This window comes from Antennarius striatus, chromosome 11 (assembly GCF_040054535.1).
Source record: "Antennarius striatus isolate MH-2024 chromosome 11, ASM4005453v1, whole genome shotgun sequence".
NCBI lineage: Eukaryota > Metazoa > Chordata > Actinopteri > Lophiiformes > Antennariidae > Antennarius > Antennarius striatus.
In genome coordinates this window covers 3,789,992-3,844,886 of record NC_090786.1, presented here as the reverse complement: position 1 = coordinate 3,844,886, position 54,895 = coordinate 3,789,992, and the positions used below count along the sequence as shown (strand labels likewise).

Here is a 54,895-nt window from a genome sequence, read left to right as displayed (position 1 = left end):
TTACATATGAAGGTCAAATTTTATTTTTCCAAAGCTGTTTATAGCTCAATGGCACAAGTTAAGTAAAAATGCCCAGGTGTGAAACCTTTTAGTTCTATATCTGGTGTATTTTAGGTATAATGGTGTCTCCCTCTACACCTGGTTAGTGACCCTCAGCTAAACAGACAATGTTTATTAGTTAAACTTAACGGTATTTATTACCAATCTATCAATAATATTGATTTTAGTCATTATTGGACAATGTTAGACCTGAATACAATTCTTGTGGTTAAGCTGTATTCAGTTCAACATTCTCTAATGTGATGAGGTTAAGTACTCTATGTGGCAGACACCCAATTCATTTGATGCATCTTCCTCTCTAGTCATGCAGATGATGCACAGCTGTACATTCCTGCTGAATTTTAAATTAAATCCATTATAATTAAATGCACCTCTTCTACCATAGTTGTGTTGTATCGTTTAAGGAACTTGTGCTGAGATGCGGCTTAACTGTATATTTTAAACTGACAGGCATCAACTACAACAACGACCACATCAAAATGTGTTCATAATATTCCAGACAGTATCACATAGTTAAAAATTAGACTTTTAATGATTGACACATGAATAAAGACAAAGCGTACGTGATGCTCAGCACCTTCCTACTTCCTAAAAGTGCTTTTTGGCATATCTTTCTACAGAATAAGGCTGTTGGCAAAAGAAAAAACATTTTAAAAAGTCTTCCACACAATCTACTTCCGACCACAGATCAATACCAACTTTGGTTTGCTCGAGTGAAACTACTGAAAGGACAATAAATAGAGAAGACTGCATGGAGGACATTCACATTGAGACATCTTGGCTGTTTTTTTTTTTATTCTTCTGTGTTCCTTTGTTTTGTACAACAAAATAGATCCTCTGAACGATTAACCTGCAAGGCTGGTGTCCTGTTAATCCTCATATTCTGCATCCGGGCTGTACGTCCCGTGTGTGTCGTAGGACTTTGTCTTCGTCGAACCGTTGACGTCCATCAAAATTGCCTGGGTGAGTTCATTAATTTCAATTAGTTGTCAAGACTGAAACGAACTACAACACTGAGCGTGATTGAAACTTACGACTTTCTCTTCTTGTCCCGGTGGATTCCTGAGGAATAGGCAAAGAGGGGCGTACAAGAAATTCACTATTCCAATGATGAACATCACCCACGGGAAGCCGATCGCCGTCGCTATGGTTCCTCCAATAGATGGACCTACACCAGCAGAGGACGGTTAAAACATCGGGTTATTGTTTTATTTGGTAAAAAGCAATGGTGCATACAATGTCAATACTCCTGCAAAATTTGTGGAACAGACTGGGACACCCAACGTCACATACAGGTGTAGGTCTGACTCAGTCATTACCTAATCACCCCGTTTAAAGGCCCTGGGCCATCAAACGCCTCACGTCAATGGGTCGGTTAACACGCTTTCCACGTGTCACACACATGGTGTAGTTTATATAACTTGACAATGGTTCCTTTGGAGGTGCTCATCATAGTCCTCAGGTATGTTAACGCCTCACGTTAATGGGTTGGTTAACACGTGTCACACACATGGTTTAGTTTATACAACTTGACCATGGTTCCTTTGGAGGTGCTCATCATAGTCCTCAGGTATGTTAACGCCTCACGTTAATGGGTCAGTTAACACGTGTCACACGTGGTTTCGTTTACATAACTTGACAATGGTTCCTTTGGAGGTGCTCATCATAGTCCTCAGGTATGTAAACGCCTCAGGTGTGTGATCACGTTACTGAAAGAAGAAGCTGCTGAATAATAAACTGTTTGTTCAACCTGGATAATAGGGGTACAAATATTAGTTGTATGATGAATTCTCCTGGAAGAACATCCATATACATAAAATGGTCAGAACAGGCAGAAGCTGGTTTGTTGGGTGGGGAGAGTGTCGGGATAGAGGTGCAGATCAGGATATTTTGTTCCATGTGCTTGAGGGATTCTCCTGACTCACGTTTTCAATAGTCAATTTTTTTTTCTGTGTTTTTCTCATGTCTTCAAAATGAAATGTCCTTTATGTGAAGACTTTAAATGACAGTCCTTACGCTCAGATGAAACACATAGCCCCTCGTTAAAGGTAACGTTAGATCTGTTTGCGCAATGAACATCACGCTATCGATCACACATCGTCAATGATCAAAAGGCTCAAGGGTGTTGCTGTGTGCGTTCCCTTTTGTGTTTCACACGCAAAAGGAAGCAAAACTTTCAAGTCAAGCCTGAATTGGCTTGGACCACTTTTAAATCCAGAAATAATTTCATGCAACAAACTGCAAAAAGTTCCTCTTTTCACACACATACAGTATATATATATATATATATATATATATATATATATATATATATATATATATATATATATATATATATACTGTAAACCTCTGGTTTAGTTCCTGCTTACCCAAAGCAAAGCCCAGGCAGAAAGCCACATCGGCGATGGCGTACACACTCCCATAGACAGACACGTGTCGCAGGTCCACCAGGTAACCCATTGTAGGCATCATCGAGGAGTCCACCATGCCTGCAACATGAAAACAGTGATGTTTAGAGCGGCATGCACTTATTTTAGCACAGTATTAAATAGAGCAGACTCACCGATGGCAAAACCCAGTCCGAGGTTTGGAGGAATCAGCGTCACGAGGTTTATGGAAAATGGAATCTAAGACAAATATTTACACATTACACACGTCTTTACAACAGCAGGAACATTTGAAATCCTTACTGACCCTCCAATAATTAATAAGTGATCGTTCATTCAGTTGTGGATACTTACACATATTACACTGATTCCAATCAGGATTATTCCAAGGAAAGCGCAGAGCCATCTGGGAAGCAGTAAATACAGCATTTAGGACTTTTTAACGTTTTAAAAACCGTTTCCGAGTTAAAGGAGGTCGACAGTTTGTTTAACATTAATACTAATGTAAGTTCAAGGTAAGGTGCAGGATTACACAAGTGATTTTTTTGAGTATAATATGAAGACCATAAGAGCTATCATTCAATGGCAAAACATTCGTTTAAGGTTCAGATTCAGATCTATAAAAATATTTGTCTTCATGATGAAGAAGAGGCGACAGGCTCCACTTGAGTAATTTCTTGTAATACAGTCTAATGACCAATATTTAATTAAAGCTCATTTTATTTCAACATTTCTAAATGATTTGTTCACTGAAACAAAAGAAAATGAAACACTAACAGGGGAAGGGATGTGGACGTGTCATCAAAAAAAAAAAAAAAAACCCAACTGAAAACTCATTTGAGGGGAGCGGAAGCACATGTCACATTCACAGTGGGAGAAAGAGACACAGTAGAGATAAGGATCATTTCCATCCATACCTCCCCATCTTGTGCGCCAACGTGCCAAAGATGTAGGTTCCAATAAGGTAGGAGATGGACGCCGGTAAAAAAGCGATTCCTGGACCACAGACAGACAAGGAGAGCGATGAGAGGCTGAAGGTGTGGACAGCTTTCCCCCGATAAGGCGATCTCTATCAGAGTCTCACCACAGCTTCCATTGTCTGGAACGGAGACCTGTTCTTTCCAACTGCCAGCGAACGACACTCTAATATCCTGTGCCCCCCACGCCCCCCACCACCACCACACCACAACTCATCTTCGCCGCTTTATCTGACCTAGACTTCATATACATCCGACTGGGAAAACAATCTAATAACAAAGGCAGGACGCCTCGGAAGTGATGGTGAAAAAGCCGGTGCTTCTTTTTGTCCATCCTGCTTGATATTTTATCCATAAAATAAAAAGGACTATGTTGTGTATATAAAGCATGGCATCTAGCTGTACATTGTGTTTGCATCACAGCAGCTGGAGGGTCTCTATAAAGAACCATCAACGTTCGTTTAGCGCCCATTGTCTGTTTCTTTATCGGTTGGTTGGTTTGTGCGTCAGCAGGATCACACAGTGGAAGGATGACGCTCGACTCGCTTTAAATAAAGCTAAACCTCACAGTAAATTCAAGTTTGCCTTTTTTAAAATTTTTATATCAGAATAGAATCCCGTATGAACACTGTTAAATTTCTGTATGACAAAAATGTTCAGAGCTCGGTAAATACCTAGCTCCCATTTCATGGAACACATGGTCTCCATCATCCAAATCGGGAGCGTCGGCTCCAACATGGCGATGGACATATTTCCAAAACAAATGGCACCTATTGGGGGGAAAATCGGTGATTAGTGGCGGTTTATTACCTCCAACAGGGAAATCATAAAGATTATGGTTTAATCAGGAGAACAATGTCTTCAAATGTGCTAACAAACCTCTGAAAAGGCAACCAGAGTGTGTTCTGTGATCGTATATCCAACTCTTTTTAAAGCTAGACTAGAGATGACGTGGTGATGCGTGTCACGTTAGAATTTAGACTGGATTTTACTTGCCTCAGAGGTTTGCGCTCTAATCTGTATTGAATTTCTCATAATCTGGGATTGGACATTGTCCTCCAGATGGGAATGGCTTACCGGCTGCAATGAGAATGTATGGATCCTTCAAAAGTGTCAGCAGCGGCGTCCCCTTCTGACTCTATTAACAAGAAGACAATATCAATAAACTATAGGTCTGACAAAAAAAATTCAACAGAATCTGCTTTATTAATTCCTGTTTGAATTATTTGAACACCGGGAAGAGGAAAAGAACGACGGAGCAATCTTGATGACTATCTTCCAATTAACCCTTTAACATCAATTATCGCAAATCATTTCCTGTGTTTCTGATCCAATGAAGACAAAATACCATTAAAGTGAGTTTTAAAATGCCCTATAACTGTAAATTATCTCAGTGAGGTGAGACAACCTGAAGGAAATTAATTATGAAAGCCAGCACTCACCTCTGCTTCCATTTTGGTGGGCTGAAGAGCAAGAAGCTGCAGAGCTATGAAGACAAAACCAATTTTAATTTCAAAAAAAGAGGTTATCAGTTCTCATATTATTATCATCATTCCCCCCAGGGTAACTAATCTCAGGCCGATTTAAAGAACAATGTGAGAGCACCTCCGTCAAACAGAGCCAGGAATGCCAGGATGAGGAACGGAGCCGTCTTCCCGGCGAACTGGTACATCACACTGCCGAACGGGGGTCCGACTGTGGAGGTCAAACATAACAGGTTTTCAACTGGTTACCCCATGTGGTCGTGTTCATACATCCATCCTGCATAATTTGAAAACTGAAAAGTGTTTGGAGGATGGGGGCTCAATTAACGTTGGATCTGGATGTATTAGCAACTAAAAATGAGCTTACAAACCTAAAGAAATATATAATTCCACACAAATTTTTCATTATAAATAATGAATAAATGAGTGATCACAGACTGACAATTATGATCGTAGTTTGTGGGAATTCTCTGGTATGATGGGCTAATTAACGACAAACATAAACCTACCCAGTACACCCAATGCAAGACCTCCAAGGGCGATGCCAATGGCCTTGCCTCGTTCCTCATCATCTGTGTAGACACTTGCAAGAAATCCCATCCCTGAAAATATATTTTGAAAACACTTCAACAACATCACTTGTTGAAACATACATCCATGACTGATGTCCACATCTTTTTAGAGAGTTTGCACCACGGATCAAGTTGTTGCACTGGTGAATGTCTTGGACTTTTAGAGCCCTGATATAAATTCAGGCCTCCAGGTCTGAATTGGAACAAACTGCACCAGGTACTGAATTTCCAGGACATTCACTACTTTGTCATTTTGGAAATACATGCTAAGCTTAATTGTTTGTCACACAATAAAAAAAGTGGAACAATAAATCCTCTGCATGATAGAGCGGGGTACATGTGCACGAATATGCACCTGCGGTTGCATGCCCAGTGCACAGATGAGAACAAACCGTTCTGACACATCAAACAGCAATGACTCAAACCTTTTTTTTAAAAGAATAAAAATCCCAACACCCTCAGGATGGATCATCTTTTGATTAAGTACACCAACTGGATACGAGCATGACATCACGAATTAGAGCAGACCTCCTTACCCGCCACGGACGAGCAGGACGAGCCCACGCCTTGAAGAGCTCTCGCCACAAACAGCAGAACGTAGGTCGAGGAGAAGGCGAACACTTCACGACGGTGACAACAGCAGAAACGGAGACAAAGCGACATCAGCCACGTTACAAGAACTTGAATGTTCCGATGGTAAAACACGTTAGCTGGACTTACTGATTGTCGAGGCGAACATGATGCAGAAGCCAACGAATATGGGAAGTTGGTATCCTATTCTAAAAGGACAAAGAGAAAGAATGAATTTATGGAGTGAGTGAATGATCGGTGAGAAGATTCATGAAACAAATGGCTTCATATTGATTGGAGAATCCGGTCAATACTCCGGCCCTGATTGGTTCCTTGACTTAATCAATCAGTCTATCCACCTCCTTAACTACCAGATAAAGATTCAACTTTAAAAAAAAAAAAAAAAAAAGCAGGTCGGTGTTTCCCTTTTTCCTGGGACAACAGTTTAAATAACTCAACCATAAATCATAATAATTATGGTTTATTAAATGGGGACACATTTTATGACTAATACTGTGGTGAATATAGTGGATGTTAAAAAAAATTATTGTAGCACAACAATCTAAACTGCATTGAGAAGCCGCTGGGTTGGATTGCGATGATGTGAACATCCTCTATAGACATCCAACAGGACGACACCGTCTTTGGGTCGTATCAGTCCATGAGGAAGAGGATTACTCCTCATGGACTGGCTTAAACATCATGGCGTTTACATTGTTATGCATGCGACTAGTCAGAATAATCATTAGACGTGAATTGAGATATAAGGCACCCAAGGAAATCCACAAACAAACACAATGGGCGTTTGAGTGTGCTTAATTTGTTGTTTGAATAGATTACAGCTGTGGTCGCCAGGTTACGTCCACCAACTGTGCCTGTTTCATCAAAACGACATGCCGCCTGAAGTGATTAAAAGAAATAAAAAAATCTACGGAGAACAGAAGCGCTGCCTTCTAATTCTGAATCTGCACGATGGTCTGGTCACCGACACCGTCAGCCTTACATTTTAACCAGACCACTGCAGGAGGATGACAACACCTTTTTTTTTTATTAAAAGGATAAAAGATGCCATGCGTGAGCAGCGTTGTAGTCTCCTGTAGATGCATTACATGCTTGACTTGGCTTGTATTGTCCTCTATCAGGAGGGAAGGTGACTAAGAAGCAGTAATGGGGATGTGTTTTTGATCAATTACAGCATATCTGACTGATCATCCAAGACACTAAATGCTGGCTTTGTGTTGAGAGCCACTGTTCACACTTGTCACCTCTCAACATTCATCTCATATTCTGTTAGTGTAATCTTCACACTGGCTCGCATCTCTAATGGCAAGGAGGTTTTGATACCTCCATGTCTGTTGGTCGGTTGGTCAACGGGATTTAACATTTTATTAACTTGAATCGTTTGATTTTCAAGTTGCGGGTTTATTTTGGGATCGTGTCTATAATGAGTGTAAAATCCTGTCTTTTATATCTAGTTCACTTTAAAATATAATGGGTGTAGGATAGCACAGCAGAGAATCATCTGCATACATTGTCAATTTAGCATGTTTTACAACATATTAGGGAAGATTGAATAAAGCAGTGGTCCAAGACAACTCCCCTATGGGACCCCACATAACAGCGCCCTACTCCATGATTGAGTACCGCTAAAGAAGACTATGATATATGATTGTTTCCAACTATGATTGGTATTAAAAATAAAAATAATTCAGTTTTACATTTTGAATGTTCCATTTGAAAAACTGAACTTGTAAGCATGGAGTTCTGCTCCATTGGTTTCTGTTTTAACTGACATGACGTCACCTCTAAACCTCGAAAGTGCATTAAACTGGTATTTTTACTACAAATGGGATTAGTTTTCATTCTGAGTCAGCTTCTGTATAAATTATGTATTTTTCCAGTTTTTTGCCTCGTGCCACAATTTCAGAAGCCAGATTCTAATTCTCAGAATAACTGGTTGTTTTCATAAAACATTTGCAGAGCATTAGAAAATTAATGGATTCGTTGATTTTTGTCACTACAACCATCCGTGGGGAAAATAAGCAACATTTTCCTCAGACCTGAGTGTCTTTTTACCCACAATCTAGCTTTTATTTTATCCTGGAATGCCAGCTCGCAAAATGGATAATTTGCTCTGACTGATTTCACTTTCAAAATACATAAGACAACTTTCCATCCATTAATTTTTAGCTTATTTCATGACTCTTGTGGAATTCCTTCAGCAAGGGTTTCCGAGATAGACTTGCATGAAAAACCTCCACCTGAAGGCACCCAGCTGTCCGACTAACCAATTAAACTAGACTGATCCAAACAGAAACAAAAATGAATGGCAAACAAGCCTACCTGTTCGTGAGCGGCCCTATGAAGGGGTTGGTAAGAAGCTGTACAGTGGCCTTAGAGGCAAACAGTAGTCCCACTTTGATATTCTCTTCGGCCGGATTGCTGGTGTTTTGGTAGCACGCGGAGGAGTTCTCCGGCAGCATCGTAGTTGTAGCTGCAGGGGTTGTAGGGATCGGGTCGGTAGGCCTGGCTGTCGTGTTGGAATTCAGTGACATCACACGGTTGTCATACAAAGACACGATGCTGTCGAAGGCTCCTGGAGCCCCTTGCTGGGACGCGGAGGTGTTCTTCGCCAACTCTTTTGCTGCCTCATCCAGGCTGTACAGGTAGCTGGGAATGATGGGAACTGTGAAGCACAAAACGACAGAATGACAGCCTCTGACCAACTCTAGACTATGAAAAACCTGAAAAACCCTCATGAGAAACAACATGGAGACAGAAGAGGGGAAAAAGTTCTGGGAGCATCCTGGGAGTGTAAAGTTCTACACGGGCAGAAGAACGTCTTGGAAAACTGCTTTAATTGGGAGTTAAAGGACATATACTTCCTTCTAAGATCCCTCTTGTGGAGCTGGAGGCTGACGTAAAGCATCCAGAGTGTTTATATTACATGTAATTATGTTAGAGATGTTTTGGATTTGGCACACTAACCTTAGGTCTAAGACATGCCTGAGGTGTAACTGGGTGATTAATTTCATCTGATTTCAGTGATAAGCATAATTGTATATCAACTGTATAAAATTTGACAATTATGGTGCATTTCCTTCTACAGTGTAGAAGGATTTCCTTCTACACTGTAGATGGAAATTAAGTAAATTGAGGACTAGCTGTAGAATCTACAGGTAATCCTCAATTTACTGTAGACCTGCAGTTCCTCTTTCTGCCACACTCTCCGTGGGGGGCAGCACCGCTGCGTTCACGCAGCTCCAACACTCGTCTCCCCCTCTTGTTGTCTCTGTTAGCATCTCAGAGCTTCAGGCTTCGTACTTTGGATGCTTTACAGTTTATCATGGATGATAAAGTAAAGAAAGACAGTGGACGTGGTGACCATCTCTCTGATTGACAACTCTGACCGGCAGTAACTCCTCCCTCATCTACCTTCACTCTAAAGGTAAGCTACATGCTAATGCTAAAGTAGTGGATCCATGTATCTATCACTGAACATTAGTGATAAAAGTAAGTTCCGTGGGTATTTTGTCCCGCTGTCAGTCACAACCCACAGTACATATACGTATGTCGCAATATACATGTATTTTAATGATTACATTTTATTTATTTATTGTACACTAACGTGATATTATGCACTTTTAACGTTTTCCAATGAATGTTAAAAGTCTAGCATTTGTGGTGGACAGACATTAAGTCAAGTGCAATGACTTAAAATTGATTATTTTTCTGTTTTGTAACCCAACGTATAAACGAGAAATAAATAACTCCAAAGCGAATTGACCTGTATTTATTATTTTGTTTTTGTTTATCTGTTTTTATGACATCAGCTTTTCCCTTTATTGGAAGATAAGTGATGTGGAACTAACGTTTTCGGGTTAGGTTTCTTCCCGGAAGCATTATGTGACGCAAACGCTGAACTCAATGTGTTGCTGTTTGATTTTAACTATTGGTGGTGTTAACTGATAAAAATAAAAATGTATAAAATAAAAAAATAAAAGTAATCAAACATAAAGGGGGCGTGTCAGACTTTTGATGACCTTCAGCAGAGGTACAAATGTTTAAGTTACATTACAGTACTACAGTATTTTATTTTTGTGTGTTGTTTTTATGTCCTGTAATTGTTTCTGGTCAGTCTGAGGGGATAGCACTTTGGTTGTTAGAGTAGTAATGACATTTAAATGACCTCAAATGGAGATTAGAAATTGAAATTTAATAAATAACGACTTACGAACAATTCAGCTTGGAGCAACCTTTCGGAACCAACTATGTTTGTATGTTGACAAACTCCCTGTATAACCAAGAGGTAACGCGCATGAGGTGAACAAATTGGGTCCAATCACAAAACCCTGAGGAACTCCACAGTTAACATGTACCAAGACCGATCAGATAGATAACGGCTAAACCAGTTTAGTGTAGTTTCTTTCATGGAAATCAGAATCAGAAAAGGTTTTATTGCCAAGTACAGTAAAAATTACTGTTGAGGAACTTGACGCGGTGTCGGGGGTTCTGGCGGTTGATGGTGTCAAATGCAGCCCAACTGGAAGATTAGATATCAGTTCTGTAGAACACTGGGACCTCTGGATCAAGAAGAGACTTTAAGAGGGATGTTTTATTACATCCAGTTTAAAAGACTGTGGTACATAGCCTGTTAATCGATCAATTGATCAATTTGGGAAGGACAACATTTGTGTGGGAGTCCTGCTGTTGCAGTGGGAAACATTCACGGAGTTCCATCTAGATCATTTATTGCAAATCAAGTTTATGTATTTGCTTAACGTGTATCGCAGCAATTATTTTTCCTGGAGGCTTGAACAAAGCCTAAGTGAGAATACACATTGACAGTGCTCCACACTGAAAACTTCAGGCTGGGAAATGAACCAAAAACCTGACATTTTGGTTATCTCGCTAATGTTGGTGTACTTCCATTGAGGCTTCCTCCAGTGTGCTAGCCATAAAAATACACCACGTCAAGTCTCGTGCCTCCAACCTGATGCTACTAAAGGCTCAAACTACAGTTTGTGTCCAGAAGTGTTAAAACCAGTTCTTCTGTCAAAAATGAATGGAGCTCCATTTTTCCGCTTCAGGAGGGAGGGGCGGACGTGAGATGACACAGGCAGGCAGGAATAAGTCAATAAGTGAAGCCTCTGGTAACGAAAGGAAGAAGCGGATGCACACAGGAAGGGAAAGACATCACGGATGAAAAGCAAATTTGCTTGTCCATTCAGCAGTTCCCCCATTTGCATTCAGGATTGTTAGCATGCATACGCTGAATTTATTAACCCTCAACGACGAGGGCAATATTGAAACACGCTCATTTCTGAAAGTACATATCTGTAAATTAATATGTACAGTAATCCATCATTTCCAGTTATTCCTCACTATTTGCAGCATCGATAGACGCCCACAAACCTGAACATACGTTTATACATCTGTTATGTGTCATTGCTTTTTAATTCAGGGTCACCATTATAAGATTACAGTTTATTATTGCTAACAATTGTCTCTTTGGGACAAGGGGAACAAAAGAGTGACCAGAAGTGGGAATTGTGAGGATTTATCACAGCTGAGTGTGAAAGTAACTTCCTCCGCAACGTCGCTCATTTGTGAGCAGTGATGAGGAAGGAAGAGCAGGATTTCGTCATCATCATTACTTGAGGACTCATTCAGTGCTGACATTCAGTGACCAAAAACAAACACTGAAGGTCTGTGACTTTTGACCCCCCCCCGCCGCGCAAGTGACAAAAAACTGATTAACGACTCTATTGCATCATCGGTTAATTTATAATTTATCTGTGACACTGGGGGTTCCTCATAAGAAATTAATGGGTGTGACGACAGTGTGTAAATGAGTCTAATTAGTATATAATAGAGTCAACACACACACCTCATGCCCCCTTTTGGATTCCATGGCAACCCCCGTGGGAACCAATCCCCTGAGAGTCTCATATGTTTGGTAACATTTCAACCCAAGTGTTTTTCAGAGATTAATGCTCATCTCTGGAATGTAAAGCCATTATTTTTTCAGTATCACACTGATGACATCAAGAGCGACGAGAAGGAGGAGGGGGGAAGTGAAGATGATTTAGTAATGTGTTTTGATTTGGAGTGCATCAGCTTTTGTAACGCGTTAGCCCTCGACTAAAATAATTCACAAAGTTAGTTTCCAGTCCATGTATTAAATATTGAAACAGAGTTTCAGAAAAAACACACGAAATATCATTTAGAGGTATTTTTGGTAATATATTGAACAACTAATGTCTCTAAACGCTACTTATTTTAACCCCATCGGGCTAAATTTAATTAGTCAGCTTCTCTTCAAATTTACGCAAAATGTGAGGTTGAACTGTAGGTACAAATTACAGAATCACAAATGGATCAAATAAAATGTTAACGCAGGGGTTTTGATCAAACATGGCATAGAAAAAGTTCTGACGACCCGTTTTAAGTTTGATAAAAAAATACAAAAGACTTAAATTTAAGAAATCTCATTACAATTGTACAAGAATTCAGTTTCATGCTGATTCCATGTCGTCCGTGGGATTAAACCCAAACGCATATATTTCAGTTTTTCTTGCCTGCGGAGGGGGAAATAAAGTTTCTCGTCCACCATCAAGTGTGGGAAAATGTTTAATTTTTAAAATGGACCCAAAAGGCTCCGTGTCAGAATCGCCCTGTTGCTCCTTCGGCTGTGGGTGTCAGTGACGTCAGCGTGAAGGTAAAGGGGATTTTTAATTTACGCTTTTACGGGTTAATAAATGATCTCTGATTGACCATTCCAATGGAGATCGATACCATGTTGATCGTTTTCAAAGGCAGTTCAAAAGTTTCCTCAGATAAATTTCGAACCCGCGTCTGTATTTTCTCTCAGTTCGGTGAACGCGGCGCAAATTTGGAAACGACGGGAGGATTTGGGCACATTTTACGCACGAGGAGAGCGCAGCGCAGAGCGAGACACCGGGATGCGCTGCGCTAACAGAGCAGAGGACGGACTATAGATGTGATGAAAAAAGACAAGAAAAAAGAAATAAAGAGTAAAAAAAAAGAAACTTACCGACTACAGTTAGCAGCATGTTATCCAGGAGCAGAGCCACGAAAACGATGAAGAGGATCAGCTTCCTGGACTGTCTCTCCTCTCGGATCCATTTGATCAACCTAAAATTTCGAATCGTGTCTAGTATCCCCATGGTGGCGGTCCCGAGAAGACGAGCCGGTGTCACGATTCCTCCTGGAGAGACACACAACGCGTCCGTCAGCCGCGCCACGGACGAGCTCGAACTGAAGGGCGCGAAGTCTTACCTCAGGTGTACGAGGGTCCACGGCGGCGGCAGCAGTGATGGGAGGAGGAGGAGGAGGGGTAGGAGGAGGGGGAGGAGGGGATGCCGTCTTCCGACTGACCGGAGCCGCTGCTGACGTCATTTAACTGTTACGTTAAGGTTTCTCTGGAGCATTGATGACAGCGCTGCTGTCGAGTCCCACAGCCGCCAGATAGGACAAGTCTCAAATGACTGCTCTCAGATCAGTTTGTGATGCTTGGGCGAGGTGTGAATGTTGGTCCAGGAACCCCCCCTCCCTCCCCCTCCCCCCAGAACAAAAAGTTAAAAGACCCCAGATGTGTGAATTTAACATTTTCACTCCCAAATGTTTGACAAAGCGTCCTGAATTAATTTTTTAAAAATCAGAATCGTTGTTAAAAAGTTTCTTCTCAAAGGTGACCGTAGACGAAGAAGAGACGTTCTAACTGATGGAGGCCGCCTGCTGAAACCAGCTTGGTTTTTATGACGTGTTAAATCAAACGTGATGTCATGTTGTTTTCCAGTTTTGTTTTGGAGAAATGGATTTTGGGAATATTCATGTACTTTTAATTAAAATACTTCAAAAAGGCGTGACGGGAGGATTAAAGTCTGGATGGTTTTAGGTTCTACTTTTTTCTGAGTTTGCTGGAAAATGTTAATTTTTAGTTCTTCATATACTTGTTAATTTACATGGTCTTCCCAGAGCGCAAATCTTATTCTAAACTGGGTTTCGATCCATCACGATGCCGACACCTAGTGGGCAAACTGGTCAGTCACTCACCGTCATTCACATCATCTTATATGAAACAGGCACGAGAAAAACAGATCCGGAATTTCTTCAAAAAGGAGCTAAAAAAAGATTATTTGAATAGATTGACGCAAATTAAATGTTAAATAATGTGACTGAATTAAAATAACTCCGACACCTTCCTCTACACCCGATCTTCAGAGCCCGTCATATTTTACAACCTGTTGTCGTTTTACAACAGCGGCATCCTCTGGTCAACTGATGTTACTGCAGCTAGGCTGAAATTACTCCTGGAGCCGCAGATAAATTCTAGCAGCTGAACAAACTTACTTATTGAATGTAAATGCAATTAAATGACACAAACATCCTGATGAGTTGACGTAATTTAACTGGATTTTACAGTAGACTGCCTCAAACTGTACACGTATTTAATATAATGTATTTTCACAATTTATGTGGGGAAAAAAAGGGGGAAAAATGTTGTTTGAATCTTGGACTGAAGACTCCTTTTCTACCCAACGCACATCCCAGATGACCCCACACACACACAACCCCCGCCTATAGGAGGACAGAAGCAAGAATGGCAGCTAAATCATGTCTGTTGGAGTTCATTTGCTGCATCAAAATATCCCATCTGTGAATCCATTTCAAACCCAAACCATGACTCCAAAAATGCTGACATAAGCTTTAAAGTCATGTGTAACATTAATGTTCACATTAAATGGGAATTTGGGGTAGGAACTAAGACAATAAACTCCTGCAGGGTCTACTTCAGGACTGATTTCAGTCTAATTTCCACCAAGGACTAGTTTGGACTAAATCAGGCACTGCAGCAATGACTTCAGGGTCGTGGATAGTTTGGTCAGCGGAGGCCTCATTCATGTGCAACAGCTGTAAGGAACATTTTCCATGTCCTGCTGGTCCCAGCAGCACAAAATAACATCTCAGAGATAAATCATCTAATTTTAGGGACCTGAGTGTCAGACTCAAGGTGAACAATTTGAAGGGTTTTTATTATGGGGGAAGATTCACACGCTGGAAAGTAAAAGGAATCTGCTACGCTAAACCCTTTGTGTTATAGTCACTAACCATAATGGCTTTATCGCACAAGCTGGACTCTGATTGGCTGCAGGAAGATTAATTATCTGTCAAGTGAACAAAAAGCAAACATGGATGATGACATACCTTCAGCCATTACCGGCGGAGGCTCTAAAACAAGGGAAAGATCATGGATGGAGGGTTGATCGCTGGTTTCTGGACAGTTTGGCTGAAATAACACCTACCAGGTGTTTCTAGTCAACCTGATGGCACCTCAGCCTCGCCCAGCCGGGGACCAGCAGGGGGCGAGAGCCAACTGGTGTACAGGACCAGTGCTGTGGGGGCGCAATGTTACCAAAAAACTGCCTGTTTCAAATAAAACCGGTTCAAACCGGAGAAAAAACGGATGTGTGAGGAGAAGCCCGACTCAGAGTGACTGGTTCTGACGTTATTTCCACCAGTAGGGTAACTTGCGTTGTTAAAACAAGATTATGTTATATCTGTTCACACTTTGACTGAATTAAAAGAAATTCAAATTTGGAGTTACACAGGATTTTATTTGATTTTCCCAGACAGGTGTAAGAAATCCAGAGTTCTGTTTGTCCAACAAAATGGGTCCTGTAAGGTAGAGATGTTACAGTACGATGACGTTCTACAGTAATAACAGTTGCTCCTTGGGTAACGCACCATCTCTAGAGTCCTTCTGATTGTTATCTCCCTTCATAGGCGGAAAGCTTTTGGCACATGCACACTCTTTTGCTTTGCTCATGCTTTTAAGTGAACAGTCGTTGCGAATGACATACAGGACAAGTCGCGGGTCTGTTCCACCCGGGTCTGAACCACACTTCTGATTCCGAGACTCTGGGGGGGATTCTCAGTTGTTCCCGTGAGTTTTGAAGGTCTCCACATTTCCTCTGCTGATGAATTTGATAAAATGGCGATAGAAGAAGACGATTCGCGCTTGGCCCAGCTTGAAAGCCATGGACATGATGGCCATGCCGACGATGATGAAGAGGGAGGTGAGCATGAAGTACTTTGGGTGATTGGGAACGATGTCGCCGAAACCGATGGTGGTGAGCGTGATGAAGCAGAAGTAGTAGGGGTCAAAGCCCTTGAACTCAGTTTCCCAAATCGGGAGTATTATACCGCCAAAGAAAATGTAGGCAAACACAATGAAAACGATGAGCACGAAGGGAACGTCCAGCATCTCCATTCCGTCTCCGAGTCCTGTGAAGTCCCAAATGACACAACCCACGGGTGGCGGCGGCAGCTGGTCCAGTTCCGGACACGACAGGGTCCTGAGCAGCGGCCCCTTCCTCAGTAAGTTTTCACGGGCGAGAATCTTCTCAAAGATCTCCTTGTTGTTCTGGAGCTGGATGGACTTTTGCCGAACGTCCACCTGGGTCTGCATCACCTGCCGGATGTCAAGGGGTTCACGCACTGCCATGTCATGGCTGAAAACGAAGGTTCCGTCCTCTAGCGTCCAGTGGTGGGCGTCCTCCTTCTTCTTCTTGTCCTTCCACGGCGACCAGGTGCGGGTGCGGAGGTTTTTGCATAGGCCGTGGAAGCGTATGTAACATCTGGACATCAGCAGAGCGAGGAAGTCGCCCACGTCCAGGATGACCAGGAGCATGAGAGGGATGCCCACCATGGCATAGAAGACACACGCCACCTTGCCCAGCAGGGTAACCGGGTAGATCTCCCCATATCCTGCAACAAAGGATAAAACGTTTTAGCGGTGCACGAGTTGAAGACACCTGAGGCTGAGGTTAATAAAGGGCCCGGCTGAGGCTGAGGTTAATAAAAGGCACGACATCAGATTTTAGATGCTGTGTGGAAGAGTCCTAAAGATCCCAGGAGAACCAGGCTGACGACACTCCAATAACTTCTAACAAGCTCTTTGCGGTCGTGTAAAAAGCATTCTCATCTGCCCTCAGCAAGTTGTTGGGCTTCCTGTCGCTGTTAATCAATTAGCCATTAGCTAGCTTCTTTTAACCACTTATCTGGGTGTATCTGAAAGTAAGCTAATGCATCCTAACGACGTTCTCGCGATAGCAGCGAAACCCCGTGGATTTTAACCACAGAGCCTTTTACATTTTGCTGACTGAGCGAGGGAGCTGAAATCACATTAAAAAGCATCTCTTCTCTGGCCATCACTTCCTGTCCGTTCAGACACACAAACAGAATCCCAAACGGCGCCAGTTCTTATTCGAAAGGCTGATCAGTGCTAATCAGAGATCGTATGAATCAGATTGAAATCCGATCGATTTCAAAAATAGATGCTCAGATGTACCCAGATGCCAAACGGGATGACTGCCCAACACACGGTGATCTTATAACCCCTAAACGCTCAGATATTCTAACTGTCTGACAGCTGCCATCCGTTAATCAGCCACACAGAGAAAGACCGACAAGATTTTAGAGGATATAGCCTTGTTAGTTCAGAACTGGCTGCATTATCGCTCATCCACAAGCACATGGCGTAAGACCCGATCTCTGATGGCCTCCTGGAACCAGGGCGGCTGTTTTAGGTTAAGACTGACCCCTAGTTCTGAATATTTGCTGTACTTAAGTAGATCTGACGAACGCTTAGGTTAGCGTAAAAGTGTTTGAGCTACATGGATTGGGAAATTTGTTTCAAAAAGATATTCCTGGATATGTTTAGAGCACCAGAGGCCTGAAATGTATACACACGGAATGCCAAAGGATGCTGGCTTTCCCACAGTAATGTAGAGCAAGCACTTTTCTAGTCCGCTAACATCGACGCAAGGAACTAAGCGTGCTCATTAGTCACCAAAGTGCACCAAACCACAAGGAACACAGACCACATTACAGAAAACCTCCCACAGAGATGCGATCGATGTGAGGAGAGCAGCTGTGAGTCAGGAAGAAACGTCCACTGATCAGACCTGGAGAACTTTTCCATCTTTAGGGTCCTATGGGTTCAGGGCAGGGGATCAGGCTAACAATATGACAACACCCCTGCATCCATCTATTTCCTGTCTGTGTGGGTTGTGTGTCCGGATGTGAAACGGTGAAGGATTCAGGATCGCTCTGCTCGACACAACAGGTGCTCTGGTACATCAATGTTATATATAGAACCATTAAAGTGGACCAAGTTGATGCAGGTGGGATGTTCAGTCCAGGATTTGACTTTTTTGTAAAACAGTTTAGGTCTGTAACATCATCGGACTGTCAAACCCATTAATTCCTCTGCCAGAAACACATCGAGATGCATTTATCCTGACGGAAAAGCCTCCATCGAAGGTTAATTGTGGATTTCAAACAGCCAGTGTGATCATGTTTACAGAAGGGAATAACAGAGTTTGGTGGAAAGGGTTTCGGAGCTCTTTAATATTTAGGGGAAATGTAAAAACAACAAGTGACTTTAAAAAGAATCTCAACTTCATCTCTTTATTCGGGCCCACACCAAAATGTCGGTTCCGGACCCACACCCTCCCTTATTTATGGAAAACATTGTGGTGGTGGAAGTCTTAAATAAATATCCCGCAGCACAAACACGCGTTTGGTTTGACTCACCGACCGTTGTGAAGACGGTGCAGCAGAAGAAGAGCGAGCCAAAGAACGTCCACCTGTTCGGTCTTTGGAGCCAGATGGACTTGAACTCGGTCCTCATCTTAGTCTCCACTTCCCTCACGATGTCTTCATGTGTGCAGGAGACGTTTTCTGCAAATTGGCAGTCGGTGTGAAGCAAATTAATCAGATAAATCGTTAATAGATTAATAGATGGTGTGCGTAAAGGAGATACGCAGAAGTTAGATCCTACGTTGAATGGGTAAAAAAAAAATCATCAAATGAGATTTAAACGTCGGTTTCCACGTGAGTTAAAGTCTGTTTAACTTATGAGTGGTTTCTTACCGGTGGAGTTCTGGACGGTTCGGACGATCTTATCCAGGAACTGGTGGTAGTCCTTCTCCGTCGTGGATGCGCTCCCGCCTTCAATGTGCTGGAACATCAGCGCGCCGAGCGCCGCGTACGCCACCAGAGACAGACACAACAAAACGTGAGGAAACAGCCTCCAGAAACGCGCAGCGCATTTTCTGGACTCGTCCTTGATGCTTATCCGCCTCTTCACCACCGCTGACATTTTCTTCAGCTCCTTCCAGCTCCTGGCGCACCGGTCCCTCTGGAGAGCTGCTGTCCGCTCTGCGCTCTGCTCCAGCAATGCGCGCTCAGGCAGTGAACGCTCCACATCATCCATACGCGCATCACAGACGCTACGACGGAGCCTCCGGGGATTTCCGTTATCGACTCCACAGCCTTTTTACTCTGGTGTGACTGCCGTGGGGCCCTCGGGGGCCTCATCGAGTTTCTCATAGCCTTCACAGAGTTACACCTTAACAACATTAATGGAATGGGTTTGATCTCAGTGGCACAGGGGTGTTTTTGTTCAAACTAAAGAGGAATGAATCTGAAAAACTGAAATCTGAGTCCAAATATTACAAACCGAGGCTTTATTTCTGTCTGGCAGAATGTCTCTTCTTACCAGGCAGATTTTATGTCATACATTTCACTTATTTACCTTGTTCTTTATCATCTCGATCATTTTGATTTAATTTGTTTTCCTCAATTCCGAGCAAGCGGCAGGAAACGAGAATCTTTGATCAACACCGAGGAAGAAAAACACAAATGTTCCATTGGTTTATTTTTCACTTTTATCTTTATCGTATGAAAAGGTTAGGAAGGTTTTCATCACGTCGATCTGTTTCATTTGTGTTTGTTTGAACACAAATTGCTGAATGTTTTTTTTTTAATGTATCTTATTTCTTTAATTTCAACTTAAACATGAACAGTAGTGCATGGAAAGTTCAACCGTGGAGCAATAACAGAACAAGAACAAATGCTCTTTACTCTTAATGTCTCCTCCCCATCAAACAGCAGGGCAACAGGTGCTGCTGTCTTTCTATATTTAGGACCCATGTGACCCCGAACAGCTGGGCCCAGCCTCCTCCAAATACCTGGGGACTACATGCTGAGGAATTATATTTGGGATGCTGCTACTTTTAACTCGTTAGAACTTGAATAAGGCAGCTGATTGAGGGATCTGCTGGAGGTGACAACAACACCAGAGTAATGGTGTGACGAAAAGGTGGAAGTGGCACTTAATCAATGAGATGCTGGAGCGCTGGAGGGAGGGGATGTGAAAAACAAACTCCATAAAACACACCACACGACCGCCACTGTGTCCAAGTCTGGTTTACTTCAGGGCCACGGCGCGGGGAATTTAAACTGGACTTAAAAGACACAACACGCTAAAAGTCAAGATGCTGTGATGAACCGATATCACGACTGAAGAGAGTAATAAACGTCTCTCGCCTTTGGGAATGAAAAAAGTGGCAGAAACTCTTTCCCAGCTTCCCCGGATCAACCTTTACATGGAACCCCGAAGTGTTCACGCAGCCTTGGTTTTGAATTAATGACCCAATACTTCATAGATTTGACCAGAATACCCTTTTAATAGTGAAAATGTGCGTTCGTGGGCATTAATGTTCCAAATTTTGGGAACATATTTCACGTAGCAGCGGGTGGATCTCTCTTTCGCATCACGACAGCCGTCACTGTCCGACTCCGGCACGACTACGCCTCGTGGAATGTTGATTTCTCTCCAGAAATCCAGCACTTGAGCAGCTGCCGTCTGCTCAGCATCAACGCAGTAAACACTTTGGCTGGCATTCTGCTTAAAATAAACAGCCATCAGAGAGTCGCAGCAGCTCCGGCCTCCGCTCGACACATTAACGGCATACCAGAGCCAACAGTCAGAGAACAAACACAGCCATGTTGGGCCGATCCCTTTTAAAGGCAAAGCCAGCCGCTTGTGTTTGTGTTAATGTGATTTATCTGGAGGCGAGCTCGGAGGAGGCCTTATTTAGTCCTTTTTAATCATTGTTGTGTGTTGATGATTTTTAAAGAAAGACGCATTTGGAGTCGCAGGTACCGAGATGCAGGTTTTAAATTAGAGCAAAATAATAAATACGCTGCATGCTGATGTGTTTAGACCACACACACACACACACACACACACATATATACACACAGGGATGCATCACAGAGACTGGAAGATTCTTATCTAGAGGGTTTCACTGCCTCTCGGTGTGCGCTGCTCGGAATGAACCTTGATGCGTATCACAGAGCAACCATTTCCAATTTAGTAACACAACAAGGCAAAAATCTATGGCAGCTCGGTTCTTAAGGTGAAAGTAGTCCAGCGCAACAAGCCGTCCTGATTACCTGATACATGTAATCAATACAGAGACTATTTATCTGCAGTTTGCTTTAATGGAACTGGAGTTCCATTAAAGAGTTTGAGCAGCTCGATGCAGCAGATCTGATTAAATTCGGTTAATAATGGTGCGGTTATGGTGAAGTCAGGAAAAGATCCAACAATGGATTCCCTTTTCTTCCAAATTGGAAGCATCATGAATGAATGATGCATAAATACCAGATTAGGGTAATTTAATAGAGAGAAGAACAAGACTTGAAAACCTCAGGCTTAAGTTTATTGAAGTGGGATCTTCCTCCTTCCCTCATTTCATCCATTTCCCTCCTTCTGTTCTCCATTAAGAAAGATTTGTTGAGAAACACATTTCGCTGATGTTTTTGAGGAAAAAAAATTACATTATAAGATTTTAATCAATGCCATTTGGACTTAAATGATGCTGGTAGCTTGTCAGGCTTTATGTCACACCCTGAAGCCATTAACACAATCTAATTCCACTTCTGAAGGCGGTGGTTTCGCCTGACTTTGCTGGGATAATCATCTCTCTTTTACCACTCATTATGCCCTCAAACACTAAGATGTGGACGGGGTCAGCATCGGGTAACAGAAACGGGTGGAGACATGACATCACTGATGTGTAGCTGAGGCGGTGCAGATTTGTTATCTATAAAATGGATTTGGTCAGGAGTGATATCAAATCATATGTCGGTAATGCAAACTATGAATGATTCACACCTGGAGGAGATTCCAGGTTTTAGATTGAGTTTCCCGGTGACAGTGTATAAACGAGACATGATGGTAACATGGACCAGTTTAGACCATCCTGATCAACTCATCTTCAAGGAGAGAATTGTCCCAAAAAAAAAAGAAACCCAAAGTGTGCTCAACAAAATTTTCACAAGGGACAGTCACACTCTTAGTTTTGTTTTCTTTGGTTAAAAATATAAAGGCACTCAACACAACTTTCACCTTTTCCTGACCTCAGCAGAACGGGCCGCTATGGAGCCCGACACCAGCCATGATGTCAGGGCGTCATCCACTATGGCCATTCTTCAGACCGCAAGAGGAATGCTCTCCTGTCATGAGATCCTGGGATGGATAAGTGAACGGTAATGGATTGGAAAGCATAAATGTATTGTGTTGTATTGCAGTAACTGTTTGCAGTTGTATTTTTTTCATCATGGTTGAGATTTTGCAGCAAGTATAAAAATCATGCATGTTAAGAAGCTCCTAGATTGTCTTAAAGTTGTGCGTGAATCTTTAATTCCCCAAGGGTCAAATTAAAAATAACCTCAAGCCACAACAGCAGCACCAAACGGACTGGAGATCTGTAGCTTCGACTTTCAAACCATTACCGATTGTATTTTGAGTTCTGACTGAAGAACTGGGAGATCCGGAATGGAAACGGGAAAACATGCAGCCAATGGGTTCAATCGAGCATCCACGCCCTTTGGAACTCAGCTGCAACCAGTTAGAGGTTTTCATCTTCTGTCACTTTGTGATGCTTCGAACGACAAATGCTTTTGATTTGCATTTAATCTTAATTTAGTAGCCCAGTTGATTTAGTCTCGTCTTGAGCCTTGTACTTCGACTCCTTGTTACATTTAACTTTGGATGTTTACTCATATCAAAACTTATGTTTTTTTTCTTTTCTATAAAATGTCTGCATAACCCGAGAGTTTCCCTTAAGATATGATGCAGAGTCATCCCAGTTCGCCATCAGTGCTCATGAAGGGAAAAATATATTTGTAAGCTGAAAAATTTACATTTTTATTTTGAAGCTACAAATTAACTTCAAAATAAGAGCAATTTTAGGCACAAAGAAATTATGCATTACATCTTGGTCATTTATTGAAATATCAGGTTTACCCACAACCATTCTCACATCACTGGTTACATCATAATATGTTTAAATCTTATCAAAACCACAGGACAGAATTAAATAGACACTCTTTGTAAATAAAAGTTGTGTCTCCCAGTTGGTTTCCAAAATTTTAAAATTCTGGCTGAATTGTTTTACGTATTCTACTTAGATGGAAGACAAGAAAACAGCAACTGCACTGATTAACAAGAGTAGTAACGTTGACTTTCATGATGGTTGGTGCACATATTGACTTATCAACAGGAGGGGGGGAAAAAAAGACTTGCTGAATCTCAATCCTCTGCGCTGAAAGCCTTCTTCTCCCTGGCTTTACGCAACACTCCAAGGATGCTGTCTTGGTTGTTTACGATGTTGTAAGAGGTCAAATCAATCAGAGCACTGAAATCCTTCTCCGAGAAGGTCATGTTGTCGGTGGTGTATGGCGAGTTGCTGGTGCTCACATCCACCTCCCCAGCTTTCATTTCCTCAGTCTTGCGCTTCACGCCTGTAAAAATCACATTGATAAGCTTGATTGAATCTGGTTTCTTTTACCTTGAATCCCAAGCAATTTACGCATTATTTAAAAAAATTAACATTAAAGTATTCCTGAAGGGTTCATCTGCCCAATATGAGTGCAGTGCTAGCGTCAAACATGCCAACATTAGCTGCTGTATCGGAACTCAGACAAACCTGGTTGTTTAAAGTCTTTGAATGTGATATTGACAAGTGGGAAATGAACCACTATGGGTGCCTTGGGGTTTTTCACATCTTCAATGACGTAGACCTCCTTTGGCTCCTTTTGCAGTTCATCATAATTCACATCAGGAAAGGGGATGTTGTGATCTTGACAGTAAGCAGCAGTCTTCTTGAGGACCTGATTGATTAAACATGTCAATTAATCCACAATATATCTTTTTAGCATTTCAAGTATTCCCAGATGAGTTTGCCCTCCTGTTTACCCTGCAAACTGCAGATGGGTCCCAGGAGTAACTCAGAGTTATGATGACATCCACGTCTCTCTCTGGCCGCAGGACAGGCGCACAGCCAATGTTGATGGCATGACCGGCATCGACCAGCCTCATGGTGGTGTCGTTGGGCGTCAGTTGGTTTGGGAAGGCATCTGGATGAGTGTCTGGATGGAAATCAGGAGATATTAAACCAACACCAATGATAATGGCTGAACTTTGTGGAGGCAGGTTTGATAGTGTTCAAATTCTTTGGATCATGGGTTCATGTGCACCATGAAAGCAACAGGACTGGTTTCCTACCTTTCCAGGCTACAAAGTTACTGCTTCTTGAATAGTCCCAGCGCATAAGGAAGCCACGCAGGATATTGTACATTTCAGCAACGACTGGACGATCTTTGAAGAAGTTTGTCAAGAACATGTTCGTCTCAGTCGTTCCATCGATGACGGTCGTGTCCAGAGTTACTTGTTTGGAGTCAACTTCTATCAGCAAATCAATGTGAACAGGGATTTGTCAGGGCTTTGCTAGACCAATGATCAAACATTAGCTTCAGAACTGGTGCCTGTTCAAATACATGCCAAACTTAAACATTGAAAGCCGTCTAGCGCCCATTGGAACGTGTAAGAGCATAATGGTTAAAGGGATTAGTCTTAATAGAATTTCTACTCCATAGAGTCAATCAGTAATTCTTTAACTTCTGACGTTTCATATTAAAGCAGTGTTTTCATGAACGTAGCTGTACCTATTTCATTAATATCCGGTCCTAGCCAGGGGGTCCAAAGGGGTTTGTTCCCGGTGGCAAAACTCCACATCTGGGTCACGTTGATGGAAAAGACACTGCTCCATATTCCTGATTTTTTCAAAAAAGAACTTGGTTACTTTGGATGAACAGCTTGTGGAATCAAAATGTAATTTAGATTCCAGAAACCGTTCATCCACTCTGTAGAACAGTAAATAGATTGCCATCATTTCAGTTTAAATATAAAAATATACTTAAAGTTGCACCTCAAATTCAACGTCAATAAATTCATGCTTCAGAATTTCTTGAAGGTTTTGAATCATGCCATGGGTTAAAAAGAAGCACCAAACATGGCAATGGGCTGCCCAGCAACTGAAGTCATTCCTGGCTTTTGTCCAAGGTAAGATACTAAATGGTCTTACCTAAATAATAGGGAATGGGGAGCTCTGGGAGTTTCTCAATGATACGACCAAGAAAGAACCGACTTCCAAAGTCTTCAGTTTGGACAAATGCCCCATACTTCTTGACGCCCACTTCATAGGGGGTAAACTCGCACCACTCTGTCAACAGGAAGTCACAGAATCAGAACAAATCCATTCATTCCTTCCTCTTAGCTCTGTCAGGTGTTTGAACTTGTCCAGACTTCATAAACTAGGCTAAAAACATTGATATTCGACATCTTTAAAATCCGCTTTCATGGTATGTTTAGAAAACAAGTGGAAATATTAACCAGCTTCAGTCTGACCCAATCCAATCCCATCCTTTATATTGACAGCGTTGTATATAGGTAGAGGGTTTTGGCCCTCCTCAACTGCTTTCTTCTGCTCTGATAGTTTGTGGGTGACTTTCTGGAATTTTAACATAGTATACATTATTCAACAAGGAACTGTAGCAACCGTCAACACTTCAAAATGATATGAGGACGCTCACTTTTCCAAAGACCAGATGCTCAAGGACCAGGCCCGCCATATCAATGAAGGACACGAGGTACCCATTATTCTCCTTCTTCAAAATTTCCTTATCATAGTACTGAAATTTCTCCATAGAGAAGGCGGACAGGACACTTTTGGTCATCTGTTCCTTTGCTGCCGAGATGATCTCATCGATGTCCTGCTGCGACCAGTTAGCTTCCTGATATAGCGTAGCCAGAGCCCTGTTTCAATGAAACCAATAGCATTTAAGGTCCTAAAAAGACACTTAAGTCAGCTTGAAAGATTTTTCTGAAAAACTCTCACCATGTGGATCCAGACAGAGCAGACATGTAGGTAACAGCATCCAGGATCCCCGTGTCCTTCAGGCCCTTCAAACTACCAAGCAGGCCCGTCATCGCTCGGGCCCCCCCACCTGACGCCACGATTGCGACAGTTGGTAACTGGACAGCAGGATAAGAGGGGTGCTACTTGGTACCATGTTAACAATTCCATTTCCCCATGTGTGTCAAACATTGAATGTGCAGTGCTGCAGGCTACGAACGTACACACAAACCTTTTCATGACGAGGTGGCGCTTCAAGGCCTAGGAGCTTCTGCAGAGCTTGTGACACCACAACTTTTCTCTTCTTTATAAACTCCTTCTCCTCCTTTGGGATGTCAAAGTCGAGACGAACGGCCATGTAGTCATCTTCCCTGTGAATTTCAAAGATACAAGCAGAAAGCAGGGTTTGAGTTTTTGCTTTAGAACTGAGAGTCCAAGGGTAGAAGCAGTGACATGAGGTGAGGTTCATGGCTGGTGAGGCACTGAAATCATAATCAGTTTAACATATGAACCTACAGTGTAGCTTATTCACCATTTAGTTACAAATACAAACACAAATAAGCACATTTGATTTAAGAAACAAGTTACCTACACTTTTGTTATGTTTTATTGACTTATAAGTGAAGTCCATGCACAGCTCCTTCTGAACAGATTGAAAAATTCTGAGTTGAAATATGTAATCCTCCATTTTTATTGTAAGGCAAGTGGAAAAAACAAAGGGCTACGCTTGACTAGCTGACTGTAGATAGGAGCTTGCAGTCACTCATTTTGCGACCGAGTCCCAAGAAGGATCCCTGGGATTAACAGAACTCAGTGCCTCACTTCCTGCCTTTTTAACCAGCCATTTTAAGATCGCTCAACTCAAGACGTTACACAAACAGTTGACAATCACTGTACATTATGTACATTGCTATATAAACTAAATTTCCACAATTTAGCTAAACGTGTTAGCGCAGACAGATGGCATTACAGTCTCACTGTTGAGCTACCAGCACAGTTATCGAGAGAACCCATAATGAGGCTCAGCTGGCTGCTGCCTCACCACAGGTCTCTTCCCAGTATTTCAGCGGTAAATGAAAATTTGGCGATTGAGTAAAAATATAAAATTGGTGACTTTAAACGGAAAACTTTATAATACACATTAATAAATGAATAAAACCATTTATTTCTTCCATTTTTCTTTTCATGATGGCAGGTGAGGCCGTGCCTCCCCTGACCGCATGTCACTGGGTAGAAGATTCAAATGTAGGACAATTGAGGATAGAAAAATCGGAGGTAGTTTTAGCAGCAGAACAATGTTTCTGAACAAGTTGTCAACAGTTTCTTACCAGTCATTCGATTTAAGTTCAAAATCCACTTTTTCCTAAGATGGAAAATACATGATTACAATAAATCTCAAGTAACAAACCACTCATTCATTACATACAATGGTGTGAAAAAAGGGATTTCCCCCCCAAAGCTAATAGCTGCTTGGGCTACCCTTGGCAACTACAACAGCAATCAAGCATTTGTGATAACTTTCATGAGTCTTTTACAGCATTGTGGAGGGAGACACATTCTCATATTCCCTACTAATCTGTAGAGAAAAATATGACAATGTTAAGTTGTTGTAAATGTTAGATGGCATAGTTTCTGCAAAGATTCAATGCAATATTTTAACTTCCTCTGCTGGCAACAGGTTGACATTACTAGATTTTGAGCTGTATTTTTCGAAGTTAATCACATATTCCCACAGGAAATTTGGGTAAAGTTATTGGTCATCTGTGTTAAAGGTATCTGATAAATTCTCAATGTCCAACTGTCGTGTCTTACCTCTTATCAGTTCAAAACAAACGGATGTAAAAAATCCTTACATCTTCCATAACAAGAGAGAGTTGGCAGGTCTTTTTGTCTTGCAACGGCTTCAGCGGGACAGAACTTTCCATGATGTTAATGTTGAAATTATTCCGAGTCTGACAGAAGAGAGAAATGCATCATGTTAAGCCACAGCACCTCAGGGCTGTGCTAACATTTATCTCACCATTACAGACCAGCAAAACTTACCTCCACTCCAATTTCTGTCTCCAAGTCTCTGTTGACGTAAAATCGCAGTTGGGGATTCAAACTCGGATCAATGGTTTGAACCTCCTCATAGGCTCCTCTGAGTTTCAGCGCCTTGCCTCTCATAGCTATCCAAAAAAGACACACCCTCTTCATCAGTAGAATAACACCATTCCCTTGCACACAGGATGACTTTGGATATATAAAATCAACACTCACACAATCCTCAACAGATTAACATTCAACTTACAAACATTCGGAGATGCAAACAAATGAGCTCCACCATATCAGACTATTCTCCCACAGTTCGTTTTTCTACCACAACCCCTATAGGGGCAGCTCCACTGCGTTCATGCAACGCCAACACTCATCTCCCTCTTGTTTGTCGTTTGTTAGCATCTCAGAGGGTCAGGCTTTGTACCTCTGTGCTTTACTGTTTATCATGGATGATAAAGCAAAGGCTAGTGAGGATAATGGTTGTCAGATGACAACTCTGACCCTCAATAACTCCCTCCTCGACAATCCTGCCTCAAAAATCATTCATCATCTCTGTCCACAAGAAGCTGGCAACGACTACAGACCTGTTGTACCTTCGCCTGTAGTCATGAAGTGTTTTGAGGTACTGCTCTTAACACATGAGGACCTGTCTACCTCCCACCCTGGACCCCAAGTTTGCCTACAGGGCAAACCTGTCCACTGAACGCTATCAATACAGTTCTTTACACTGTGCCGAGTCGTCTGGAGCACATGGGAGCTAGGAGAGAATGCTTTTCCTGGACTTCAGCTCAGCCTTCAACGTCATCTCACAGATCCTAGTGGAGAAAATTTCAACTGGGTCTCACCACTACAATCTGCCACTAGATTTCGTCAAACTTTCCAGTGTGTTCATTCTAGGAACCAATTATGTTCTCATGTTGAAGACAAATTGTACACATTGCATTAGCCCATGCTACCTTTAGCCACCTCTTCATGAGAGGGGCATGTACTAGGCAAGGTTGGCATTGACAAGAGCTCATTAGCATATAATGGTGCAGGTACAAACAGACTCATATGTGAAACCCGTTTTATATTTTGAATACAGTTTAACTGGACATGTCACAGCTGTGTCAAATTCAGTAAAGAGCAAAATACGGGATCTTTAACTTTTTGAAATAGATCCGTACCTTCATGTCGGGTCAGTTGGTTGGTGTCCACATCAAGCACGCAGAACGGTGCAGCCTGAAAGACAGATCAGTTCAAGGTATCACCACCATACAAGTAGAGAACAAAAGGAATGAGGTGTAAGCCATGACATCTCACCATAATGATGCCATTAGAGAGATACTCAGAACTGGGATCTTCCCTACAAAAAAAAAAAAAAAGACAACTGATTGAATAACTGTGGAAGCACAGAAAAAAAGGACAATAAATCTGCAGAACTTACGTTTTCTGTAGCTCAAATTCTATGAGAAGCTTGTTTTCTGTCTGCAGAAAAAGCAGAAATTCAATCCTAAACATTTGATTAATGTTCATACGGTGAGCCGATAAAGCAAAGACAAACTTTACAAACCGTCTTCACATGAATTGGTTCTGATCCACTGGACTGAGTAAGATTTAAGTTTTACCTCAGGGGTTATGATGAACTCCTTTGTCTCCTTCCCCTCTCCTGTCAGGGTGTCGATGTCAAACACCAGAGTAGTAATTAGGTTGTCCGGTGCCAGGGGGTCCTCATCATAAAGCTTGAACTCTATGATATTCTGAGAAACGGGGCCGGTGGTCACTTCTATGACATCACACTAGTGAAGACTGTGTCATAAAGGACTCACTTTCACGTTGGTGGGCACCCTAAAGGTGACGATTTCATTCCACACCGGGTTGTTATCGTTGCCCACAGTTTTTGTTCGGAAAGGTTTTGCAGTCGCCGTTGGGAGATTGACAATGACGTATCCGTCACACGCAGACACTAATAAAAAACAACAACCCTTAAACACTGCTTTCATTTAAATAACAGCTCAGGTTGTATCATTCAAAATCAAGTTGTTACTGAAGTCGCTGTCGCCGCTCAAGGTTGCACTCAGTATGGTGACATTCAAGGTCGAATAGGAGACATTTTCTATCTGAAACAAGTCAAACAAACCAACAATAAGAATGAAGTCTTAAAAGATACTTATTAATCGCGGAGGAAATTGCACACATCCACTGCTCAAGCATTACATAATGAACAAACACTGGACAAACGCAAGAGAAACACTGACACCACAGGACATACCACAAGACATACACCACACTAACAAACACATGCAGCACCAACAGGACATACACTAAACTAAAATATAAACAGTATAAAATTAGGTTAAATAAAATAACTAAAATAAAAAGTGCAATTGAAAATTAGCAGGAGGCCCACATGGTGGGTAAGGTACACCCATCTTACAATGTAAGGTATGTCACTATCCAATATTACAACATAACACCTTGGTCCCACTACACTGCAGCACAGGCTGACATCCCATCTCCTCCCCTCTTCAAACATATGCTGACCTCAACACTCCATCCCCACTCCTTCTGAGAAAACCATCTAAAACCATTATGTAGTGAATGGTCTAATGTCAAATGTGTGCGGGCTTGTCCAGAATCTGGGTTTCAGAGATTATGCAAAGGGCCAGGCCTCACCGCAGATGGTTCTGTGGAGTGATTGTGAACCCGCTCCTCTCTTTTTTTACTAGAAAAGAAACAAAAACGTTTTTTTAAACTCAAATACAAACTAAGGATTTTTTAAAAGATGTAAAAAAAATAAAGAGCCGTTACCTCTGTCGCAGCCGAAAAGCAAGCCACAGTTGACCCTTTGAATGTAGAAGATGACAGGAAGTGAGTTCATGATCGGCAAGATGTTTTTATTTGGTCTGTGAAATCTGATATTTTCTGAATTTTCCGAGTTTCAGTTGAGGTTAAATTATATGATTCAAGTCAATCAACATATTTCTGTAAATATGTAAAAGCTACTCTGAGTGGTTTTTTTTTTTACTACCTCACTGTTGACAGTGAACTTCCTGGTTTCCTTCTCCTCTGGCGTCAGGCTGCTGATATCCAATGTTACCATGGTGAGGAGGTCGTCAGTCTTCATCGGGTCTTCATCATACAGGCACACCTCCAGAGTGCTCTGAGAGAATGAAGTCTTAATGGTAAGGTTCGCAACTACTATTGCATAAGAGGTTTAGCCCATTCCCCTCAGGCAAAGTCATCAAATTGTGGAATGTTCTTGCGTGTTCCTGCTGCAACAGCCTCCTTTACATTGCTGTAGATATTTGACAGACCAGTCTTGTGGCTGGAGAAATCTTAATCTGTCAACTGTATCCTCCTTGAATTCCATACGTTGATTAACCCATGACATGCGTGTTCACACCAGACTCACCTTGACCCCTTCATCATTGATTGTGAAAGTAAAAGTCTCATTCCATTCTGGGTTTGGGTCGTTTCCCACAGTCACTGTCCTGCAGACCTTTTCAGACTGGGAGGGTAGAGAGACGGTGACATAACAGTCTGCTTCGGATACTGGGATGTGGAAACGAGAAAAGACAAGATTCATGAACGTGTCAAGAACCGTTCATTCACAGGACATTAAATCAAACTGATGGATTCATTTGTAATGCCGCTATGCTTTTGGGGTCTCAAGTCGTCATACGGGAAAGTAAATGCATTTTTTTTGCAAATATACTCACCAGTCAAAAAACCAACAACAACATGGACAACTAAATATCAGATTTAATTCAAATTTATTTTCCTTCTATAATCTGTTTCGGTTAAGAGGCTCCTGTTTTGTAATGAGTGTTTTTCTTTTTTTTTGGAGTATAAGTGGGTAGGAGTTTAATAAGTTTACACTTCTTCCCATTCCTTTTCGGATAGTGTTCACACCATTCTGGTGTATTTATTATTGTTATTGGTTTTTTAAAATTTTATTTCAATTAAAAAAAAAAATTTAATTAGACTTTCATGAAAATATCCGGTGCATTATTCCCCGTTTTTCCCTGAAAGTTCCACCGGTTGCTAGGCAACCTTCTGTCCTCTGTCACCTATGGCCAATCACCATCAGCCTGTGGATCTGGTCAGATCATTAAGCCGTCAGCTCGTAGTTCAATGTAACTAACTTGCATTTTGCCAACGTGACATCGTCATAGTAGAACATGCATGCCTTGATTGGCCTCACCTTTACCTGAGCAGACCTGCCCCAACTTTTCTCCTCGACTGACTCCTGATTTCAAGCTTGCCAATTGTTATGACAGTAAGAGCCCTGCAAGAATATTTCGATGAGCGTTTCAAAAAACTGCAGTGTTATCTACGGTCTTTCGGTTTTCGTCCACTTTTCAAATGTTTCAAACGTCCTTCTCTAGTTTTCCTTTAAAATGTTGGATTTTTTTTAGTTTCCTGCCAAAACACAATCCCAACACAACCTCTGAGTACTTCAGTTGATACAGCAAGCAAGCAAACAGCAAAACAAAAACAGTAAAAACTTAGAAGCGATCAAATTCAAAGTGAACCAAAAAGAATGTGCAAAAACAAAAAAAAGGGACAAACAGGCAAACAAATGGCAAACTTTTCTTTGCAGAGATAGCAATCAAAAACATTCAGTTTGAACATGACTACTCTTGTGATGGGGAAAATGAGAAAAGGGAAGTATGTGCAGAAAAAAAGTTCTACTCACAATAATCTCCGTTATTAATGTTTTCGGCTCTCAGAACGGTGACGTCCAAGGCCCAGAAGGTAACATCCATCTGTTCGATCGGGGAAAGCATGGTGAAAAGTTAGTCAGTCACTCAAGACTGCAGACTTATATAGTGGTACAAATGACTGACACACCCAGCGCCAGGATTCACTTTATACAACAGTAAACCAGTTGAGTCACTTTTTCCCCCCTTTGGATTTATGTGTAGGTTGTCAATCATGAAGAATCTATACAAACTATAGCCCGTTAGGCTTCGTAATCCCGCCCACCAAACTTGTTGAAACTGTAATTAAATGCAATAAGTACTGAATTGCATTGATTTTATTTTCATATAATGGTTTTTATAAGTCATTTGCATTGGTACAAATAAAAACTCCATCTTCTACTCAGCTAGCCTGCCTGTCAAATTTTACAAGTATGTCACCCATCAGTCAAAAAGCTCTATATGAGCCGCCTTGTCTACACCATCATAAATAACCTGCAATCAATCACTGCTGTCAAAGTTCAGGCATGTTTCACTTCATAAAAAACAAAAAAACAAACACTATCGTAGCATCAGCTATTTGTTAGTGCCAACAAACCGGCATTGACCTTTAATGACACAAGACAAGACAAGATCTTGGCAATCATTGCAAACACCGCCGCCTGTAGCAAAATAACAGGCAGAGCAGACTAGGGTCCCACGAGAAAACTGGTTGTAACCACGGAGCAATGTGGAAAACAAACACCAATAACCAATGGTTAAGTGATACCTACACCCCAGAGACTCATCTTGAAGTGTCAGGCGTCCAGAGATTCAACAATTTGATGTGTGGAAACGCTCCGGTTTTAAGGCAGGAACCCTGTGAAGCTGTAGCACCTGGTACCTGTTCTACCCCACACCTGTTTCCACTCTACAATCCACCACGCATCACCAATCTAGAGTGTTTCTACTGTGTGTTCAATTAAGATCAGGTCATGGGGACTGAACGGTTATATAATCTTATCAGTAAAATTATACAGCAGCATTTTGATATCTACTCACAGGCTCCATTGGGGATGTAAGACACACTTTGACCCACGGCTGGAAGGAAAGCGTTGTCCTGTTGTCCTGAAGAGAAAACGACTACCTGATTGAGGAGGATCGAGTTTTAAAGCAAACGTTCATTTTCATATGATTCACACCCAAATGAGTCCCAATGATCCATTTCCATAAGCAGCTCAAACGTTGATGAGCGGAAGGAGTTATGTTGTTTTCTGCAGTGGTACTCAAAATTATTCAAAATTATTCAAAATTCAATTTGACACTGATGCATAAATTTCACATACTTTACCTACAATTTTCCACCGTTCTTTCATCCAACAAATCCTCGAGGAACGCTGTCTCCTTAAAATAGCCTTAACTCTCGGTGGCTCCTCCATCATCCAGAGGTCGTGACAGTCCATCAGGAGGAGGATTACATTCTCAGGATCTCACAGTTGTGTTTGGTTTATTCTTCACGGACTTTGCTGCTCCCTGCCAGCTTCGCAACCTTTTTGCAGGAAAGCGTTACACAATGTCCGGCCTGTTAAAATGTAGGTGCGCCTTTCAAAAGAAAAGGTTGTGAAACCAACAGAAAGTGAATTTCTTAATAACAGATAGGAGTTTCTGTGAATTTGTTGTACAGATCAAGTTAAAGTACCTTCTGTTTACTGTTTATGTTTTTATTTATTCCACTTTTGCACTGAGATGTCACCAAATTCGTCCTTTCAGTCCAGGCGGCCAGGATAATTTAAGGTCCAAGATTCAACCAACAAACATGTTATTGTTTACAACTCAATTTAGATTTTCCTGCACTAATGAGAAGAGCACCCCTGATGGTGCTGTTCATCCAGAACTGATCTGATCCGGGGGCGCATTACCTTTTGTAGCCGCAAGAAGGCGCCAAAGCCTTAATATTCATGCATCTTACCTGAAGGACGTCACACACCTGTCCAGTGGTCTCATTCTGAGGCCCACGAGCTTTTCAGTGGATCCTTGGAATGCAAATCTGTGCCCAAAGAGAAATTGTTGACTGAGAAGAAAAGCATTAGAATTCAAATATGCAATATTTTTGGAGGGCATATTTTTTAAAAAAGCTCAGATTTGCATCCAAGATGTGTGTTGAATGAATGTATAAGGAAAAGGTGATGACCTCAGACTGTTGTTCCGGTTACCAGCTTCGTATTGGATGAGAAAATTACTTGTGAAATGAAATATCATCTAAAGCTTCTCTTTTTTTGGATGAAAAAAACAAAATTTTTCAAGGAGAAATATTGATGGAGATGCGATTACATCCATAAATGTAGTTCTGTCATTCATGCATCATCTCCTGTCTAAAATCTTTATCTTTCTTAGCTTCTGTAGACTTGAATTACGTTTTATTATTTATTTCCATTGTTTCTACTGTATAACTCCTTCTGTTCTGAGGTTTAATTGTATCTGTTTGTCGTTTAGTTTTTCTGGTGGCAGGACCACTTAAAAACTACTTGACAAATGTATGCAGAACTTTGTAGAAGGTTTTGGGATCCATTCTATTTTTACAGGACATCCAGGATATTAGGATGGAACTTTTACAATAGTTTTTATTAAATACTGTAACTTTGATGGTTTTCTGGGAAACTGACTGAAAAAAATCTACAAGCGTCATTCTGAATAAGAGAGCAGAACTTTTATCATGTGAGGTCTCCTTTTTAAAAAATTGTCAAAAAATGTGCAGAAATCACCTCATGAAATTTCATGAAACATGTCAGGTGAGACTAATAATTGGAATTTGTTTTAATTTAATTGAAAGTGAGTGTTGGGACCTTGGCTTCTGATTATGTTTCAGGTGTAAATTAGATTATAAATCACAAAAATAATCTAATTAAGTGTGTTGCTTAACTCAAATCCAAACACATTCAGTTTATCTTGAATAAAGAAGCTGAGCCCAGAATATAGTTATTTTTTTACTCTGAAATTGATTTCCACGATGACTCATTTATCAAATTGGTTGCTCTTTCGATTTCTGCACATCGACTAATAACAGCAAATTGCTTTTCAGTTGTTTTTCTAATATTATGCACTTTTACAGACTTTCAAAATACCCCCTCCCCCCTTTATCCTTTAACACAACATATGGATGTAAGCATAGAATTAAAAGCTCTGAATTAAACTTGTATATGCATCATTTCAGTCTAATGGGAGTACTCTGATCATCACATCTACAAAAACAAAACCTCACAAAACAAAAATTAATGTTGACAGTTAATGAAGCACCAAGGACATCTTTTCATGTGAAGAAAGTGAAATTAAAAGGATGTTTTGATGAGACCAAACATTATAAGACTGACTCACTTCTTCTTGAGCAGTGAGAATGTAGGAACGGTTTAGTGTAAAAAGTGTTATTAAAGTCATATATCCTTTCATTCCTTTCTCAGCTGTGACGTCTTTTTCAAGTATGACTCCTTTTCATCCCGTCGTAAAACTGCTCCGACACGAGCGACGTGACGTAAAGATGAAAACCAAACTCGTCAGAGATGTCTCTGCAATTAGAATCACAAAAACACAAGAAAAATGTTCACCCGCCTCATTTATTCATCATCATTTATACTTGCTTGCTTGTGACTGCTCGGTTTTTGCTTTGGGATCTGTACCCTCGTTGATTTGTTTGTTGCATCGACCTTGAATGTCTGCAGGGAAAGAGAGCGCTAGATAGAAACACCAGATGGATTGGTTTTAAATTTTCTCAAATAAATTATTTTGGTTGGAAAATGTCAGACATCTCATTTGGTTTGTTTTGATTTATTTTCTCAAGTATAGATCCATGAAAACAACTCTCATTTGCGCAAATGGAGGTTTTGTTCTGTCGCTTCTTGTTTCCCAAATCTTACATTGACAGAAATAGTTGAATATTTGAATAAAATAGCAGATAAATGTAAAAAAAATTGTCAATTTATAGTATTTCTTCCAGTGTCATTGTCTCTAGAACAGTTGGACTGGTATACACAAAGATTCATGTGTGCAAATAAGCTGGTGGTGGTGGGGGGTGAAGGTATGATGTCATGAGAATGAAGACGTGAGGAGAAACTGCAGAGTCCGGCAATATTCAAACACATTTCTGCTGGATAGTTATGAAAAGAATAACAAGGAAAACACACCAACGTGTCCATAAAACCTCCTCTCACTTCTGTTCTTAAAATGTTTGCTGAAATCAGTTGTTAAAGCTTTGATTTACTCATTTCATTAATTTTATATCTTCTAAAATGAACCAAAAGGTGTTTGATTGTCTTTTCAGAACGGGTAAAGAATCACTAACGTATTTATTTCAGTGGGACTTGTGGAGATGAACGACTTTGAGCTTTCAGAAACATTTGACGGGGGTGTTAGAAATGGACATCCAGGGGCGCCTGATGCCAACACATTGCGCCAAACTCCAAACACGCCGGCGCCTTAAAGGCCCCCGTTCAACAGCTTTCTGCTGCTTAATTGCTGTAGCTCCCAGCAGGAACGATCTGCTCTAATTCTCTGCCACCCAATACAGTTAAGATGAGGTTAAACAGAGAGCAGCACAGCTTTACAGTCAAACCTGCCGTGTTTCCAAACACTCCCAAAAGATTTCCCTGATTACAAAAAAAAAAAAATCCATCTGTGTTCTGACAAATGGTGGCTGAGAGGCGACAGAGACGGGGAGGAAAAAGACATGATTTATTTTCAAAGCTTTTATGATGCTTTCCATTGTTCTGCTCACGCTTTATTCTCCTGGCACACCACGACGACCGATGGGGACGTAACTGTTGCAGCGACACAAAGGAGCTCCTCAAATTACACCTGTGACAATTACTACAGCAATGTGCTGTCGGCAGGACAAAAGAATGTTATCTAAAACTACTCACACGGAACGTACAGAAGAAAAAAAAATAAAATCAAACGCTGCTCAGGCTTTTGTTGCGGGGTTCAGTCTGTCTGGTGTGTCACCTTTAAATGTATTATTATCAAAGCAGATTGGGACAATTGAAAAGTGAAATATTTTCTGTTTCATACACATTCAGTGATTTTTCTATTTAATGGGATAAAATGTCAGAATAAAATGTAAAGCTGGGAAGTAAATGCATTTTTAGTAGTCCAAAATGAGACATTAATGGTCAAACTGTCAATCAGCCAATCAAATCTATTTATTTAACTTTTGTTGAATAACGCCAGCCCATTTCCACTCCAGGTTGAGCTGAACTGCATCCCAGTCAGCCCTGATAAACTGTGTGTGTGTGGGGGGGAGGTAGTAGTGAACTAAAAAGCACTCAACGCAACGCTTAGATCCACCAAGGCCAAACAAATCCACACAACTGTTTAACTGACCCATGACCCACTCCTCCAAGCATTTCGGTGTTATTAGGGAATATGTTTTTTTTTTAAATGGCCCGAGATTACAATTTTTTATGTGGCTCCACATCAAATGACAAATTTATAGATATTTACTATTCAAGTCTTAAACAAAAATTACCCAGAAAATACCTCTGCGTTTTGAAGGATGATCAGGATCAGTGAGAGATCACAGATTCAGTCCCTCACCCATTCCGAGTTCTCCACACAGATTTTGTGGAAATGTTCAAGCAATCAGTGGATACAGCTGGAAAGAAACGATTTTGTTGATGGTGAAAGATGCAAACATTTGTTGGGTGTTTTCCGGAAAAAAATGAACATTTCTGCCATCAGCTGACAGAGTGGAATCTGTGAAGAAATGTATTGATCCATCAAACAATTTACAATGATGCCTACTGAGGAAATGATGGCTCGTTGCTCACTGAACCACCATGAGTTAAGCAAAAAGTTGACTGAATTTAGCAAGTTTTAGATACCTCCCCTGTTCTCTATAACAATCTCCATTTACAGTCGGCAAACATCGGGGGACCTTTTATCTGCACCCAATCAGTCGCCCTGGAAATTGCACTCAATTTCAATGTTCAAATAGATAAAGAATAAAAGTTCATGACATGAAGGTTGCCCGAAGAAAATTAATCATTTATTGCAGATGGGTACCCAACTAAATTTTACGAAAATCTATGAAAATTTGGCCTCTTCGCTTCTTTTCAGTGTGTCCTTGGTGTGTGGTTCTTTTCTGACTCTAACGTGGGTTTCAGTGTCTGCTTTACTTAAAAAGAGAAAGACTCTGTCAAAATTACAACAATTATGCTTTTGCTTTTATGCTTTTATTTCGAACACGTGCGCAGAATAACAACAAAAATGAAGACAACAATAATACTAATAACACACAAAACATGCTCGAAAAGGAGTAGGAGGAAGCATGAGGTATCATCCATATTATCATCCAATATCCAAGATAATGTGAAAATATGTCAAAGGTATTTGAAACCATTGTCCCAAATATTATTTTAGAAGATGACACAGATTCATCAATGCGTAAAAAATATTTTTTGCAACAGCCCGTCGCCTTGAGAGTTATTGACTCCCGTAAGTTGTTGTAGTTGTAGATTTTATGCATGATAAATGTTTGGTTGTTCTTTTTAAAAGATCTATGCTCATTTTACACTTGCATGACTTATTTAACCCCCCGAGGGTTAAAGTTAATGGAATTGGGGTGTCTCAATATGCTGATGATCCTGTAGTTTATGTCACAGATTGAATGGTAAGCATCAAAGGGATAATCTATATTTAGGGAAATCTTTCTCCACACTTCAGGGAATAAAATTAACATTTAGCGATGTGAATAATTTCCTATCAATGCCTCTCTTCTACACTTCAAACAAATTTAATTCCAAATTTAATTTAAATATCCAAATGTAATTGAACCTGCTCTCTAGGGTGACCTCTACCTAAACTCATGGAATAATTTACCTCTTATCAGAGGTGTAGAGAAGAAAATTTTAAATTAAAATTAAAATATGTTAACTTTACTGTGATAAACCTTTTTTCTTAACTCAGCATTGCCCATCTTTTCTATTTTCTACATGAGATGTTTGCTCTTTTAAAACAACCCTGTTGTGGGAGGTTGAATTATAGTCAACACATGTAGATATGGCCATTAGGGGTATATGTTCACTGCAGTCTTGTGCACACCTTGGACTCATACCATCCCAGACATTACCTAGTTGTATTTGGCATGATCTAGTCTTAGGTTTACAATATGTGTGATGGCTGCAACAGCACCTTCAAATTTCTAGGCTTCTGTTTTTCACTTTTGCAAAACATCCTAATTGATTTGGTGCCCGATGCCTAGAAGACGAGTCAAAGATAGAGAGGGATATTATTTTTAAAATATTATTTGTACTTGCATCTGTCTTTTAAAAAGTAAACACACACACACTGTTTCTGCAGATGCAAGGTCATCCGACACACAATCTTTTTTAAAAATGATGTTCTCTATTTTTGAATGTTCCAGCAACGTTGCCCTGCAGTTCTGACAAGAAATAAAAAGGAGGGCACCGCACTAAATTTTGTTATTTAATACAAATCAGATGGATTTGAACTAGAAGGACAGCGTTTGTGAGACTTGAAGCCCTGATTGCACATTAAATGTAGAACTGTCACTGGCAGCTCCCAGTTCCTACACAACAACTCACTACAATTAATCCTAGCATTAGCTCAGTTGTCAAAACTGCTCAGAGTTAAAACCTAATGTGTAAACTTCAACAGCTCTGATAAAGGTTAATTGGTAGTAAACTTTGTTTCCACAATGCCATCAGAAACTACAAGCACTTGATGCTTATAAAGCACCAAGGATGTCGAACGAATTGGGGGGGGGGAGGCAGGATGAAAATTCCATGCTTGAAAACCAACAGTGCTCAACAATTTTTTGAGCTCAGCTGCCAGTCTAGCCCTCCACCATAGATGGAAACAAGCTCTTTGTTTAGAGGGTTCAAGAACAGCTTGCTCTCTTACTGTGGAACATAATCACCACATTTGTAAACGTAAATCAAGGCTTTGAATGCAACCATTCATCTTGAGTTACTGTGTTGTCGTTCAGACATCAAGGCTTTCCAAGGCCTGTACTCTCCACAGCAACCTACGTTGTATTAGGGAACCGAAAGGCTTTGCCACAAAGTGCCAAGTAGCTTTGGGTCCCTTATAACAGACTGCAAAAAAACTTGCAGCGTTGTTTTAGCACACGAGTCAGTCAATTTCTCCGGTTTTCTTTGACTGTGTAAAGCTGATATACACTCGGCAGTTTGAGCTTATATTCGACATGATTTTCGAGCCAAGTGGCTCAAAAGTTGGCCTGAATTTTGGCTAAATCGGGGGACATCAGTGAGCAGACAGTTCATCAAGTTGTTTCTCTAATTAGAGATCCATGGTAGATTTGCCCAAACTGATCTACAACCACCAGTGGTAGCCAAGAGAAGTGAAAATAGTCATGTGATCACCCATGCTTGTTTGTCAACAGATACAGATGTAGAATTGGATCATGAGTCATAATTGATGGCATCTTGACATTTTGAATGATACCTATAGGTATCAACAAAGACAGCACATTAATGTTAAAAGAAGGCTAAAAACTTGTCTTCTCATGTTAGCCTTGAATTAGCTACACTTTAAAGACTAGCTTGAATGTTATTTCTGTCTGTGTTTGTATATTTCCCATGTATCTCATTCTTAATTTTATTCTGTATTATACTTTCGCCCTTATTTTTAAACCTATTATGGTCGTGTGGGTTTTAGTCTACAATTTATTTTAGATTGGTTCAGGCATTTATGTTTTTATGGATTGCTATCCACATGCTAAAATTATTTTATATCCCTCTTCTAATCTTCCTTCTACGAAAAGCACTTGGGGAATGCAATTTCTTCGTTGCAAAGCACTTTGACTTGTGATTGTTGCACGAAAGTTTATTACTTTGAATTGCGATTCCGTAAATAGTTTGAGTCTCATCGCTCATGTGTTTTAAAAGCCGTTACATTCAGCCTTAATGTACACATGCTGTATGCTTTGTGGCGGAGGGGAGTGTGATATTTTTGCCAAACGAGAAAGTGAACACATCGTTCTTTTCTCCTCCCCGGCTATTGTGAGCAGGTGAGAGGCCAAGTTTCTTCGTCCTCAATCTATTTCCCAGGCTGGAGCTCTGCACCTCATCTTGTATAGCCCGGGTCCTTTTTTTAGTGGCCCCTTTTTTAGCCATCTTTTTTTACCTCTCTCAAACAATGGATCCAGCCCCACTCTAAGCAGCAGCCCCCCAAACAATTAGTGAATAAAGTTAGTCCAACATACAGCCCTTAAACCCACCCCCAGACTGCTGCCGGGCAGCCACACTCACAGAATTGTTTGTTAATAGTCCAATTAGATAATTGCCATCTTTCACTCCTTTTCCTGTCTGTTTCCCATAAAGGCGTGAATGGCACTCAGGGAGGGGGTCAGTTTGAAGAGGGCTTTTGGCCAGCTAAGGTGACAAGAAGGGCAAGAGAATGCCCCTTGCACTAGGCCACAGGTTTGAATTGAATCTTTGTGGCCTAATCAATGGTCTTATTGGATTACTGGCCACTGCTGTGTTCAGAGATATTGTTGCACTGACAATGAAAATAGCTAAGAGTTGGTGGTTGGGTGGGTGGGTAGTGGGCTGGAAAGCGAGTGGTAGAGCAAGGTAGGGGCCATTCCAGAGGTATGCATGAGAGAGGGAGACTGTGTGTAGGTAGACGTTGCACTAATGATGAGTTTTGTTCCCCGTTTTTGTCTTTTTCAAATTTGCGGGTTGAGGTTACAAGAGCTGAAGATGGCTTCTGGGGTGCGATCTTTTGAAAACTGAAGACTGTGGCATTAGTTGCCGGGACCTCGCGCCGTAGCTCTCCAAAGCAAACACAGGACGATACAAGGAAAACAAAATTCCCGTTAAAGCAGAGCTCGTTCAGGCGCTCAGATCCACGTGTTGTCGCCTTCGTAAATTCTGATTGGCGTGGATTTGCTCCTTATTCTTTTCAACTGTTTCTGTCTCTCTGGCTTTCTCCCAGATGTCGACAGCAACATAGTGGTGAGATCAGTACATTGCAGAATTCTGTTGATTGGCGAGAGAGAGAGAGAGCCGACAAGGAAAAAAAAAACAGAATCAAAGTTCGCTGAGATGCTACTGCAATCAGGTCTGCCGCGAAAACTCTTGGAGAAAAAAGCCTAACTGTGGACAGAAGAATGAAGCACTTTTTTCAGATCTGGAAGAGTTGTACCCCTATGATTGTATTTGTTCATGTGGTCGTGAGACTAGACCAATCATTTGACTTGATTCTCTGGGCTGAGAGCGGGTAAGCTGAGGGGGAAAGGACAAGCTAACCCCTCTATCAAGACTTGATGTATTTCCTCAAACAATTTATCTTATTCATGAGGTTACGCAAATGTGGAGGCAGCAAAATTACCGTAATCAACTGAAACAGTGTGTGCGCCTACATGGATGATTATTTGGAGATCTTCTATGAGCCTGGTGTCTATGTGACGAGGAAAGGGGGGCTCTGAGTTACTGTTGCGTTTCAGTGAGAAGTCCATGATCATTGGGCAAGGGTGTTTGATCTGTAATAATAGGACTCCTTGGTCGGGCGACGCAAGTATTTCTCCCAACATTAGATAGCTGACTCCGTCCCGGTGAAAGGTGCTGATTTGTAACTAAAACCCGCGCTGTCCAGACAATCCGGTGCATCTTGTGTTCTCCTTTTTTTTTCCACCTGACAAAGGGGAAAAAGAGGCGGACAAACTGCAAGTCCAAAAGGATAAACTGAGCATGGAGGTCAGGTACAACCAAGAAACGGAAGGGATGGGGCTGAAGAATGGACTAAAGACGGGTAAAGACGACAAGGACTCCCAGGGCAGCTTGTCCAAAAGCTTCCTCAAGGAGCAGCAGGACTCCTTTTCCCCCTCTGGGACTGTGGACAACTGCGAGAAGAACAGGGGGAGCACGGGGGACCCGGACTACTGTCGGAGGATACTGGTCCGAGGTAGGGCACATTTTCGTAGTGATTTTATCCTGGAGATCAGAGCGATTCATCCTGTCGGTTTAAAATGATGAACATGAGGGAGAAAAGTTGAGTCTTTGTCACATCAGGTAACGTTTGTCGATGTGCACACCATTTAAATCTTTTTAATTATTTGGATTTAATTTAACGTTAAATTGAAGAACACGATGTACCAAAAAAAATTATAGCTTTGAATTTTCATTTTTGTATCTATTCATTTAGATTTTTTTCAGTTTAGTACAATCATAGGAGCAAGTAAATTATTAAAATAAATAAATTATTATTATTATTATTATTATTATTATTATTATTGTTATTATTATTATAAATGAGGACTATAAAATCTGTGTTTTAATGTCAAACTACATTTTTGTGCATTTCAATTGCAATTTTTTTTGAAAAGCTAAATTTTTGTTTCGCCATGAAATTACAAATTTCACTTTAGTTACTATTATGTTTACACTAAATACACTAATCTTACACTTGTGTTAATTTACTCATAAATATTTAAAAAGAGTCACTTTAAATTAGGTTGTAAACTGTCAATAGTTTGTAATTTTTCTTCCCAGTAAATTTTTGAAAACAGCAAAATAGAACTTTACCAAAAATAGGGTTATGTCAGATATGACAGAAGACTACACAACTTAAAATAAAGATATGAAATCTACTTAAATAGTTTGAACATTATTTAGTTAATACTTGTTTGCATGTTAATAATAAATTAATGGGTCACATTGCAACCACTTTTTTGAAGTTTAAAAAAACAGTTTAGAATTATGTTAAATGTAATGCTAGCTGGGAAAAAATAGAAGCTTAGGTTGGATTGAAATTAATAGGATTTTACAGAATTTGGTCTTTTTTTGTGTTAGCATAGGTGCAGATTATATAAATCTGGAAGTGACCAGATTTTTTAAATGTAAATTCATTAGACACACACATGAATGTTTGAGAATTTATTATACATATTTTTGTGGGATTTTAACATGAAATAAAATCAAGTTGCTGTGAACATAAATGAAAGGATACTTGTCTGTCAGTGCAAAATTTTACAATAAATCTACACACAATTATATAATAAATAAAAAACTAATATAAAACCCCCATTAAATTCAGTACAGATAACAGAATTTGAGTCATGATATCTTCGCCCTCCCACTACTGTTACTATTAATAATAATGTAAAATCCCTGTGTTCAACTAAACTTAATATTACTTCATTTGTGCTTCATTTACTTAATATTAGTTGTTCTCTCTGTTTTATTCTTTCAAAAACAAACACATTTAGGTTACGTACGTGCAGGATTAAAAAAAAGAGTATGTAGGTGAACGCCATTAGATGAAGATGAGTAAAGATGAAGGAAAAAGGGTTTTGTGTCCTCTTCATCCTCCACCTTCATGAGGAGGTGTAGGTGTGTGTGTGTGTGTGTGTGTGTGTGTGTGTGTGTGTGTGTGTGTGTGTGTGTGTGTGTGTGTGTGTGTGTGTGTGTGTGTGTGTGTGTGTGTGTGTGTGTGTGTGTGTGTGTGTATGTGTGCATGTGTGCATGCTCCCTGGAATCTCACACTCCTTTATTGAATGGGTTTAACTGTTGTGTTGATTAGTCTGAATGTGTTCATTATCATTGCATGTAAAACATTTCAAACGACGATGAGACCGTTTCATTCATGATAATAATTCATAACAAATATTAATTAATGATTAATGATCATATTACTCAGAGCTGATTTGTTGGTTGTTATGGATCCGGTCATGTTGAGGATGACAAATGAGCGAGAAAAACGCCACACAAAGGTTCATTTAAAGTGCTCGTCGTTGCAGACGCTAAAGGCTCCATCCGGGAGATTATCCTGCCGAAGGGTTTGGATTTGGACCGGCCCAAGAGAACCCGCACCTCCTTCACCGCTGAGCAGCTCTACCGGCTGGAGATGGAGTTTCAGAGGTGTCAGTATGTGGTGGGGAGGGAACGGACAGAACTGGCCCGCCAACTCAACCTGTCTGAAACTCAGGTAAGGAGACGCTTTTGTTAAGAAAAAATTAAAATGTGAAATTAAAAATTTTACAGAATAACTCATTTATTTCAAGCAAACTATAATCTCTTTTGTTTAATTAACTTCAGTGTGAATTTAATGCCCTTTATGTCCGTTTTCTATTATCTCCTGCTATTAGCACCACATGCTTTGTCACAGAAAAAAGGTGAATTCACCCGTAATAATCTAATTAATTTCATTTCATTTGCGAGCGCTGACACGGATGATAATTAAGTCCGCTCTTGACAATCGTTTTTTTTGTGTGTCTATTTTATTTAGAGAACTAAAACTCCTTAAAGAGTATTGTGTGTTTCGTAGCAGCGAGATCTGCTTTGAGAGTTCATTACTAACACCATTTTTTAAAAAGAAACGCACTAATTTGGTGTTTCCACTACGTGAAACGCTGGTTTCTATTTAGATCACGCTCTGTAACTTTAAGGAAAGGCTTTTTTCAAAAGTCTAGAGATGATCACGCTTCAAATTAACGATGTCATATGTGTGGGGTCATCGGCAGGTCATGCTATGGGTGAACTCCTTTCGCACTCACACCGGATTCCGAAGCGAGTCACCCGTGACTTGGGAACCCTTTTGGTTTCAAAAAGCTTTGTGTTTTCAGCTTCATTCATCGATTTTATTTTATTTTTTTTGCGGTGCAAAACGGCTGACGACGCCATCGGCTTGGTGCTAATGTTCTGCTAGCCCCTCCACTTCGAGGTCAACCTTTTCTCTCCAAACTTCCCTCTTTCGCTGAACCGCTTTGCAAAATTTCTTTTGCTTATTTGCCTTTTTTTTAAAAATGCTTTAATATTTCTCCCTTTCATTCAATCGGTGCCATTTCTTCCACCTCCAAATCCAAAACAAGTTAATTAAGTGTCTGAAGATGTTATTCTGCTCACGAAAAAAAAGAAAGAAGATAAAATAGAAAACACACTCAGCTTCCTATTTATGGATGACAAAGGCTTCAAGATTTTCTTCCATCTTCTGCTTCTTGTCCTAATGAAAATGTGATGAAATTAACATTCTGTTCCCGCCGCTCTCTGCTTGTTATATTAAGGCCATTTGCTGCGTGCGAGCTTTAATCATCTTTGTTCGAGCTACCAGCTTGGCGGCTTCACCTTGCTATTCTTCACTCTGGGAATGTTAGCTCTCACAATGACGTTCCTTCTGAGCAGTCGCACGCAGGAAATATAATGCATTTAACGCCAGGACTTCTCCTCTGGCCATGAGACGGTTGTTAACCGCGAGTGAATAATTAAACCACTTACAGTAGTGAAGGACAAAATATTCAAATGTGATTGGACTAGCTGGGGGATGGATGGAGGGCGGCTGCTGATTGGTGCGTGTACATTTTGTTCCGTATCAAAGTGATGAGACTTATAAGTCGTGGAGAACAATGTGTTTGTTTTTCATCCGTAGACGTTCGTTGGTTGTCAGCAGGATTACACAAGAACTCCTGAACGGATTTCCGTTCTACTCAGTGGGAGGATGTGTCCTGGGCCAGAACTGATCTCATTAAATTTTGGTACGGATCTGGATAAAGGGTCGGATGCAAGAATTTTTTTTTTTGTTCCTTCAACATCATTGTGTTTTTTGTTTCTCTTCCATCCAGTAGAGCCCATTCTTTACCTCTGCTAAAGTCCAACAGCCACTTTTAATTCCATTAAACCTCATCCAGAGTCAAACACAATTAGACCTGAACCACTTTCAGGTTTCTGGATGCCCAACATGCAACCATTTAAACCTGGTGGATTTAGATTTTTACTTGGATCCGCATCAGATTACGCCCCCCTAAATATACCTGACACATTTTTTCATTATTTTCCAGGAATAATTCCATTGGGATTTAAATAAAGTGTTAAAGGTGCCCTGTTGTGCAAATTAAAATGGGATAGTACTTCATCGGTAACCTCAAGAAATTAAAAATACTACTTAGTGAATCAATATGTTGAACTGTATTGTTTCCTATAATTCAGTGCTTCATGGTAAAAGTCCAAAAGTCGGCGTTTTTATTACTGTGGATATGTTTGTGATGACCCAGAGTAGAATCGTTGGTCTGAACGTTGATGGAATCCGTAGACTCTCCTCCTCGCCGTCCTTATTCTTGTGAGATCGAACGTGACTCGCTGCGACCTTTGGATCGCACGCCGAACTAACTCACAACCCGCCTTACTCAAATGTGGGTTGGTGGGTGTGATTCTGATTTATGAGAAATATTTGATTGATTGAAAAAAGGCCGTTAGGCTTCATATGTCGTACATTTGATGAAGGTATTACAGGTGACAAAATGTATTTATGTAATGTACTGTATTATTTAGAGAACAGGCTTTATAAGGATTGAGTCACAAAACTGAAAAACATTTCTGAAACTAATCAACCCAGCTTGCATTATATCATATATCACTATGTCACTCTGACTGAGGAGATATTTGGGTATCTTTACATTTTCAGAAAAATTAAGATTTTTTTTATTTTTTAGATGTGGATTTTTTTGAAGCTGGTAGTCTGGAGGATGATCATTTGCATCGGCTGTAGAGAAAACAAACTGGATGAACATGTGTGTCACTGTTTTAGATTTTAAATCTCCTCTAACTCTTCCTGTTATTTATTATTGGTGACGTGTGAATTGATCCCTGTGTTCCTTCAATAATTTTAATGCTAATGTAAAAACATCTCAGCGGCAAGTAAAATAAACAGAATGTAAAATTTTGACTGTTTGTTAGATCAAATGTAAAATACATTGTTTTATGTTAAAGTGAGCAAGAACAAGTGATCCACTTCATCAATAAACAGTCCAAAAGATGTGATCGACACACGATGGGTCAATCAATCAATCCATTAGTGTGTAAAAGAGGAGAATGTAGAAGAAAAATGTAAAATTTCCACCATTTCACAGGGCAAAGGTAGATTTTTTTTTGCTCTAAAAATTTACAATCAACTATTAAAGAACCCCACAAATAAGCAATAAAAATACAAAATACCCATTTCTATATCAACTTTTTTAACTGAATTTCCATCTTTTACAACAGAGGGGAAGTTGAGAATGACATTGACACATTAGAAAAAAATATTGCACCTTTACGAGACACTAAACGTTCGTCCTCCATACGTAATACGTTCTTCTGTTGAGGTCAGAGGAGTAGGAGGACCTTCAGCATCGCCCAGGTCACATTCACACTTACAGGAAATATGTGCACACGTGATGAAGACTATCTTCGAATGTAGTCTTCGTGTTCGGATCCAAACTATGTGCCTCTTGGGTGCATTCACACCTCCAGCTCTATCTGGCCATTTGTGACCAAATCGCTCAGGGTGGACGTTAATTATCTGACAAAACTGCAGCAACGTCATTTGAATGTTGCTGGAATCTTTAGACTCTCCTGTGTTGCATCTGAGTTTGTAAACTCATTACAATTTTAATTCCTAGTCCCTCGAACATTCGATCAAAAGCGTAACCCAAGAATTTAACGAAGCATTTCAAACATCAACACCATTCCTCCATGTCGGTAAAGGCGTGAATCAAAATAACTCATCTTTTCAGGGCTCGGGTTAAATTGTCTTTGAGTCAAGGACAAATGGCAGCTCGGCTTACGAAACTCTGCGATTGTGCAGTAAATTGTGATTTGCAGGACTTGGGTCTTATGTTGTATGCAAACACCTGAGACATAGATTTTTAAAGGATATGTCAAAATGAAGAAAATACCTTCAGACTAAATTCCAGGTCTGATGGGACCTCTGGCCCTTTTGCATAAACAGCTTTATTTTTGAAGACACAACGTTGTGCGTAAAAATGTGTTTTTAAGCTTTTTGGCATTTTTATTTCAAGTTCAATGAATTTGAAAGTACCTTCACTTTAGGCGTATTTACATACATTTATCACCTGCTGTCTTTTGTGCTCCCCTTCAGGTGAAGGTCTGGTTCCAGAACCGCCGCACCAAACAGAAGAAGGACCAGGGGAAGGACTCTGAGCTGCGTTCGGTGGTTTCGGAAACGGCGGCGACCTGCAGCGTCCTCAGACTTCTGGAGCAAGGTCGCCTCCTGACTCCTCCGGGCCTGCCGGGCCTGCTGCCCCACTGCGGCAGCGGCGCACTGGGCTCGGCCCTGAGGCCTTCCTCCATGGGGATGCCCAACAACAACAACAACAATGGCGGCAGTGGCAGCAGCAGCGGCGGCAGCACCGGCACAGCGGGCGGCAGCCCTCCTCTACCCGCCGTCACCAGCTCAGGAACAGTGACAGGCCTGCAGAGCTCGCCGGCCGCTCACAGCCTCTTCAACTTTCCCATGCCCACTTTACTCAGCGGCGTGGCCTCGCGCATCGCCTCCAACCCCCTGTCCATCGCCGGGTCACTAGCCGGAAACCTGCAGGAACTTTCCGCCCGCTACCTGAGCTCCTCGGCGTTTGAGCCTTACTCACGGACCAGTGGCAAAGAATCGATGGACAAGAAAATTCTGGAATGATGTTTCGTTTTTACGTAGATGGATTTCCTCAAGATACACTTTCTTGGCTTTTACTGTCTTTGTTGGGTTGCTCATTTTCTGTCCGTCTGTGTCATGTTCCGTAGCACTTCATGTATTCTGGTTGCACATGTTGGCGCCTTGTACCAGGAAGTAAAACAAAGACCTGTGCAAGTTCACAAAGCTGGGGTGGCAGTGGGAAGATTTTGCACAAAATGTTCATAAAGGACGCTATTATTTAGGGATTGCTGATATAGAAAATGTCCTATCTATTACTCCAAAACAACAATACACACAGATAAATGTTTGCTTCATACCAGAAGAGCTCTGTTGCTGTGTCAGGAGATAGGATTGGTGACAGACTGTAAAGCCTGTCCCGAATTGTGTGTTCTTGTTTGATGGTGTTAGAATGCAGCCATTGCAGAAAAAAATAGGTGTGGAGATCAAGCTGAGCAGCAGTTTCTGAGGTATGATTGGCAAAAACTAAGAGTATTAGGATTGAACGAGCGATTTCTGTTTGAAGGTCACTGCAACCGCACCGAATTGTGGTGCAATTTAGAAAAAAATATCTTTTCTTTTTTTTTTGTATAAGAATTTGGATTGAATTAAAACATAATTCAGAGAAGGTGTTGTCATACAGTACGATGGTTTAATTGTTCAGTGTCGTTTTCTCTATGGTTTTGGTGAGGATTTAAAAAATCTTTCAGCAAAGTTTTTGTCTTCGAGATAGAATCAGTACCTGATTTCTTTTTTTTGGGGGGGGTTTTTTTTCGTCTGTGACTTTTTTATTGCAACACTTCTTGCAGGAATGAGTTGCTGAATGTCCTGAAGAAAAGCTTTTGAGCCTTAATAAGCTGCTTTTTTTTTTTTGTCGAACACTAAAAAGTAACAGGTTTCCAGTCATTTCAACAATATAAAAAGCTCCTGTGTGTGAAATCTTCAAAATCCACAGCAGACTGGGGATTATTGTAGAATAAAAGTACTGGCAAGGGGAAACGTACCTTAAAATTGTTATTTTATTGTAAATTATTCACCTCTGTAATTAATAGATTATTAGTATATCTGGAAAATAATGAATGAATGAATGTATTAGTGAGGAATCAATCAAAAGCTTTTTTGGTACTGTTGTCGTGACAAATCTTGAAGTTTGTGAAATGTGTGGTACAAATGTGCATATATATTATGTATATGGCTACAGACAAAGATGTGTTTTTCCATTTCTCTTTCATACATGTTGCTATGAATCAAGTTGTGATAAATTTTATGACTGTTATACCTCATACACCAAGGCTTGCTGTTTTTGACTAGCACATTATATCGGTAGGGTCACTTCATCGCAAAACTTTTATAACGCGTTACAATATGCAGTACGCTACGTCTGTCGGTCGCGATTCACAACACCATGTTTCTGGAAATAGCAAAAATAATTAAAAGGTGGGAGGGCCAAACCTCAAATCACTGATTTAGGCTTTTCAATACCTGGATATAGAGTTTAAATGTTGAAACTAGTGGTTACATTTTGGGATCTTACTGGGATAAATTGGAATTTGGATGTGTTACAAGGATTTTTTCATATTTTACAGAACAGTAGTTTTCAGTGGTTGTTTTTAATCAGTTGAGTCAAATCAAAAACCTGCTCATTCCCATTATTGTAGTAAATAGTAAAAATAGTTCTGGTGGTATTGAAGCCAATTTGAAAGCTAACTTTTTTTTTATTTCAGGGAGGCCGTGATCCACAGGAGCTCCAATCCACAGCTTCTTGAAACTCCCTTTAATTCTTTTTAATTCTGAATTCTTTGACTATATTCACACAAATAACACATAATCCATGTTCAACTTCTTGGGATGCTGATAATTTTGGAATGAGGTTCCCATCTTCAAGAGACGCTTCAGCGGCTTTCCGACTGTCTTTTCATCCCTGGATACAGTCACACACAGGTGTTTGCTGATTGGATAATTAAACCTCCAATCAGGTTTTTCCTCTGATTGGTCGATTCATTTTCATTTTTTTCAGACCTGTCTTTTATCACGGTGTTGTTAGCATGTTTACTGTTGAGTTACCACACAGTGATTTAAACTAATAATAGTATTGGTGGAGTTGTGATCAAATAATCAAGCTGCAAACCAATTATTTTTAACATCAATAATCCACCTCTACAAGTTATAAAATGACACAAAGCATTCCAGCCCGCAAAAATTAATGGATTTCAAATTACCTGAAATGTTTTAGAAACTAGTTTGTGACTAGGAGAAAAAAAAAGCTTTTAAAGGAGTCGTTCTGATTATTTTAAGTCATCTCATACCCAAAATATCCAACAAATCTTTGTTCCCAGACAGCAAAATGATCCCCCAACTTAGAATCAAGATGTTCCCATTTGTGAGTCCATGCTCTGATTGTGTGGAGGGGTCGCGCCGAGCTGAAGTCGTCTGTACTCAGACTGGTTCCGAGGTAGGAGTCTTTCACTGGGAGGTTTTTATTCAGCTTTCAGGGGCAGATGGAGGGTGAGCCCCAGCGCTCGGTGTGTCGTGGTGTGAAGTGCACATCAGGAGACCGGCTCCAGCCTGAAGAACACAACATGTCCTCTGGAGCATGGCGCGAAACTTCCTGCAGACGCATTAAAAGACATGAAAGCAACTTTCTGAAAAAACCAGCCAGGTTTAACTATCACCATGAGTAACAGTCAACTGGAGTGAATTAATGCATTTTCCTGCTTCCTGTTACCCGTCCTCTGGTAGGATAGGGTTTGTGTGTGATGTTCTGATGTCATGTTACTAACGGGGGCTACAACTGCGTATTTAAGAGCATTTAGTTCTGTGAGGGAAGGTAAAGGGCATCTCTTTAGGAATCCTCCTGGAGGTCTGCTGCACCAGCAATTCCATCGATCAAGTTCCCCGAAGCAAAGTCACGTGGATAAACCGACTCAATATTTGGAATCTAAAGCTTTTCATTGTAGAAAAATTAGCTTTCAAGATTCAAAGTGATATATAATAGATCAAAATTGAAATTTACAATTTATTTTCTTTAGATTGATCTATATTTGCTGCCTGCTCTTCAGTTCTTCATCTTCTTCTACCGTTTTATGGTGTTGGTAAGCAGATTTCATTTGCGTTACTGATAACTTTTAAATTGAAATACGGTCAGAATTCTCTTAATCTCTCCTCTGAAATCATCTGAATTCCTCTGTCGTGCTTTCCTCTGACATTTTGTCATGTGACTTCATCTAGCGCCCCTTGCTGCTGTGGAGGTCTCAGGAAAGTTGTTGTTTTTTTGTTTGGCAGGTTCAGTTTTACAGAATTCATTTATTTTGATAAGGATTTTAAAAAAAATGTTTTTATGCATTCGTAAAACTTTTAAACATTTTTTGTCAAGTTTTACTGGGAATTATGTCCATTAAATCTTTTAGAGCTAGTTCTATCTCTTCTGATGGGCTAATCCTAGTAGAAGAGTAGGAACAAACCAGCAAGAGAGAAAACTGAGGATCATTTGTGAGGAGACCAAAAGAAACCAATCTTTCCTGCTGTGTCTTGGGACACGCCCCCCCCCCCCCCCCAGACCTCCGCACCCCTCCCACAAGAGGAATGAAAGGTCACATTTACGCCTTCTGTCCTACCCTCCACTCCACACAACCACCCCGGCCCATTCTTTCCCCTCACCCTAAGTCCAATTAGAAGGAAGACCGGGGGGTTTTGTAAATGAGGGGTTTCGGTGGGGGTGTGTCTGTGTGTGTGGACGATTAGGGCTGTCATAGCAGCAGACCACCAACACATTTTTTCCCATCACATGTTTGCATTTTTAATCTCTTAAGAGATGGGGGGGAAAAGAAGGCTGCATCTTGTCTTGTTTTTAAAATCTGTTTCTTTTTGCGCCCTACAGTAGATCTGGGATGAATGAGAAAACGTCCATCAGCAACTTTAAAACCTGTTTAAAGTGTTTTGCTTTGCTGAATTCTTCACATCAATTCGTCTGTCTTCAGAATGGTTTGGTAACATGCGAAACTATTAAAAACCTGAAAAATACAGTGACTTTTCAGAAAAAATATGGAAAACATTGTGCCGTATGTTATTCTTTTCTGAGTTTGTATTGGAAATAAATTCCTTTCAATCATTAAACTATGTTACCCTCAAAGCAAATCTTAAAAACAGCTCCAATCTGGATTCGGTTTGATATAGACAAGTCTGTTTTTACACATCAGTGTAGTTTAATCAAGTAACGACTGGAGCATTAATACGAATCATATCACCCATAACGTGTGTCTCTAGGCTGACTTGTTTTGCATGGATTTTTGGGATTATATAAGAGAATAAAAACAAAAGAAAATGAGTGATATCAGAGACGTCATCAAACAGGTATGAACAATCGGATGGAGTGCAAACCAGATCGATCACAATAACAGCTGACCTTGTCTGTTCACGCGTGCTTTCTTTTCTAGATGCCCCCAATGCCTACATTTTAAACCTAATGTCACCAACAAAGTCTTTGCTCCATCCATGTTTCGTGCTCCAGAGATGTTTTTAGGTCCGCCATGTGATGTTTTATCTCTGGATGGTGGCTGTACAACTGGACTCTCAA

The 54,895-nt window shown here is 40.7% G+C and overlaps 4 protein-coding genes across 7 annotated transcripts; 1 reads left to right on the top strand and 3 right to left on the bottom strand.

Annotated features, from left to right (window-relative positions):
- Positions 1–600: 600 nt before the first annotated feature.
- On the bottom strand, positions 601–13,340 carry slc18a2 (solute carrier family 18 member 2). Its single transcript, XM_068326769.1, has 15 exons — positions 13,108–13,340; positions 8,394–8,736; positions 6,201–6,259; positions 6,017–6,100; positions 5,418–5,510; positions 5,030–5,119; positions 4,867–4,910; positions 4,502–4,562; positions 4,099–4,194; positions 3,365–3,443; positions 2,802–2,853; positions 2,624–2,687; positions 2,430–2,549; positions 1,095–1,228; positions 601–1,019 (listed from the first exon to the last, which is right to left on the bottom strand). Exons 1-15 carry the CDS (start codon positions 13,238–13,240, stop codon positions 930–932), a joined length of 1,542 nt encoding a protein of 513 aa, XP_068182870.1. The 5' UTR covers positions 13,241–13,340; the 3' UTR covers positions 601–929.
- A 2,380-nt stretch (positions 13,341–15,720) lies between these two features.
- kcnk18 (potassium channel, subfamily K, member 18) lies at positions 15,721–19,294 on the bottom strand. Its single transcript, XM_068328024.1, has 3 exons — positions 19,014–19,294; positions 18,675–18,821; positions 15,721–16,844 (listed from the first exon to the last, which is right to left on the bottom strand). The coding sequence occupies exons 1-3, from the start codon at positions 19,240–19,242 to the stop codon at positions 16,009–16,011; spliced, it is 1,212 nt and encodes a 403-aa protein (XP_068184125.1). The 5' UTR covers positions 19,243–19,294; the 3' UTR covers positions 15,721–16,008.
- A 3,923-nt stretch (positions 19,295–23,217) lies between these two features.
- Positions 23,218–34,400, bottom strand: pla2g4f.1 (phospholipase A2, group IVF, tandem duplicate 1). Of its 4 annotated transcripts, none has more exons than XM_068327541.1 (26): positions 34,239–34,400; positions 33,955–34,020; positions 32,910–32,979; positions 31,623–31,762; positions 31,239–31,370; positions 31,019–31,053; positions 30,884–30,932; positions 30,255–30,327; positions 30,037–30,173; positions 29,836–29,967; positions 29,655–29,695; positions 29,531–29,573; positions 29,395–29,449; positions 28,235–28,359; positions 28,045–28,143; positions 27,520–27,554; positions 26,424–26,562; positions 26,174–26,310; positions 25,869–26,091; positions 25,669–25,786; positions 25,361–25,498; positions 24,942–25,049; positions 24,502–24,681; positions 24,193–24,365; positions 23,924–24,107; positions 23,218–23,738 (listed from the first exon to the last, which is right to left on the bottom strand). In XM_068327541.1, the coding sequence occupies exons 1-26, from the start codon at positions 34,353–34,355 to the stop codon at positions 23,527–23,529; spliced, it is 2,961 nt and encodes a 986-aa protein (XP_068183642.1). In that variant the 5' UTR covers positions 34,356–34,400; the 3' UTR covers positions 23,218–23,526. The 4 variants fall into 4 exon arrangements, with proteins under 4 accessions (XP_068183642.1, XP_068183645.1, XP_068183644.1 ...); XM_068327544.1 differs by having other exon boundaries at positions 34,244–34,400; XM_068327543.1 differs by having other exon boundaries at positions 33,955–34,039; positions 34,248–34,400.
- A 9,216-nt stretch (positions 34,401–43,616) lies between these two features.
- On the top strand, positions 43,617–50,328 carry vax1 (ventral anterior homeobox 1). Its single transcript, XM_068328222.1, has 3 exons — positions 43,617–43,830; positions 45,665–45,852; positions 49,777–50,328. Exons 1-3 carry the CDS (start codon positions 43,617–43,619, stop codon positions 50,326–50,328), a joined length of 954 nt encoding a protein of 317 aa, XP_068184323.1.
- The last annotated feature ends 4,567 nt before the right edge of the window (positions 50,329–54,895 follow it).

Coding starts and splice junctions, on each gene's coding strand:
- slc18a2 (XM_068326769.1), bottom strand. CDS start 13,240: ATGGGGATACTAGACACGATTCGAAATTTTAGGTTGATCAAATGGATC. Junction 4,563..4,866: donor CCACCAAAATGGAAGCAGAG/GTGAGTGCTGGC, acceptor TCTTGTTAATAG/AGTCAGAAGGGGACGCCGCT. Junction 3,444..4,098: donor TTCCATGAAATGGGAGCTAG/GTATTTACCGAG, acceptor TCTGTGGTCCAG/GAATCGCTTTTTTACCGGCG.
- pla2g4f.1 (XM_068327541.1), bottom strand. CDS start 34,355: ATGGACTGTCACGACCTCTGGATGATGGAGGAGCCACCGAGAGTTAAG. Junction 31,054..31,238: donor AGTTCACTGTCAACAGTGAG/GTAGTAAAAAAA, acceptor CTACATTCAAAG/GGTCAACTGTGGCTTGCTTT. Junction 26,092..26,173: donor GCTCTGTCTGGATCCACATG/GTGAGAGTTTTT, acceptor TCATTGAAACAG/GGCTCTGGCTACGCTATATC.
- kcnk18 (XM_068328024.1), bottom strand. CDS start 19,242: ATGTCAGCGGTGGTGAAGAGGCGGATAAGCATCAAGGACGAGTCCAGA. Junction 18,822..19,013: donor AACCGTCCAGAACTCCACCG/GTAAGAAACCAC, acceptor GCCAATTTGCAG/AAAACGTCTCCTGCACACAT. Junction 16,845..18,674: donor CACCGTCTTCACAACGGTCG/GTGAGTCAAACC, acceptor CCTTTGTTGCAG/GATATGGGGAGATCTACCCG.
- vax1 (XM_068328222.1), top strand. CDS start 43,617: ATGGAGGTCAGGTACAACCAAGAAACGGAAGGGATGGGGCTGAAGAAT. Junction 43,831..45,664: donor TCGGAGGATACTGGTCCGAG/GTAGGGCACATT, acceptor TCGTCGTTGCAG/ACGCTAAAGGCTCCATCCGG. Junction 45,853..49,776: donor TCAACCTGTCTGAAACTCAG/GTAAGGAGACGC, acceptor GCTCCCCTTCAG/GTGAAGGTCTGGTTCCAGAA.